General features: G+C 32.2%; 4 protein-coding genes across 10 annotated transcripts; 1 reads left to right on the forward strand and 3 right to left on the reverse strand.

Annotated features, from left to right (window-relative positions):
• Positions 1-1,519: 1,519 nt before the first annotated feature.
• LOC111404161 (PAN domain-containing protein At5g03700) lies at positions 1,520-3,438 on the reverse strand. The gene has a single exon (XM_023032924.1). It carries the CDS (start codon positions 3,263-3,265, stop codon positions 1,784-1,786), a length of 1,482 nt encoding a protein of 493 aa, XP_022888692.1. The 5' UTR covers positions 3,266-3,438; the 3' UTR covers positions 1,520-1,783.
• A 7,621-nt stretch (positions 3,439-11,059) lies between these two features.
• Positions 11,060-21,340, reverse strand: LOC111404162. 6 transcript variants are annotated; one of them, XR_002704665.1, is made up of 8 exons: positions 20,536-21,340; positions 19,034-19,135; positions 18,310-18,570; positions 17,240-17,356; positions 16,708-17,157; positions 14,478-16,388; positions 12,401-12,477; positions 11,060-11,403 (listed from the first exon to the last, which is right to left on the reverse strand). XR_002704665.1 is itself a non-coding variant. In XM_023032925.1 (7 exons), exons 1-7 carry the CDS (start codon positions 20,944-20,946, stop codon positions 12,463-12,465), a joined length of 3,267 nt encoding a protein of 1,088 aa, XP_022888693.1. In that variant the 5' UTR covers positions 20,947-21,340; the 3' UTR covers positions 12,352-12,462. The 6 variants fall into 6 exon arrangements, 1 of the variants encoding a protein (XP_022888693.1); XR_002704663.1 differs by having other exon boundaries at positions 11,060-11,512; XR_002704664.1 differs by having other exon boundaries at positions 12,359-12,477.
• Positions 21,341-37,558: 16,218 nt separating this feature from the next.
• LOC111404163 (heat stress transcription factor A-3) lies at positions 37,559-40,261 on the forward strand. Its single transcript, XM_023032926.1, has 2 exons — positions 37,559-38,410; positions 39,119-40,261. Exons 1-2 carry the CDS (start codon positions 37,793-37,795, stop codon positions 40,130-40,132), a joined length of 1,632 nt encoding a protein of 543 aa, XP_022888694.1. The 5' UTR covers positions 37,559-37,792; the 3' UTR covers positions 40,133-40,261.
• A 4,291-nt stretch (positions 40,262-44,552) lies between these two features.
• LOC111404164 (glucomannan 4-beta-mannosyltransferase 9) lies at positions 44,553-49,696 on the reverse strand. 2 transcript variants are annotated; one of them, XM_023032928.1, is made up of 9 exons: positions 48,812-49,696; positions 48,615-48,713; positions 48,275-48,527; positions 47,197-47,307; positions 46,546-46,682; positions 46,077-46,190; positions 45,770-45,969; positions 45,097-45,291; positions 44,553-44,986 (listed from the first exon to the last, which is right to left on the reverse strand). In XM_023032928.1, the coding sequence occupies exons 1-9, from the start codon at positions 49,127-49,129 to the stop codon at positions 44,824-44,826; spliced, it is 1,590 nt and encodes a 529-aa protein (XP_022888696.1). In that variant the 5' UTR covers positions 49,130-49,696; the 3' UTR covers positions 44,553-44,823. The 2 variants fall into 2 exon arrangements, with proteins under 2 accessions (XP_022888696.1, XP_022888695.1); XM_023032927.1 differs by lacking the exon at positions 47,197-47,307 and adding an exon at positions 46,824-46,934 and having other exon boundaries at positions 48,812-49,146.
• Positions 49,697-72,089: the final 22,393 nt, after the last annotated feature.

Below are 72,089 nucleotides of genomic sequence, written 5' to 3' on the forward strand. Positions count from 1 at the left end.
AATAGGTTATAAAACTCCTTTTTTCTCATTTTTGTTGATGGAACAACTTGAAACACAAGGGATCCTATCAAACATCAATCAACATGGAGACTGCAGGGGCCCTCAAGGTTCAAATTCAACATTTTTAAACATATTGCAACATGAGAAAAAATACCCCTCGGGACATAGTCCAATGGTGCAAAAGAGAAGACTCACGTCTTATTGGCAGTCGTAGTGTAGGAGTTCGATTCCTGAGACATGAAATTGGACTCCTTGTAGACGCAGTGTACAAACAGCTTTTGTCCCCTGACTTGTTGGGACACATCTTACGATTTAGCTCCCTCACAAAACTTTGGGGGTGGGACGATAAGGACCTTCAAAATTGGGGTTTAATCTTTTTAAACATCAATCAACGTGAGAAAAAAGGTTATCAGCTACAGAAAACTAGATTATTAACTTATAATTTATTTATTTTCAAAGAAAGTGAGTTACCTCACTGTTTCTGACATAATTATTACTTCTAGTAATCAATTCAAAATATGCTAAAATTTAGGCAAATGTGAAACAAAATAGTCTCACATATGCTAACATATTTAGAAATCGGATTTCTTGATTCTTCCATTTATAAATCTCGTTCATTACAATTTTATTGTCAATCCCGTCACCACACTGAGACACACCATTCTTCATCCCTGTTTCATCTCTACAACACCGAAACAAACAAATTTTAAGAGAGATTTGGAACTGCATTAGGTAATCTTTCAAAAGTTTTACATTGTATTTTAACAAATTCTTATTTCAGAGGATTATGCTTCTTGTATATAAAAATAATACATAAGTGAGTACATAAAATGATGTGAAAAAAAATATTAAATAAAAAAATTGATTATGTTTTAAACTAACAAATGATAGAATAACATGTGTCATTATGTAAATCATTATAAAAAACTTAGGCCCCGTTTGATATCCATTTTTTTAAAATGCATTTTTCTCTCTTTTCTTTTTAACCACACATTTTTTATTAAAATAATATTACATGTAAATAAATTTTTTTTTATTTTTCAACCACACATTTCCCATCAATTTACTATTCAAAAATGCATTTTTACATAAAAATACCTTCCAAACACCCTCTTAATGTACATGTAACAAGATTCATTTAAGAATGAGTCAATTTTGTTTTTTGTTCAAAAAATTTAGGCCCCATTTGGTATCCATTTTCATAAAAATGAGAATGAAAAATATAGTTGTTACGAGACCCACACAAAATATAGAAAGTCATATATGATGTTTTGATGTGATGTATAATATCATATTTTTCATTTTAATGAGAAAAGAATGAAAACCAAACAGGTGCTTAAATTATACATATATATTCAAGGCCTGTTTGGCTGTTTGTGCCCCTTTAAATAAGAAAAAGTATATTATGGAATAGTAATTGATGTTGAAATAAGTGATTAAAAAAGAAGAATTTTTTTAATTTATGTTTAATATTATTTTAATGAAGAATATGTGAAAAATGAGTACTATAAAAAAATTAATGTGATAGAATGATTGACAAACAAAGATTGAATATACAGAATATATAATAACTCTATGCACTGTAAAGATTCAGTAGTGCGGGGGTGCCACACTGCACCATCTAGATGCCACTACTCCTCAATTTGAATTCATAAAGACACGTGTACCATGAAGCATGCACCAAGTCTATGGTCATTGGTTGGAACATAAACTAGTGGATTTTAACCATAAACTAGTGGATTTTAACCGGGTCCCACAATTTTTCGTGCCGTCATCCCTTACGTCACTTCTCACATAATTCAATTGACCTAAAACTGGCTGCCCCCAAATCTTTGTATGGACCCACACCAATACTCTCTTCTTCGACGTACCTTTTGACTCGTTTGCTTCTCAACTTATACCAAACTAACCCTATTACTCCACCAAATACCAGAATTGCCCCAAAGAGCAACCCTAATCCTAAGCCTAACCAGGTATCCACCTTTTTCTTCCCTGGACCCTCCCGCAGCTTAAAATAACCCATCTTGGTCTCATCCCACACAGCTACTAGGGTTTGCATGGGATAATCTAGCATGTAGCAGAACCCAGATGAGTTACTGTACACCGCACCCCAACACGTACAGTTCAATTCACATGCACTTTCACATTGTGTTATGGACTCCATTTTCTTGTACCCCATTAGTTCTTTATACGGTAATTCTACCCCACTTCTTCGCAGTACTTTGTATTTGTTGTCATAGGCACGGCAGAGGTCAACGGATATGTGATTTTCTGACGAGACACACCCGCCGGAGACGGGCTCTGTCCGGTTGTCTAGGCAAGAACATCCCTTGCCTGGTTGACACAGACCATATGACCCGCATGGACTAGGCAATTCGCACGGTTCGGATATTGCTTGGTAATCCACGATCCAACTTGAACCGGCCCAGAAATACCCTTTGAGATTCCCATCCGGTTCGATACGGACCCGGCGGGTCCCCGATACGTTTTGCTGAAAACTGTTGAAGGATTGTACATCAACAGGAGTTGAACCCGTTTGGAACATACCCAAATACCCGTCTGACATGAGAATTATGTGTATGGGTCCTTGGCCCTTTACTATACGTGCCTTGGCCTCTAATGCTCTGTGCTTCAAATATATTTGACCTGGATCAGTACCCGGGTTGAACTTGGCGTATAACCCGATAAAATCGGATCCTAACCGCATAGAATAAAGGCCATTTGAAGAAACCAAAGTCATGGCACTAGTGAAATTTTGGTTCTCAACAAGCGTATCTGAGGGAAAATCAAAACTTTGCCACAAAACAGCGACGTCATCAAGCTTCTGGATTTGGAGATTCGAGGTGTTGGAGAGCCAAACACGGTCTCCATCCGTCTGAGTTGACCAAAGTACCCCTGTGTGAGGATCAGATAATACAAGGCTGCCATTGAAGAAGAGCTCCGTCGAGTGAGCCCATCTCGGTAAACGGGTCGTTCTGGCATACCATAGTTGTTCCGAAGACTGGATGTGGAGAACAGCTAAGTTGAGCTGGTTTTTATTGACTCGGAGGAAACCCAATGAGTAATTACCAGTAGAATCGCTGAGTAATGGCTGGAAAGAAGAAATGGAAGGATTCGGAGTGGCCTTGAAACCTTTAAGAAGCTCTTGTGGGACTGTGGAGGCCTCAGCAGCACTTGACCACCAATTGCTGATGCAAAGAACAAAGAAGCTGGTGAGTAGGAGGATCTGACTCCCTGAGTTTAAGTGGAATCCAGATCTATCCATTTTAAACTACTAACAATCACAAAATGCCATGAAAGTATAGATACACACAGGTGTGGGCATATATTTTACAACTATTATGAAGGGAAAGTCCCAGTATGTGATTTATAGGAGAAATCTTCTTACCCTTTTTAGGTTTTGATCACTAACTGGCTACACCAAGGGGATAAAATAATGTTAATATTGGATACCCAAGTGGGCAATTTCCTCATTTTATATGAAAAAGGAACTTCTATTATTATATTGCATGAGGAAATATATATATACATGCATTTATGCATAAAATAGAATCCTACATTTGCGACTTTACAATTGGAACTAACTTATGCAGTGCATAAGGGATTAGAGTTTATGATGAAATGGGACCATCGCAAGGCATAAAAATGTGGTTTTTGATTTCATGATAGCTTCGGATTTGTTCGTTTTTGACGAATTGCTAGTCTAATTCGATTGGAATCGAGCCAATGAATAAAACTCAGCGCCTTTGGCCTTGACGCAAGGCCAATTTTGGGCAAAATCCATCGTTTAGGCGTTTTCGCCTATATTTGACGGTGAAAGCGTAGAAGAAGCAACATAAGAGGAAGAGTTTGTGGTTGGTGATGTGGATTAGGCACTGGTGGTGAGAAAGAGTTTCCTGACTCCCTTGGAGAATAACATTGATTGGTTGCGTAACAATATCTTTCAATCGACATGTACTATTGGAGGGAAGGTATGTAAATTTGTTATTGATTCTGGTAGTTGCGAGAATGTGGTGGTTGAGGAGGTCGTTAAAAAATTGGGTTTCCAGACTGAGAAACATCCCAAACCGTACAAATTAGCCTGACTGAAGAGAGGCAACGATGTAGAAGTGTCTCAACGTGTTCGAATCAGCTTCTCGATTGGACCTTCCTACAAGGATCAGGTTTTATGTGATGTAGTAGATATGGATGTGTGTCATTTACTGTTAGGGAGGTCGTGGCAATTTGACAGGCACTCACTACATGATGGATATACCAACACGTACAGCTTTCTGTTTGGGGGAAAGAAAATCGTGTTACTACCGGATAAGGGTTCAGTACAAACAATTGGGAACAACGCCAATTTACTGACCAAAAAGAAATTCGAGACAGAGATGGAGGAGTCTAGGATAGTGTATGTGCTGGTGGGAAAGTTGATTAACAGTGAGCATGAAGTCCTTCTCGCAGTTCAGCCATTGCTGAAGGAGTTTCATGAAGTTTTCCCAGAAGAGCTTCCAGATGGATTACCACCACTGTGGGATATTCAGCATCAGATTGACTTGGCGCCTGGTGCTGCCCTGCCTAACCGAGCGCATTATAGAATGAGCCCCACTGGGCATGAGGAGTTGCGCAGGCAAGTTGAGGAGCTTTTAGCAAAAGGACACATCAGGGAGAGTCTTAGTCCTTGTGTTGTTCCTGCTCTTCTCACGCCGAAGAAGGATGGCACGTGGCGCATGTGCGTGGATAGTAGGGAGATTAATAAGATTACGTTGCATCACCGCTTTCCTATTCCTCGCCCGGATGTTTTGTTGGACCAGCTTACTGATGCTTGTGTGTTTAGCAAGTTTGATTTGAAGAGTGGGTACCATCAGATTCGAATCAGACATGGGGATGAGTGGAAGATAGCATTTAAGACGAGGGAAGGATTGTACAAGTGGTTAGTCATGCCCTTCGGCCTCTCAAATGCGCCCAGTACGTTCATGCAAATTATGAATTAGGCTCTTTGCCCATTCATCGGTAAATTTGTTATGGTCTACTTTGATGATATTTTAATTTATAGTGATAACGATGATGATCATGTCCAGCACCTTCGGGAAGTTCTTTCAGTTCTTCGGAGGAATAAATTCTATGCTGCAGTGAAGAAGTGTTCATTTCTTACTGATAGTGTGGTGTTCCTAGGTAGTGTGGTGTCGAAGGCGGGTTTAGCACTTGATACATCTAAAGTAGAGGCGATAAGTTAGTGGCCACAGCCTAAGACTGTCATTGAGGTGCGGAGTTTTCATGGCCTTACTTCCTTCTATCGCAAGTTCATACCACATTTCAGTAGTATCATGACACCAATTACAGATTGCATGAAGGATGGTAGGTTCCAGTGGAGTCACAAGGTAGAGTCGTCTTTCCAATTGATTAAGCAGAAGTTGACTACTGCTCCAATTTTAGTGTTACCTGACTTTACCCAAACATTTGAGCTACATTGTGATGCTTCAAAAGTGGGTATTGGTGGTGTGCTGAGTCAAAACAACCGCCCTGTTGCATATTTCAGTGAGAAGCTTTCTGGCTCAAAGTATTGGTATAGTACTTATGATGTGGAGTTCTATACAATAGTCCAAGCCGTTCGACATTGGCGTCACTATTTGCTCCATAAGGAGTTCATTTTATATACGGATCATGATGCCCTTAAACACCTTGGTACTCAAGATAAGGTATCTGCTCGACATGCCTCTTGGATTGCTTACTTACAGCAGTTCACTTTTGTGATCAAGCACAAGGCAGGTGCCCTTAACAAAATTGCAGATACCTTGAGTAGGCGCCAAACTCTCCTTACAGAAATGCGAGTGGAGGTTCCAGGTTTTGACAGTTTGTGTGACTTATATGTTACTGACCCATACTTTTCTCATGTTATTCAGAAGTTCCAGGAGGGTGTGCAGTCGGAGTTTGCATGGGTTGATAGTTTTCTTTTTCATGGCAATCAGTTGTGTATTCCAGAGGGCAGTTTGAGGTTGAAGATCATTCAAGAGTTGTATAATGAGGACCATGTGGGTCGTGACCGAACATTGCAACTTGTTGCTGCTTCTTACTTTTGGCCATCATTGCGCAAAGATGTCTGCAAGTTTGTAGAGCATTGTCGGGTTTGCCACTTGGCCAAGGGCAAGGCGACAAATGCGGGCCTGTATATGCCCCTGCCTATTCTAACCCAGGCTTGGACAGACGTGAGAATGGATTTCGTTGTGGGACTCTCCAGGACTCAACGTGGATTTGATTCGATCTTCGTAGTGGTTGATCAATTTTCAAAGATGGTACATTTCATCCCCTGCAAGAAGACTACAGATGCTGTCAATATGACCTTACTGTATTTTCGTGAGGTTTATCGCCTGCATGGACTACCTACATCTATTGTGTCTGATCGGGATACTCGTTTCCTCAACCACTTCTGGCGCAGCTTATGGCGCTCGGTGAATACACGGTTGGACTTCAGCGGTGCATATCACCCTCAGACAGATGGTCAAACAGAGGTTGTTAACCGTTCCTTGGGTGATTTATTACGTTGCCTGGTTGGTGATCACATCAAGTCTTGGGATCAGAAGTTATGTCAAGCAAAATTTGCTCACAATCATACTATTAATCGAAGTATAGGTTTTAGTCCATTCCAGGTGGTGTATGGCCTTGTTCCTCGTGGTCCTCTTGATCTGGTTCCAGTTTCCACTTCTGTTAAAATGAATGGTATGGCCGAAGACTTTATTCAGCAATTGCAGCAGGTTCACTCACAGGCTCATGATCAGTTGCAGGTTGCTGTCACTGAGTATAAGTGTGTTGCGGATCTTAAACGTCGACATGTTGAATTTGAGGTAGATGACTTTGTTTGGGCGGTGTTAACAAATGATCATGTTCCTGCTCATGAATACAACAAACTTACTGCGAAAAAGATTGGTCCATTGGAGGTCATTGAGAAGATCAATCCGAATGCTTACCGTTTGAAGTTGCCCAGCCATATTCGTACACTTGACGTGTTCAATATCAAGCATTTGGTGCCGTTTCGTGGTGATAATTCTGATGAGGATGAAGCTCCTTTCCCATCAAATTTGAGGGTGAATTTTTCCCACCTTGGGGAGAATGATGCAGTGCATAAGAGATTAGAGTTTATGATGAAATGGAACCGTCGCAATGCATAAAAGTGTGGTTTTTGATTTCATGATAACTTCGAGTTTGTTCGTTTTTTACGAATTGCTAGTCTAATTCAGTTGGAATCGAGCCAATGAGTAAAACTCAGCGCCTTTGGCCTTGATGCAAAGCCGATTTTGGGCAAAATTCCTCGTTTAGGCTTTTTGCTATTTATGGTAATTTTTGTTTTTGCAATATCTTTTTCTATAAAATTCGGATTTATATTCCTTTTGTTAGAGAATGATCCTGAAAATAAGAATTTTCCATCTTCGTAGTTATCTCATATTTTTCTATTTTTGAAAAAATATATTTTTATTCTATTTTTCGAATTTTGCTAGATTTTTTTTTCTATTTAAGGCGTTGTAAGCCCTTTGAGACGACAGTTCTTGAATTCAATAAAATTTTCCTTGAGTTTTCTCATTTTGTGATTGTTCATCTTCCTTATAATCTTCCGCTACGTCACTAACATTTCTATTAGAAAAGAAAAATGATTTTATTTTATTATTATTTTTATTTTTTTGTTGGTTAAATTGTGGCTTCCATGTTTGGTTTACAGGTAAAAAGTTTATGCCTTCTATTATATATTAGTAAAAATGTGTTGTCAAAATCATATGATTTAAAAAAAAAAAAATTATTGCGATTTCTATATAATTGTTTATTGTTTTATGGAAATATATAAAAGATTTTAAGATCACTGTGATATTTTTCTAGATTATTATAATTACTTTATATAATAATATACAGTCATTCAACTGAAAGAAAATATTTAATTATATTAATTTATAATTCTTTTAACAACTGTACATAACATAAATTAAATATTGACATCGTGAGTATCGCATGGCATTCTAGAACTGCACACATGAATTTGAAGTCAAAACATTTTGATGATGTTTGTGGCTATAAGTTGGGGGACCATATCTCATTTGCTGCGCCATTGCTCCTGCTTAATACCCTTTTTTTATTTTATTTTTTTATTTAAGCTATAAAAAGTCAACAGCAATAACGTTCGTTTTAAATTAATTATACAGCTTATTTTTGTTGCAAAATAATACTCTGCTATTGTAAACATTATTAACTAACTTAAAAATCCATAGATATTATTTTTAGAAAATAAAAGATGGAGCTCTTCAAATATATCAAAAAATAATAAACGACTTAAAAAAGTTCATTTCTTGTTATATTAAATATATATTAATTAATTGAAGTACATGATCGAAAAATAATCAAGTGGTTATTAGCATAGTATTCCAACTTAACCCCGAAAATAACATTGGTTCATGTTGTATCTTATTGACATAAATGAATTATTTTATCATTTTTTTAATAATCAATTTTCTCCTAAAAAAAATGAAGAAAATTTCTAAAGATAACTTTTAATTAATTATTGCGACAAGAAAGGATTCGTGAGTGAATAAATGGGTTGATGTTAACTTAGTCGTTGTGCATTAAATTAGGGTTTTGACTTTCCATATTTAAAGAGAAGCTCAAGTTGGGTAGCCAATAAAATTCCAACCAAGAAACAGCTTCTCCCAACTAGCACTCAATATTTCTATCAACTCCTAACAACTCTGCATAATTAATTATTGATTTTGACTTTAACTTTTATCAATTTTTTAACTAAATCATACGTGCTTAGCGTGCTTGGTCATGAGAAAGAGACTGGTCGACTCTTAAATGTTTACTTGAGTAAACGTTTTGATGAAGATGCAAAGTTTTAGGGTAAATAAAAGAATGCTCTTACTTTGATAGATGGATTGAGACTGAGGGTCGGAAATTGAACATGAAAGTTTCTAATTATCAATCCAGCTTTCTTATAGTCAAGTTTTGTGCAATCTTGTGTTTATAATCATTTTTCGTTTCTTGAATTGAGATACTACGTCAAGTAAAGTCTATATTCATATCAATCCCAAATCAACAATTTTAATATAGAAAGTGCTACATGTACATATTTTCTACATGATGGTGTTTATAATTACACGTGACGTTGGATCCAACTTTTAATTCAAATCTCGCGCTTACACATCAACAATCAAATGATTGTCACATTACATTATAGATATCATTATGTGAAATAATTATGTACAATTAGAATTTTTCTTCTAATATTTAAGTTAACTTTGTGAAAAATTAAAGAATCAACACAAGAAACATTTTCACCATCTAATGGATTCAGAGTTCAAGATTTTTCCATTAAACATCTACCAAATCTACCAAAAAGATTAGATTTTGATACTAGAAATCGAATCAAGAATTTTCAATACAAATTTATGAAGAAATTTGTAATTTCTTCACTCTCTCTCTCTAGCCTAACAAGTTCTACAAACACTGTTCACAACAGTAAACAAAAGATTTCTCTCTTTGTCTACGCCAAGTGTCCATCACAAAATCTGCTAAAGATTTACAGAGAAGAACCAAAGAGAATTGCATGCACAGTAATGTGTGTGAATAAGGATTACAACCACATATCAGCCACGTCTTCGGTCCGTTTGAACTATTTTACTAAGCCAAAAATGTCATTCCTCGAACACGTTTTTAATCAATTTTGGTCAATGGTTAATAAGTTAGGTACACTTAAACAATCTCAATTTCGCTGAACTACTGACCCAAGTCCAGTATCAAGAAGGATAAACCCATTCTACCAGATTTTTTACAAGTTATTCACAACAGGAGTGGACCCCATCCAATAAAAAATGCCCAAAAAATTACCCACCTCCTTGCATGTGAGTAATTTGTGGATGGAAAAAAACTTAAATAGGATGGTCGCACCCTATCAATGTGCGCCACCTCGGCAGGTGGACTACCACACACCCCCGAAGTGTGTGGGCCATCTGCATAGGTGATGTATCTGGGTTGGACGGTCGCATCACGTGGATGGTGCAACCGCCCCCACCCAAGTTTCTCTCGGTTGGGGGGCTGTTGAACCCTCACCTGGTAAAATAGCATAACCCAAATCCTAACTACTCTTGATTTGATTTGGTCGGTCGTACTTGTAAAAACAAAAATTTTTAAAGTCAATTTCCAAACTCAAAAGAACTAATTTGACAGTATAAATAATTAACAAAGCTACCTTAGCCCCTCTTTGTCATTATTTAAAAATTTAAATTGTTTGCTACAAGATTACACTCCACCATTTATTCACACAATAAAATATTATACACATAAGCCAATAAAATTTCCTCACTTTTTAATCGCACATTATCCAAAAAACACTACTCAGTAACTGATTTCCAAATACACTCTACCAAGCAAGCCCTTAATATTACACACTCGTAAAAATTTAGGATAGTTAAATAGTTTGTAAATTGATTCAAGTGAAGAATTTTATTACCAAGATCAAGGATTGTACTCAGTTGGAATTATGACCAATGCAATCATACCTTTCCGAACAATGTCTCTACTACAATAAAATTTTATATCAACATGATTTGTTCAATTATGTACATAATCTAACAATTTCATATCCATGCTGCTATGTATTCTACCTTCGTTGTAAATGAAGGCACAAGAAAAATCCTTGCTGCACATAATCATTCACAAATTATTTTACAGATTGGTGAGGTAACAAAAAGAAAGTAGAAGAGTTTATTTTTTTAGCCCTAGTTTGACCCCCATTTTAAATAATTTTTTGGGAATAACGCATTTTGAAATAGTAACTTCAAAAATAATGCATGCTTAAAAAAGAAAGAATTTTTTTTTTTTATTTACACGTAATATTATTTTATTGAATAATATTTAATTTGAAGGAAGAGAGAAATATATTAAAATCTCAATCGGGCCAAACAAGTTAGTTGACAAAATTATGATTCAATCATATCTCACGCATCATCTATTGATAAATAAATCTGTAAGTTGTTGTGTACATGTAACACAATCAGGGTCACAATCTTTTGTAAGCGACAACAATAACTGTGCCGTACCATTGGCTTTTAAATGACATTAGTAGTATATAACTCACGTTCGTTCTGGAGACAAGTCTAATGTCCGAAGAGATACACCTCAATATTTGTGGCAAAATCATTTAAAAGTCCGTAATATCCAATTGATCAAATCATCGCTCCTACAAATTAATCTCAAAAGAGTTGTCCCACATAAAACTTCACAGGGTATTAACCAAAATATCCAGTCACAATCACTTGTTTTATCACCAATTCGTGCCTCACAATTCACATTAACACGCTCCAAAAAGTCGATCAAGTCTGCTTCCAAGTTCGCTTTAGGTGTGAATCCAAGTGGTTCCCTGGGAGTTCGGGCATGTAATTCTTCCTGGTGCAAACATGAAAAAGAAAACATACTCCCTGTAAAGCAAAACTGGATCTCCAGAAAGGCAAAATAATGCTGGAAAAAGTGATTTTCCATTCATTTTCTCACGTACCTAAAAGTTCAAAAAATAAAGGCTGATATCACATACAATGAAAGCAAACAGTTGCATGGAAAATATTACATTCTAGCTACAATATAATTCAACTCGCTGCTTTATATCCAAATGAAGAAAAATAAGATTCAGAATCTAAACAGGACTCAAATATCCGGGTAATTTAAAGGAAAAATAAAACATCTATCTAAAATGAATTTCAATTTTTCTGCTGGAGGTTTCAGCCACAGATTTTCTCGAAATGAGTATATCTTTGTTAAATGACAGAAATGGCAATACCATGGAAACGTTATAGAATTACACAATCAAAAAATGAGAATCAATAATTAATCAGGAAAAGCAATATAAGCTATTAATAACAAGCTACAAAAAGAAAAGGGCCACAATTTTCTTGAGAGAAATAAGTCTCGTACATTGCAGGACTCGAATACAAGTCTCCAGGAAAGTAGGAACATTTTTAGCAGAGATCCCAATTTTTATGGAAGGTTATAGTGGCAAACAGGAAATTAGAAGGAAGAAGGATTTACAAGACAACTGAGAAGAAGAAACTATAGAGGAAAAACTGATTTGCTACCGTAATGATACATGGTTCCACCCCTTAGTGTTCTATGGACATCTAATTTGAAGAAACACGCAGCCAACAATGCTGGAATGAAACCAAATTTTTTCTTAGGAAGAACTTTAAACAAACACCAATACAAATGGAAAGGAACTAGAGAAACATATTATATATATATATATATATATATATATATATATATATATATATATTTCAGCTTAGAGTCCATGGAGGAAAAAAATTTGACTAGGTAAGTAGCTGCAAGCACTAGTTCACTACGCACATACATGGACAAAGATCTTGACACAGGCTCTGAATAGTGGACATACAAAAATTTGATTGTTTCTCTGTACCATACACCTGTGATGTCATTGGTTTCCACATCCAAACATCATGCATATTTTTCCTGCAAATGGATACAAGATGAGTCACCATGAGATTAGCTTGCAGAAATTAAGAATATTAGCAATAGCTCTATTATTAAAGCACAATATTGAACAATTTGTCTATGTTGAATACACCATTTTGATCACGACTATACACTAATGAACAAGATTGTTTAGCTTAATTTTTCTTCCTCAATTTTGTTGAGTATAATCCCCCCTACCAAACATTCCCTTAAGCTTCCTCTTTGATAGTTCCGATTTCCAAGTATTTGATAGGTAATTTCTTAATTAAAATAAATTTCGACTTCAAAACAATTCCCAGAGAAACAGAGTACACATCACAGTCACCACATTCGAGGATAATATTCTTTACTTCTACGATCCATAATAAATTACGGAGAATCCAAAAAAAAAAAAAATGAAGGAAAAAAAAAATGAAGAAGGAAAAAAAAAAAAAAGCTTATTAATATGCGCAGAGTTCTTTCGATTTCATTATAAAGACCAAACAAAACACAGAACTTGATTGTAACATCAAAACAGCCACACTAAAAATGGTTTTCATTCAAGCTAGCATATTATATGGATGTAAAAAAAGAATTTTTGACAAGTAGAGAGAGTTAAATCTTCATTCCAGTGTCTCTACCAACGATTGAGTTTTTGGTCCCCTGTGCTTTTCAACAATTAGAAAGTTAACTGCATACTTGATATGTAATACCAAGTCTCTAAGGTATGAAGATCATAGACAGTTTATAGAAAGTTAGCCAACACTGTCTACAAATTTGGCACGGGCCACATAACAAAACGTCTACCTGCCCACCCACCACCCAAAATAAATACAACGAAAAGAGAGAGAAATCTGGAATGCCTTTAAAACCTCTCACCAACAGAAGTGGAAAAAATCTATTCAAACTAACATGGAAAACAGGTGAATGAACTAGAACACTCAAATAAAATCTGCTAAAGGATTTAGAGATACAAATACATTCAATTATGCATTTCACTATTTACATGCACGTACAATAATTAACATTTATTTTCAAAGACTTGCATTTCTATCATATTTAGATTAAAATGGTGCAAATTAATTATACTTTATATGTTTTGGGGGCTATTCAATTAATCTAGGAGTAAATAAATTATTCAAGTTCATGTACACTTATTTATTTTCAAGATTATTAATTTAATCTATGATATAATTTTATTTTCCAAGTTCAGTTACACACCCTTTGTCTAAATTCTTTTTCAAGATCATGTGTATATAAATTATTATTTTTCTATATTCATTAATTCAAATTAATTAAATTTCATGTTCATGAATATATTTAGCTGTTCTCATGAGTGTTAGACGTAAGTGAATTAATCTCTCAACTATTTAAATTGTTTTCACAAATTGACGTTTACTGTGGAAGGGAAGGCTTTAAGAGATTTTCAAGCGTAATGAATGGTCCATTAAAGTGACGTTAGTTCAAAAGAGTTTGGTCGAATCTCAATCCAACAATGCAGGAAAATTTAATATTTTGTAATGATGAAATACTATAAATGAGCAATCTTTTTATATTACATTTGATACATAAAAATTAATTGTTAATACATAAATTTACACACCCATTAAATTTTTAGATACATGAATATGAATAAAATCATCTATAATAACTCTAGATACATGTAATTCAAAATTCATAAAGTGAAAATTCATTGAATCTAGGTTAATGTGAATGTCAGTTAAATGAAAATTAATAACCCAAATTTCATAAATGACAATAATTGTAGTATTTATTACATATCGAAAAACGAAAAGTAAGGTACTATTCAAATAATTGAATTGTAGAGGGTTAAAATCGTCCAAAAAATGATTCACCCTTGATGTGATATTTTAATATATTATATTATATTTTGTGTGTGTGTGTTATATATGATCACATAAAGGATGTAGTGAACTGACCAATAGTGGGTTCATTGCACTATAGGAACATAAAATAGGATTTAAATTCCAAAATCAATTACCACGCATGGTACTTACCAATTTGATATCCCCCGTCAGTCCTGAGTCACAAAAAGAAACTTCAGCAGCACAGTCAGCATGGACTATGATACCCATATCAGCACTGCCATGGGCATTTTCTGTTCCCCCATTTGGGGATGGGTTAGTCAAGTAAACAGCTCCTTTGAACATCCATTCGCCCCTTTCTTGATGGTAGAAGTCTTCAAACAGCTCACCACACAGAATACATGCACATTGACTTTCATCTGCAGGAACCAAAGGCTCACTGTTTTCCGAGTGCAATAGATCTGAGGTGCCATCAATGGGTTGAAGGGGAACAATTCCTGCAACCCAATCGTCTGAACTGGGGTACCATTTCCTTGAAATCTTATTCAAAGAATCCTGGCCAGGGGCCCTCAATGCATGCCATTCCATGTGTCTATCAAATTGTTCTTGGAGCCTGAGTCTCAGACCACACATGCTGCACTGATGAGGAAGGTCATCAAGAAGTTCAATGACCACAGCTGGATGCGATTGCCGAACTACATCAGGCTTAAACTCAAAACCAATGAGGCTTTTTCTCTTTGTTGTCATGGACTGAAGCAAACCATCAAAGATCTTAGTATCAGGCCCATGTGAAGATAGCTCATCTGCAGTATATGGAAAAGGTTTATCTATGGCAGCACCAGAAGAATCTGCAGTTGTACTACTGCTTATAGCCCCAGTATCTAGGTCCGGAGGTTGAGTTGGTATGCTGGTTGGAGCTAAAGATGGTGAATCTTTCTTGGATGCAGAGATCAAGCCTTTTGCAACCAAAGAGCTCAAAAGACTAGACACTGGATTAGAGGCAGGATTTATTGCACTTGGTTTCTCTTCTGAGCTACTACCTGCTAAAGATGATGACGGCGAACCAGGTAGCAGTGGTGGTCCTTGTACCTTTCCGTAAGAAAATGTATCAACCAATGTGCTTCCATGTAATGATGGCAAGGATGTTAAGTTGGTAGGAGGAGGTCCACTTGGAAGAGGCAGTTGTGCAACTACCTGTGCTGACACACCCTCGGCACCTTGAAAACTTGATTTACGCAAGTTACGCACACTAGAACTTATTTCACTCTTCACTACAGAAGCCAACGAAGTGCTGGTAATTGATTGTTCTGGAGAGTCAGAAGAAAGAGGATTTGGTTGGTAAAGTGATAACTTCCCTGTGGTAGAGCAGTTCTCAATACCTGAATTTTGTGGCAGCGACCGCTTCTGAGCTTCCCCATAACAGAGTTCAAGCTTTTTCTGTTGACTGGATGCAACATGTTTCCTCAGCTGAGGGGGCATTACAGTAGATAATGTCTGTGAACTTTGGTGCTGCAATCTATGTGAGCTAGCTAGATTGACATCCTGTGGTGACATAGACCCAGAATCCTGAGAAAACTGGTTACGTGGCCCTTTATTTCTTTGTCCTGAAAATTGAGACATTCTTGGATCTACAAGATGTGGGGCGGAGTTTTGTTCTTGATCAGCAAAATTGTGCGGTACTTGATTCGGATTGCATGCTGAGAGTGAAGGTGAAGGGGATCGCTGGTGCATTGGTGATTGGGATCCAGTCCCCAGAGTCTGTCGTGTTAATGATGGTGTGGACCCCGACTTAGCATTTGTAGAAAAGCTAAAGCTTGGTGCTCCACTAAGGCCTGGGCCCATCTGTGATTGGAAAGAAGTCCTGTCCAATGACTTTGCAGAGCTTGAAAATGGAACATGATATCCCTCACCTGATATATTTTTAACTGGGCCTGAAAGTCTCCTTTCTAGTGGATGTATCTCCTGCGTCAATGATGATGCCATTCGAGTCCGAGGAACTACCTGGCCTGGATTTTTAGTTAGAGAAACAGTGGATGTTTCATCATCAAACCTTGATCCAACGAAATGTCCACTTTGGGGCCTTTGGATATGGTTCTCAAAGTCCTGCACAACAAATATCCAAAATAAATTTGGTCAAATGGCTGGCACATTGACACGGTCCAGCAATATGACTACAAGAACCAAAAAAGAAAAAACTAAAATAAGCCTTATTGAATAAATTTGATGCCAGCTACAAAAATCCTTTCGCCCATTTGTTCCGTTCATTGCTACATTTACTTCTACTGGAAGATCCAAAACTAAATCAAACCATGTTACTTTAGGTCTCCCCCTCCCTCTATTATAATAGAAACAATCCCTAACCAAATTTGAACAAGCTGATATTTCGTGGTTTAACAATCCATTGAACCTCGATAAAACTTACCAATCTTTCAAATTCGTCAGGTATCCACAGATCTTTATCTGAGATATCAACAGCACCACTGTCTGTGGGTCTTGAGTTTATATCATCCCACGTATACTCCTCTTCCTCAGAGTTCTTCCAGTTCCTACCAATCCCACTGCTGCTTCTATTCCCAAAGTTTTTCTTTAGTTCTAGTGAGTCAGGACCTGTAGATTTATGGGCAGGATAGCTTCGAAATCTGTGCTCCATGTCAAAACCATTCTGTTGATCGATTATTTTCCCATTTACATCTCTACCAGATTCATATAGCAGCTTTCCATGTTGTTTAAGTTTTTCACTCGCTCTTCCAATACCCAAATGTGAATGCTTTGATGAATCAGAACCATAGTCAGAATCTCCTCCATATGTTGCACTTAAATTTTTGGCACAAGCAGGTTCATTTACTTGATCTTTACAAGGGCGCTGGATGTTCTGCAAGTTTAGAGTAATTTAGAACACCGATTGTGAAAGATTAAGAGCAAGACATTTCGATACTATATTTTTCCACATGCACCTTAACATATGGATCAGTCCATGTTCTTCCCGAATTAATACTGGTTCTCTCTGGTACGTCAACATCATCAGGTAAGTTCATCAAGGTTTTACTAGTGTCTCCGGCAGCTCCTCTCACCTTCATCACGTCAAGACAACATAAATTAAGAACAAAAAAGGATACACACAGGTTGTTTCTTAAGAAGGATAGAGCATATACCAAAGAACACATGAACTCCCCCCCCCCCTGCTGAGATAAGAAAACAAGTAACAATCCCCTGGATAAACAAATAACTCTTAAGAAAAAATAAAAACCAACTCAAAAACATCCACAAAAAAATTTGTAAATTGTATCGTGACTGAAAAGTTTAAGCAGGGTAATCAGTACATCAACCAAGTACAATAGCATGAGTATCTGGGAATGCAAGTATAGAAAAAGGTTTAAAGGAGGACCAGCTCCCGTTCCTGTTTAGGATCCACTTTTTAAATTCAATCATTAATTGAGATGATCTGACAGTACAATTCGCAGAACCATTGTCCATTCCGGAATGCTATTTCATCATTGAGGGAAGATATGAGGACTGAGCTGCCCCTATGAACAAGAACAACTGTTCAAACACGCTACTTAATAAAATTCTCCCATCTCAATTACTATGAAAGGACACCAACATCCCTTCAATTACTATGAAAAGACACCAACATCCCCGAACATATCCCAAACAGGCTGGCAATTTGAATTTCATGGTCATGCTAACAAACAAAATAATCCTGCAATTTGTTATCACACCTCTCATTTCACTTAAAAGACTTGGTCGCTAGTGATCTAGATCCAATTAGGTGCCAAATTCAGGAACGAATCATATTTTTTCTTAGAATTAATATTTGGAGCACTGACATCTAACATCGCATGCATCACATGGTCTCAAGGATATCTGCAGAAACTTGGGGTAACTAGGAACAAAGCTTATCAAATGTTAAAATGATACCAACAAAACTTCTCTAGGTGTGAGATGAAGAAATAAAAAAAAGATGAGCAGCTCTCAATGGAGCCAAGAATAATTATTGTGATAAGAAGGATGACAAGCCCCTTACACTGGATGACTGCTCAAGACGCTGCCTTGCCTCTAAATACTTGGGATTTACATGAATGCTGTGTCCAGGACGTTGAGCCTGTGAATCCGGCCTAGACGGTGTTGTTCCTGAAGATGAACCATTGACAGCAGTAGCAATTCCAAGCTCTTTTTCAATTATCTGAAGTGGCTGGGGAGGGAAGACTCCCTTCCACGTGCCAAAAAGATGCCGCATACCAGGATGGATTGAAGGATCAACCTGTCTATATGCCTTGCAGAAAACCTGAAAAATGAACTCAAAACAGATTATTATAGTTAAAATCAATTGGAATTAAAAGTTTGATTCTCTCAACTAGAAGCTCTTCCCTCCTCAAGAATGAGGGGATAATTATCAGCAAATCAAGTTAAGGGAGGTGAAACACATCTTTTACTTGCATATTCAACGCTGAAAAATATAATGATAAGACAGAAATAAATAGGCCTGTTTGGATAGCTTCAGCTACTGCTTTTTGTAGAAGAGCTTTCTAAGGATGCCACCTTAGGCAGCTCCTCCAAATTAATTGGACAAATAACTTCTGGAAAATTATCGACCCATGCCTAAAGACAGCTTTTGGCTTATCAAAAACCATGTCAAACAGGCCCATAGAAGAGCTACCAATGGAGTGATGATAAGATAGAGGCAAAGTATTTCTACAGGTGAAGACGTATCAAGTAACATGAGAAAGAGCAGATTATAAAAACCTGACCTCAGGTAATCTGGAAGCAAAGTGTTTAATATAATCCCTCCCTATATTCTTCACAATACTGTCTAATAGATAAAGAGATGGTAGCTTTTGCTCGCAAGGAACCTGTAAACAAATATCTAGGGTAAGACAAAATATGGATAAGAAAAATTTTGAAAACACTGTGTACCAGTGAAAGAAATAATAGGCTGCATAAAGCACCAGAAGGCAAGCAGGAAGGGCAACAAAAATAAAAAAAATAAAAAATAAAAAGAAAAAAAAGAGAGAAGAAGAAGACAGATTTCAATCTTTAAGATTGGATTGAATTAACAATTCAAAATGAAGACCAAACTGTAACCTACATAAAAGTTTTTCTGGAATTTATTAACCAAGGAAGAAAATAAGCTCTACCCGTCGACAGTTGGTAATCATCTAATGCTTAAAATTTTTGCTAATACAAAGTTCCATATCCAGGGAAAAGGATAACGCCACCCTTTACAACATCGAAATTGCTTGAGTTTGTATCATATCAGATCACACAACTAATTTTTGTTACATACGTAATCAATTGAGTAATCAACTCAAACATTCTTCAGTAAACACCTTGAGTATGTACCAGCAGCTTTACAATAATGGACATTCTCTTCAAGAAACCAGAAGAATGATTGGAAAGAATACAACAGAAGTTACATAGAAAATCAATGAAAAGATTACAAGAGGAAATTTTATATCTTACGAAGCCCAAAATCGACATTTAATTTACTTCTTCTGATGAAATGACAACATAGCTCAGAACTTCAGCTTCAAACATACAGCCCAAACATTGATGTCGGTAATAAAACTGTTCAACTAAAGAAAATACATATATAAGAGACGAGTCCCATACAACTCAATGTGCTAGTATTAACTCATTTTTGTAATCAACACATAAAAGCAGTGTGTAAAGTATTCCTCCTCCCCAACCCCTCTCTCCAAGGGGTTCAAAAAGATCCTCAAAAGAATAGAAAATATTACAAATTATCACAGATCATTTGTCCAAAATATAAACTCACACTGTCTATTACGTGTGAAACAGAAAAAGATGACCGTTTTAAGGCAACCACAACAAATGGTGCATCCAATAAATGAATAATCAATGCCATCACATTGACGATAAAATGCAATATCAATTATTATAAATTGAGAGTGAATTTCCAGCTTCCCACATCTTCACCATTCGCATATGATTAAGCAATTTGTTATTTGACTTATGCTATTGTGCTCGAAATAATGTTCTTTCAAATAGAATAATTCTCAGCCACACATCAATCTGTATGATTAAAAAGAATTTTCAATGAAGATAAACCACTTGCTATAAAACTTACACCCAGTACTTCTTCCCTTAACTATGGAAATCACATTCGCTGCAGCCCAATCTGCTATATGTTCCAGTTTTCTTTTCAATTTTTTCAATACACTTCTAGAAGTAAAATAATGAACTATTTTCTAGTAGCGTGAAAAAAAAAAAAAAAAAAGACTGAGATCACCTCGAGAATATTCGAACAGACAGTGTTTGCAATTGCCTTGGCCGCGTGCACATTTTCACCGGCAATAATAGTCAAGTTCGTAATTATGGGCTTCGAGTTAAAAGTCAGCTCAGCCAAGGCAGTCTTGTACTGGGTCACCAGCTCCTGATGCAGCTGCGGACTCTGTTGGTGATGGTAAGGCCCACGGACAGAATCACTGCTCTCCGAGTCTCGGTCCCTCTGGAATCTCGAGTCGCCTCCACCCCCAGAGAACGAAGACACAGGTCGTTGAATAAATCCGCCGCCAAGGCTAGTTCTGCCACGTCCATTAAAGCTACGATCGGGTGCGGCAGGGTCCTCAGTGAGCCTGGGTTTCTTCAGTCCCGGTTCTTTCGAAAGAGATCTGTCGAATGGTCTGCGTGTACTCTCCATGTCCTTTACAATTCACAAAAACCCTAACCCTAATTTCTCATTATTCATCACTAACCTACTAATACAGACTCCACGTCAAATTCGATTCAAACAAAACAAATCTATCACTCTACATGAAAAAAAAGGGAGAGACTCAACCTGAATTGATAAATACAAAAACAGTACAAGGAAAATCAAATTTCAACCAAACAATCGAAATCTCTATGTCTATACAACGAATTTCCAACTGTCAGAGAGAACTGACACAAAAACTGAGATTTCCTCAAGTTTCAATACAATTCGCCAATTTGAATTCTTGAGAGCGAGACTTGGAAAAAGATAGGGTTAGGGATGGGGGAGTGTGACGAGCACCTCTTGATTGTGTTGAATGTTTGCTTTAAAGACGGTGAGTGGAAAGGGAGAAGGGTCAAATATTCATTTGGGAAAGTAGGGAAGATTTACGAAATCATGGACCCCACTTGAATGAGCTGAGATAATGGGCTTCATGTGGGAAGATTTTGGGCTTTTCCTGTACGATCCAAATTAATTAAGCCCACAACTGTTTGTCTCGTCAAATCTCCTAACTTGTTCATATAATCAACAGATGCACAGTTTGTTATTTGGGACATTAATTTTTTTATACTTTATTGTTTTCAAATAACAAGCTATTACATAGAATAACTACTGCAATTGCCGAATAACATTACTCTTGAATTATATCTCAAATTTCCAAAAATTAATCACAAATCCTACATTTTTTGCATAGATGTATATAGACAATGTGCATTAATCAACATGAATATTAGTTCTAGTTAATGTGCATTAATCAAAATAAGCAATAGCTTATCCTCATTGAAGCCTCCTGAAGCACAACAGCTCTCAATTGTGAATCATGGAGAGATTGTTAAGTCACCGTCAAAAGTGCAAAGAACTTTGAAACGAGTTTGAGACGCGAATGCAAATCACCTTCAAAACAAAAAAGAAAGGGAAACAAGCAATTGTTCATGTTGATTAGTCCACATTGTCTATAACTACTATTCATGTTGATCATTGACGGACTCAGATGGAGTCATGTGGGGACAAATGACCCCACAATTTTATTTTACCCCACAATTTTATTTTATTTTTTTCTCTTCCGTCAGTTCACAATAGTTGCATAATTTATGGTTACTAAAGTTATATCTCTGAAAAAATTCCATGAATAAGTCTATCCAAATTGCAAGGATATCAAACTCACCATTTTCATCTTGATCTCTGCTTTTGTTCAATTTCTGCTATCCTTTTCCCAAATTCAACTCAAGTTTGGTTATTTCCTTTTTCTACAGCTGGATGTCCCTAATGTAAAATTTTGATTTCGTATTTCTGTGCACACAAGTGTATGTAAATATATACGTATACATATAGGTATATATTTTCCTGATGTTAACCCTTTGATTTCATATTTCTATACACGTCCATATAGATATATCTTGGTATGTAAGTTTTATTCATCTTATCCCTTTGGTTTCACGTCTCTACATGGATACACACACACACACACACACCCTTTTGGTATCAGAGCAATTAGGAAGTAGAAACTGGAACTAGATTTTAGGCTCTTAGAACTTACAGATATAAGAAATAAGAATAGATTAACTTATCAAGTAAAATATAGCAAAGATATTTGTGGTTACCTTGAAGAAGATAACATAGTAGGAACTTATAGTAAAGATTTAATTGAAATTTTAGAAATTTTAAAAGTCTTTAGATACTTACCTGTTGAAATAAGAGAAAATATAATTAAAAAGATATTAATTGAAGAACATAAACATATATATTTTTTAGAAAACATTTTTAGTGAATTAGAATTTATATTATATTAAACTGGAAACAAAAAGACAGTTTGATTATCTAGACTTAGATTTAAAAAATATCAATAAAAAAGTACAAACAGTAGATAATAATATAATTAAGTGTAATTTAGATAATAAGCATAAATTACATAGTTTATTTTCGGAAGATCAAAGTCGGAATTGTTTGATAGATTTAATTATATATTTATCAAAAAATTTAGAATCATAAAATAAAAAGATATTAAATTATTTAGAAATAATTAAAGATAATATTACTACTAGGGATCAAGAAATAAGAAATATAAAAGAATCATTAGATTATATTAAAAATCAAAATTCGAGTATTTTAGAAAAACTTGTTAAATTAGAAAAAGTACCATCTAAAATAGATTTAACAGAAATAAAAAGAATTTTAAATTTTAATAAATCTAAGGAAATAGAAATAACATCCACGTCAAGTGTAGAAAAAGATTTAAAAACTTTAACAAATACATTAGAAAATTTAAGTTTTAAAGAAATAGGAAAAGAGAAAGTAACTAGAAAATTACCTAAAGAGTGTAAATTTCCAAGATGAGTACAAATCATTTCTTAGGAAAATCTAGAACAATAAATGAAATTAATAGAAATAATGAAGAAGTGTCTACATCTAGAAGAAGTACGTCAAGTATAAGCAGAAATATAATAGAAAGAGTTTTGAATAGACCTATACAATATAATCAAAATATAGAAGAAATCATAGACCCTCAACAAGATTATTTAAGATTTCAGACTGATGGGTTAAGAATTCTTAACCCAGAAATATCATATAACAGAGGGATTTTTGAAATAAGAAAACAATTTTCTAGACATAGTAGAGAAATATCAGTTCAGTGTATAGGAAATCAAGTAAGAAAATTAAATTTAATATCAGAAGATTCTAAAAGAGAATTAAAAAAGAAAAATTTTAGATTTATGCATTTAGGATTAATAGTCATAGGAATAAAAGGATTAATGAGAAAAAATTTAGGATGTAAGGTTTTAGTTACTATATATGATGAAAGAATTAATAATATAGATAAGTGTATGATTGCTAGTACAGAAGTTAATATGAACAATAATAATGAAATAATCTATAGTAAACCAGATTTTTTATTAACAATTAAAGATTTTTCAGAGAAGATTAAAATAGGAATTCAAACTAAAGGATATGAAGAGGTAGAAGGTGGGGACAATTTATTAATTAGTATATGATTTTTAGGAAGATGTTCAAATAATTCCCAAACAAAATATAAAATTTACATAGATAAAGTAGTAAGTTTAATGAGTAGTAAAGGAATTAATATGGTTATACCTAAAGAATATTCATCAGAACAGTTAGCAGGATTAGAATGGGATATGGAGAAATTTTTAAAAAATCAAGAAACAATTGTAACACCACAAGAAGCGTTAACATATAAAGATATTCATGGAAGAACTAGTTTAAAATTTTTAAATTATAATCAAATACAAAGAGAAAATAATTTTGAAGAAGAATCTAATCTAGAAGAAGAACAAAATGAACCATATCAAGATCAAGTTCATATAGAGTTAATGGATGAAGAATCTGATAGAATAATTTATCCAAAAGAATTAGGAATGAATTTAGATAAAAAAGAATTATTAGAACTTGAAGATCAAATGTATATTAATAAGATGATAAAAGAATCAAAATACCTATATTATGACCAAAAACAGAATATAAGAATAGGAATTATTAAAAAAGATAATGATTCAGAAAATTCGGATTTAAGTTATACAAAAGAACTTATGGAAGATTCAAATACATATAGAACTTTTGGAGATAGTTCTTTTGATAAAAACTGCTATTATAAGGCTATTGAAAAAATGATGTTTTTCTTAATTAAACTTTAATCCTACTCAGTACCCTCCTTAGTTTTTTGTAATTTTTTCTAAGAATTCTCTATAAATCTTTTTTTTTCACCACCTAAGACATATAAACTTGAACCTGATTTTCCTTTTTAAGGTTACCCGTGGCACTCCCTTAAAAAATTCCTAGATTAATTTTTTCCCTTTCCCCAGCATTTCAGAAAATATCAAAAGGCTCACTCTGGCCAACAGTTTTCACCTATCTGGGTCACTTAAGATTAATCTAGAAACAGTTTGACTTCTGAAAATCAAGTTATGCTTTTATTATATACATAGGATGAAATCAAAACTAAACAAATATTTACTTGAAAAACATAAAAATATTTACTACAAAACAGAAACATAAATAATAAATCAGGGATTTATAAATTCATCTTAGAAATTTACAACTAAGGATTTCCCTAAAGTTCTGAATAAAAACTTTTAGAGAATTAAGGAATACCTTAAATATTAATAAGAGTATTCTATTGTACAATATTTTTGGATTGAAAATTTTTCTGGATGAGAGGTTTCAAAAGTTTTTTAGATAGCAGAGAGTACACATGTTGTAAACTTTTGCTTAAACCAAATGAAACTGTCCCTTTAAATAGAAAAATTTTTGGGAGCAAAAAGTCTATTCTATCCTTAATAGGAAATGCACTCACTTCACCGAGAAGCTTCTGGCAAATCAAATGTCTAACAAGTGTCTAAAATAATTTAAGGGGGAATATTTCTTTTGAAAAAATCCCGACATCTTTCTTAAAAATACATCAATAATGAAAACTTTTTCAAAAAGTTTACAGTAAAGATTCTTCAACTTTTCTTCTAGCAGACTTTGTCTTTTTCTGAATTATTGGAGATCTCATTATGTACTGAGATTATGGCGTGCCACTGATGAAAATGATATCCCACTATCTGAATTATTGTATCCTTCATTCTGTGGATCTTCGTCTGAAAGTCTGGAAAGACTGGCTTCATCTTTTTCCTTTTGATCTGGGCATTCTGCAATTTCTTTTTTTTCTCCATGGTTTTTTTTTTTTAAATTGTCTCAAATACTTGATTTACTGCTTCTTTAATTTGTTCTTTCAATTCTTCATCATTTTTCTTTTTCTTAATCTTTTTGAAGAAGTTCCTTATTCTTTTTTAGATTGTTTCTGAAATTTGTCAATTTTTTTAAAAATCTTTTCTAAGGAAACAGTATCTTGATTGGGGTCTTGTGCATCTTGGAAAAGTTCTTGGCTATCTTGAACAATTATTTTTCCTTTTTCTTCATTGAGCTAAATTTCTTGAGTTTGTAAAAGATCTGGGTTATTTAAAAAATGTTTTGGTGGACTATATTTAACTAAATACTCAAATTTCCCACTAGGTTGTCCTAAAAGATCCCAAATCTCTTTACCTTTGTCTGTAGCAGATTTATCAGTCTGCTGAGTCTGATTATTTGATTTAGTAGAGGAATCACCAGTCCCCTGAATCTGTTAAACTTTTGGTAAGTCCACAACCTTAAACGGATTTGATAAGTCTTTACCAGCTACCGTTTGGGCTGAACTAGTTATGGACTTCTTGGGCTCCATAGTACCTTTTGGATAATGGACTTTTAAATCCAAAATCTATTTTTCTAATTGGGCCACTTTCTTTTGGAGTTGGGCTATTTCTAATGAAAGGTTCTGGTTGGCTTCATTAATAACTTTATAATTTCTTTGCATACACTCACAGTGTTGGCAAAAAATATTCTGATCTTTACTTGGAGAGAAGTCTAATGGAGGATTAGAGTAATTTTTTAAAGAAGGAGATAAATAAAAATTTATTCCTATATGCTGTCTTGCTGTGTCTTAAGCTTCTTGAAAATTTGTAAAACCTTTATAAAGAGAATCTGAAAATTTTTTAATACAGTCTAAAACTTTTATCCAAGAATGAAAAATTCTTGATGTTTTACCTTTAATAACAACATAAAATTTAAATCTTTGCTTGTTTTGACTAAAATGTTATGATAATGCATTCATGCATGTAAGAAAATATTTCTGATCTTTTGGATTCTTATTATATGAAATCAATAAGTTATCTAAAATGCATTTTTCTTCTCTAGATAAAGAAATATGAGGTAAAATTTTAAAAGAAATATTACTATTTGGAAAAACTATCAGTTCTTGGTTTCCAAACCTTAATCTGTCTTGTAACATTGGTCTGTTCTGATTAAATAGAGTATGTGGTAAAGAACTTGATGCGAATGAATTCCCTAGTGAAATTCCTGGTCTTAAAGGTCTTGGTCTGGACATCTGTATGACAAAATCATGTTAAAAAATTTAATAATTTCTATCTATTATTATTCTACTTAAAATATCCACTATCTTTAATATGTCCAAATTCTATATTAATTCCTGTATTTGTAATTCTGTCTATAAAATTTAACCATCTTTTCCTACTACTTCTTTTTTAATCTATTTTCTTTTTGAATCTATTTTCATTTTATTCACAAAAGAGACTATAGCAACACAATCTGTTCTTATAGTTATTTCTTTCTTAACTATAATAAATAATTCAAAACTATCTAATGTATAATTAATGGCTAATAATTTTGCATCTATACTGCTTAAATTTCATTTTTCTCTATAATTTCCACTATTACATCTACAAATTCTTTCTGTACTTTTATCAGTATATTTATTAGGCTTGCATATTAATATAGCTCCCCATCCTATCATACTTCCATCTGTTTCTATAATTAAATATTCTGAATCTAATGGCATGGGCAATTCTGGTAAAGTTTTTATTTTTTCTTTTATTTGTTGTACTAATTTTATATCTTCTTGATTAAAAAAATTTTGTCCTGTAGGAGAGGTCTTTGCATAAAGAGGTACTGCAATTTTTCCTAAATCTTGTATAAATGGTCTAACATAATTTATTAATCCTAAGAATTTTTGAATTTGTTTTAAATCTTCAAGTTTATCTGAAAATTCTAAAGCTTTCTAAGCTATAAGAGATTGTAACTTAATTTTTCCTTCTCCTATATTCACTCCTAAAAAATCTATAAATTCCTTAAATAAAAGCATTTTCTTTTTACTAATTATTAGACCGTGTTTAATAAATTCTGAAAAAACTATTTGTAAATGTCCTCTGTGTTCTCTTATACTAAAATATCATCTATATATACTATTACAAACTTACTATGTTTATTAAAAATATTTTTCATTTTTCTTTGGAAAATATTAGGTGCATTTTTAATTCCAAATGACATTACAAGCCATTCAAAATATCCTTCTGGACAAGTAAAAACTGTCCATTTAATACTTTCTGAATGCATTTTTACTTGCCAAAATCATGATTTTAAATCAAATTTACTAAATGTTTTGCAGTCTTGTATTTTATTTATTAAAACCTTTTTGTCTGGTATATAGTAAGCATCATTTATAGTATTATCATTAAGTCTTTTATAATTAATTACCATTCTACTTTTTACTCTAACAATTTCTGAATGTTTTCTAACAATAAAGGCTGCTGATCTATGAGAATTTTCTGATTTTCTAATCACTCATAATTCTAAAAGTTCTTTTATATGTATTTTAAAATCTTCTAAGTCTAAATTTGTGGCTTCTATATTCTTAGTTTTAATGATATATTCTGGGTTTTTAATTTTTGATTCACATAATATTTTATCTTTTTCCCAATAGTTTAAAACATTTTCTCCTATTATTTCTATCTTTTCTAGTCTAGATATTAAATTTTCTATTTCTTGTTCTGTTATTAACATATCATAAATTTTTTCATTATCTACTAATTCTATAATTCCAAAATATATTTCATCTTCAAAATCAAGTTCTTCTAAATTATCTTCTTCTAGTAATTGACATTCTCTTTCTCTTTCACACTTACAATTGCTACTACTACTTTAACCACGCTTCTCTATGCACTGTGATGGGAAATAATTTGTCTGTGTTGATGTAAATAATGTATATTTTTGTAAATGTAAGAAGTCTTTAGTAATTGTAATACTTCCATTGTCTTTTAATAAGAAACTTAATCCTATAATAAAATATGTATATTTAATATTTAAAGGTCTAACTCATACAGATTCTTTAGGTAAAGTATATTCTATGCTTCTACCACAACTTGTCTAAAAACTAATTTTACTATTTGATTGTAATAATTCTGTGTAAGTATATAATTCTCCATCCATTTGTTGTGCTTCTATTGATTTTTCTGAATGTATTATGTATTGTTTTGATATTAATTTCTTATTAATTATACAATTACTACGTTCGGAGTCTATTAGTCCTAAACACTTTATTTCATATTGTCCTATTCTTATATAACATTTTACCTTAATACTTTTAAGTTTTTCTGGATTACATATTACCTGAACATATTCTTTATTTTGATTTTGTTCTTCTATTTCTATTGTTTTACCTTTATTATTATGTTCTATTATTTCTATTTTATTTATTATTAATTTTTGCATTTCTTCTAGACTTTCTATTCTTTTTCTAAGAATTTTTATTTCTGAAATTTCAATTTTTTCTCTCAAAAATTCTGTATTAATTTCTTCTTTTTCAATAAAATTTGTTCCTTCTAAGCATTTTATACATGATTCCTTATAACATTATAAACATTTAGCTCTGAGTTTTCTTACTGGATACCAATTACATAAGTAATAGGCTATATTATCTGTTCCTTTATATTTTTGCCGATTATGTAAACATTCTATTAAATTATTCATTAAATTAAAATTTTCTTCTGATTCTGATTCTGATTCTTCTTGTATTCTTAAATTTGAGAATTCATCTATTATTTCATAATCAGATTCCTTATTTTCTTCTGAATTTTTATCCTCTATTGATATAATGCTATAAATAGATTCTTTATCTGAAATATATTCATCTAATTGTATTAAATCTTCATTAGTACATTCTATTAATGTGCTCTTTTTATCATAATTATTTATTCTTTTTGGACAAGTCTTGGATAAATACCCATTACTATTACAAACATAACAACTAAGTCTATTTTTATAAGTTCTTTCTTGTTTAAATTTTCTAACATGTCTTTTTTCATCTAAATATGGTTTTCTTTTATTAGATTTTCTTAGAAAATATCTTTTCTTAAAAGGTCTCTTATATTTTCTTTCTTTATTACTATATTTATTTTTTCTAGAGCTAGTAGCTCCATAAGTTTGTGGAATAAAAATATCTTTACAAAATTTATAATATGTCTTCTTTAATTGTTTTTGAATTTGTTATTCTACACATTTATCTTCTAGGCATCTTATTACATATTGTATTCTTTGTCCTATACTCTATTGTTTTTCTGGTTCTTCTTTTACTGATACTAAATTATTCCATTTTTCTGTAATTTCTAATCCTAATGGTCCTGGTAATTTATGAAATAATTTATTACTAATATCTTGATTAAATGTATTTCCTGATATTGAAGTTAAATGATGATATTCATTTAAAAATTTCTTAACATATCTTCCTTTAGTCCATTTATAAAGATTGAGTTGTTCTAAATCTCTCATAACTTTTCTTTGTATACTCATATGTTCTGAATTTGGATCTGCTCCTGTTATTAATATCTGTATTTTATTAACAAAATTATATGGATTACTTCCCATATTAACTAATTGTTCAAATTCTTCTTTCTTTTTTAATTTAAATGCTTCCCACATAGTTTTTACACTTTCTCCTAAAAATGTTTCTAAATATCTATACATATCTAAAGTTTCAATTTCTTGAAAATTTCTAATATAATGGCCTATTATAGTATTCTTCCATACATCTATTACATTATTCCATGTCTGTGGATCACGTGCTGTAATATTTAAAATTTGTGCTTTATGGTCTGACTGAAATTCTATTTTCTTTTCTAAGGGTCTTTCACTTCCTTTTGCTATATATTTTTTTTCTGTGTTATTATATAAAGGATAAGCTCCTCTTAGGGGAAATCCTCCACCATAAATCATTGCTTCGTGTTTAACTGTTTTATCAAAGGGAGTATTTCCAAAAGTTCTATATGTATTTGAATCTTCCATAAGTTCTTTTATATAACTTAAATCTATCACAAATCCTGATTTTAAATCAAATTTATTAAATATTTTACAGTCTTGTATTTTATTTATTAAAACCTTTTTGTCTGGTATATTGTAAGCATCATCTATAGTATTATCATTAAGTTTTTTATAATTAATTACCATTCTACTTTTTCCTCTAACAATTTCTGAATGTTTTCTAACAATAAAGGCTGCTGATCTATGAGGACTTTCTAATTTTCTAATCACTCCTAATTCTAAAAGTTATTTTATATATATTTTAAAATCTTCTAAGTCTAAATTTGTGGCTTCTATATTCTTAGTTTTAATGATATATTCTGGGTTTTTAATTTTTAATTCACATAATATTTTATCTTTTTCCCAATATTTTAAAACATTTTCTCCTATTATTTCTATTATTTCTAATCTAAATATTAAATTTTCTATTTCTTGTTCTGTTATTAACATATCATAAATTTTTTCATTATCAACGAATTCTATAATTCCAAAATCTATTTCATCTTCAAAATCAAGCTCTTCTAAATTATCTTTTTCTAGTAATTGACACTCTCTTTCTTTTTCACACTAAAAAAAAAAAGCAGATCAAAAGGAAAAAGATGAAGCCAGTCTTTCCAGACTTTCAGACGAAGATCCACAGAATGAAGGATACAATAATTCAGATAACGGGATGTTATTTTCATCAGTGACACGCCATAATTTTAGTACGTAATGAGATCTCCAATAATTCAGAAAAAGACAAAGTCTGCTAGAAGAAAAGAAGAAAAGTTGAAGAATCTTTACTATAGACTTTTTGAAAAAGTTTTCATTATTGATGTATTTTTAGGAAAGGTGTCGGGATTTTTTAAAAAGAAAGATTCCCACTTAAATTATTTTAGACACTTGTTAGACATTTGATTTGCCAGAAGCTTCTCGGTGAAGTAGAATGTTATAAGAAGCATGTATAAAATGTTTAAAAGGAAAAAATTTTATTGAAAAAGAAGAAATTAATACAGAAATTTTAAGAGAAAAAATTGAAATTTCAGAAATAAAAATTCTTAGAAAAAGAATAGAAAGTCTAGAAGAAATGCAAAATTTAATAATAAATAAAATAGAAATAATAGAACATAATAATAAAGGTAAAACAATAGAAATAGAAGAACAAAGTCAAACTAAAGAATATGTTTAGGAAATATGTAATCCAGAAAAATTTAAAAGTATTAAGGCAAAATGTTATATAAGAATAGATCTGAAATCTTAAATAATCTTGTTGAGGGTCTATGATTTCTTCTATATTTTGATTATATTGTACTGGTCTATTATATATATATATATATATAAATAAATAAATAAATATATATATATATATAATAAAATTTGATAATAATTTAAGTGAAAGTAAATTATAAGAATCTTTGCACAAATAAGTAATTCAACCCAACTGACTTGTTGTAATGATAAACGTTTTGGTTGTTATTCATGTAATTGGAAGCTATCAGGTGATCTCCCCTTTTTTTCGAAAATTTCTTGTTCTAGTTTATTCGTCAACTTATATTTTTGTGTATTTATTCATTTTTAGTGTTTCGAAAACTCAAATATGCTTTGACATGATAGAAATTTGGGACATTAGGCAAGGTTAGAAGAAAACACTTGAGTGCCAATGACTGAAGTCTACCGCTCTTGGAACGCCGTTCGAGCGTACTTAATTTTTGACCCCACAGTAAAAAATGTTTGGCTCCGTCCCTGATGTTGATCAATTTAACTTATATTTTCGTATTATCTATTACTAGCCAGAAGTAACAGTTATGGAACCAAATGATGAAGAGATGTCTCAAGTTATTGCCATGGATTATTTTCAAAGCCTAAACTAGAACCGAACTAGGATCTTTGTTTATCTCTCGTTCGCCTTGTACAGAAACATGTTGAATCCAATACACGTAACAAGGATTTCACATAGCAAGATAGTGTGTTTAGATACTACAAATTTAGCCCCCCAAAAAAATGCGATAAGCTATAATGCGGTAACTAATTTTATGTTTCTTTAAACCAACTGCTTAGATTTTGGAATGATTGGTGATCGTCGAACCAAAACTAAAGAAATTAGAGTTTGAATGTATAGGTCGTTTTGATGACATTGTGTTGAGGCAAAAGCAATTAGCGTTGTCTAAAACTAATTTGAAGTCTGATGTTACATCATTGAGAAAAAGATTTCCTTTCGATGATCTCAAAGTTTATTGGGGGAAAAAAATGAAAGAAAGCAAAAGAAATTGTGGTATTTGTACTGAGCAACAAGGTCTAATGTTGCAAAGTGTACTATCAAGGCAGTTATAAACATAAAATTATATGTATGTTAATTGGTTTTCATTAAACTGATATGTTGCCATGTTTAAGTTTCAACCTTGAAACTTTTTGCCTCTATGATTCCAAGGTTCCGAATAAGGATGACAATGTTACATTTAAGGAACTGGACGATTTTGAACTCACCAAGGGTGAATGCGTGAAGATGACTAATTAAAAAAACACTTATCTGGGTTCTAAAACAATGGTTAATTTGGATTAATTGAGCATATTTTTATTCATTTGTGCGGGTTTACATTGGGGCAGATTTGGGGAGATGACATTTTTCATCTTTGTATATTTCATTTTTTAAAATCATTTTTCATACATTCTCCTTTTAACCGTTTATATAAAATATTGATTTACTTATTTTCCCTTAGAAAGATGGACATGTGTTTTGAGCATGTATATTTAACGAACTTTTAACCAAATACGTATCCAAGCGTTTGGGGATAATGCAAAAATAAATAAATAAATAGAGTTCGAGACTAGTTTGCACTTTTTGAAAGGATAAGAAACCCAGATGAAAATTTTCCTTAATTATAAGTACTAGTTGCTATCACGTGCGTTGGAAAAATTTTGTATTTATTGTATTTTTATTGGTGTGTATATTTTAATTTTTTTGGAAAGTTTTTAAAGCAATATCTAAAACTATTTCCATGATATAAGAAAATAATTACAAATTATTTTTATAATTGCATAACAGTATGTTATCTAGAAAAAAATATGCTTGTATATTTCATACTTGAATAAGAAACATACAAACTGTTTTGCTTGTATTCTTTGATAGTGTTGATATGATTGAATTGAATGTGAAGATTATATTTCTAAAATTTTTGTAATTCAATATTATAAAATTGAAAGAAAAAAACTCTCTACACTGTGTGGAGAGAGTTTAACCAAGTGCGGAGTAAAAATAAAAAGTAAAAAAGTTGCGGAGAGAAAAAAAAATCTCTCCGCACAGTGCAGAATAAAAAAAAATATCTCCGCACAATGTGAAGAGATGACGAACCAACTCTTCGCACAGTACGAAGAGCAAACAAAAACTCTCCGCACTGTGCGGAGAGAGTTAATCTCTTCGCACAGTGCGGAGTGTTGGTCCTCACGATGGCAAAACTTTTCGCACAGTGCGTAGAGAATTGAATCATGTGCGAAATAAAAAAAAAGTGCGGAAAGAAAAAAACTCTACGCACAATGTGGAGAGGGTTGAATCATGTGCGGAGAGTTGACAAACTCTTCGCACAGTGCGAAGAGTTGTTTTCAAATTCCTTAATTACAAGTCAAATTTCAAGATTGTAAATTTTTCGTATATACAACGAAACAGAGTCGAAAAACATGGCTCAAAATCAATTATGTCTTCTTTAAATTCTAGTCACATCTCAATTTTTGAGCATGCAAATTATATTTACGATATTGGAAAGGAGCTTTTTCGTGATTCATAAAATGAAACAATATATGAGTTGTGCAAAGAAGGGGATATTGATAATACCATGTCATTGCTTTCACAAATGAAAGCTCTAGGGTTCCACCCAAATTCAATATTTTATATTTGCTTGATAACAGCTCTTGGACATTAGAAGTGGATACAATTTTCAATAAAATTATACTTTCGGGTTATAGGTCAGGAATTAAAGTGTTCAATGCATTGCTCAAAAGTTGTTTGAGAAAAGGCCTCTTGAAACTTGCAGATAAAGTCCCGAGAGTTTTTTTTTCTCTTCATACTGTGCGGAGTGATAGTTTGCCATCTCTCCGCACTTTGCAGGGTCTTTTTTTCCTCATGTGCGAAGAAATTTTTCTCATAGAGTTTATATACACTAAATTTTTTTTTTTAATGTTGTTGACATGATGCGTATGTAGAAGAATATTTGTCAATAATTATAAACAAATTTTTTCACAAAATGCAAAAAATAAAAATGCATAATAAATCTTCTTATTACGCTGATAAAATTATAATAATTTTTTTTTGTTTTACAAATAACATAAAAAAATCATTTTTATCTTCAACAAAAAAACACATTTAAAAATTAGCAATTTCATAACCACTTTTTTTTAAATTCTCGAAAATACAATTATAAAAAAGGAAACAATATTGAATTATAACATTTAATAATTAAGAAATTCAATATTAAATAAATTTTATACATTTATAACAAATTATAAATCTATATATACAATTTACCGTATTTGCAGGCAGCTTACCGTATATGCTATTTATCGTATTTACAATTTACCGTATTTGCACCTTACCATATATGCTGCCTACCGTATTTGCAAATTACCATATTTGCAGCCTACTGTATTTGCAAACAACTTACCGTATTTTCACCTTACCGTATTTGTAGCTTACCGTATATGTTGCCTATCGTATTTACAACTTACCGTATAAGCTACCTATAGTATTTGCAGCTTACTGTATTTTTATATATCGATTTTTGCACTTACGAATACCGAGAATGAAGAACATCGTACATTCACTTACCAAAACGAATTTTAAAAAAAAATTTAGATTTTTATTTTTTCAATATAAGCATAAAATAAATATTAAATACATATGAAGTACAAAATATAAATGCATATGAATATGGTGTTCAATCTTCAATTTTCCAATATTGAATTACACAAAATTTAAAAATATAATCTTCACATCCAACTCAATCATATTAACACTATCAAAAAATAAAAGCAAAATAATTTGTATACTCTTGTATATTTCTTATTCAAATATGAAATATTCAAGTATATTTTTTTAGATGATACAATACTGTTATGCAATTGTAAAAATAATTTGCAATTATTTTCTGATATCATGGAAATATTTCTAGATATTGCTTAAAAAACTTTCCAAAAAATTAAAATTCATACACTAATAAAAATACGATAAATGCAAAATTCGTACAACGCACGTGACAATCACTGTGCGGAATTTTTTTTAACTTCACACTGGAGGAGAGTTTGCTAACTCTCCGCACTGTGCGAATTTTTTTTTTACTCCGTACTGTACGGAGAGTCCGCACTTTGTGAGGACAGTGTCCGCACAGAATGTTGTCTCTCCATACCATCTAGAGAGTTTTGCCATCTCTCCACACAGTGTGGAGATAAATTTTTTTTACTTCGCACTGTACGGAAAGTTTGTCAACTCTCCGCACATGATTTGTCATCTCTGCGCGTTATGTGAAGAGTTTTTTCTTCATTTTTTAAAGCTCATGAGCGAAGATATTTTTTTTCTCATAGCAGTTTATATTTACTAAAATTATTATTATTTTTTAATACTGGTGACATGATGTGTGGAAGAACATTTCTTTAACATAATTATTTTTTTAATGCTAGTAGCATGATGCGTGGAAGAACATTTGTTTCACATAAGTAAAATGGAAAATAAAAAATGATGACATCATGTATTGTAAAATTGAATTAAATTACTATTGCATCAATAGTAAACTCCCATTTCCCTTTTTATTAGAAGTTAGAAACTATTTAAAACTTAATCAAACACACCCTTAAATCTTATTATTTTACAGGATTTCTTAATTCTTAAGTTTGTCAAAGTAGGGACCCCTACGTATGGCGGGCCTCACCATATCCTGGCAACGATTTCTCCAAATCTTAATAGTCCTAATTCCCCAATTTCTATTGGCTAAAGTCCAAACTGATCAAACATTACAAGACACTTGGCCCTTATTTAGCACCGCTAAAAAATTTGAATAAAATTTAAGTCAAAGTTAATAATTAATTTTAACGATATTTTATACATAACTTTTCAATTATGTCCCTGTTTGATGCCCATTACTTGAAAATGAAAATTGGGAGAATAGTATTTTTTAGAAAAATGAGTGATTAAAAAAGAAGGAAAAGTTTTCGATTTACGTATAATATTATTTTATGAAAGATTGTGTAGTTAAAAATAGAAGAGAGAAAAATAGAATATAATGTAATTTAATTTAATGGTGATCAAACAGGGGCTATACATTCTATCAATTTTTATCAAAATCTGCTCAAAACCTAAGCTCAACTTGGTGAGGATTAAAATCAGATTTTTAATAGATTTTGATAGAAATTGATTAAATGAATGATTTAAAAGTTGTGAGTCTCATGAAATTTATAGTTAAAATTAATCGTTGACTTTAACTTAAATTAAAATTTTAATTTTAATTTTTACCAAACAGTGGCTAATTTTAATTTCTACCAAATATGGGCTCAAATTCAAATGGCCAACAACATTCGTAAAAATTCAATTCAAAATCAAATTCTGACTGTTTAATGGTCATTTAAAAAAAAAGAAAAGAAAGAGTTTTGAATAGTTTTTTAAGAGACTATGCGATTAAAAAGTATTAAAAAAATTTAAATTTACTTATAAAATATTTTATTGTGTGAATGTGTGATTAAAAATGATTATACGAAAAAAAAAATGATTTTGGTAAGAATTGGAATCAAACACAGCTCATGTTGTTTCTGGATGGACAAAAAATCTCGAAAACACCCCAAAATATCTGAACCCAATTGGGACCCACATGTCCACTCTTTCGACCAAACCTCTTTTCTTCAACTTTTAAAACAACAAAATAAACTGCCAGGTTGGGTCTTCTGCTCCTTCGTCCCCCTTTCCGTAATTCCTTCAAATTAATTATTTGTTTCCTAGTACTTTTTCTTGTCTTGAAAATATGTATAATGGAAAACTGGAGATTGCTACAGTGACAGTTGAACAGGAAATGGAAAGGGGAGGATCACCCTCCACCGCCTTATGGTTCTTGGCTGATATTTTTGGATTCAGGGCGGCGGCAGTACCTATATATATGTATATATGCAACACCACCACCACTCATCGACCATTTTTCACCAATTATACACTCCACAAAAATCCCACCGGGATTTTCTCTCTAATCTGCTCCAAAATCCCAAGAAACCAATTCAAGAACATATTTTGATAATGGATCATGAAGATTATAAAAGCCTATTTTCTTACTCTTATTCTTCTGCGGAGTGTGATATTTCTACACCGCCTAATACGATGCCAATTTCTTCATCAAAATCCTTCCCTTTGCCTTTATCAGTGGTACCTCCATTTCCTAAACAACCAGAGCCCCTACCTTTATCAAACTTTGATTCTTTTCCACCCCAGTTTGAATTCAAAGGCGCCCCTCCAACTGGAGAAACTGCAGCTCCGAGTACTGTAGGAGTTTCTGGGGATTCATTCGGTATGCCACAGCCTATGGAGTGCTTGCATGAGACCCCAATTCCTCCTTTCTTGTCCAAGACTTTCGATTTGGTGGATGATCCTCCATTGGATTCTATAATTTCTTGGGGGGCAAAGGGTGACAGCTTCGTTGTGTGGGATCCTGTGGAATTTGCAAGGATTATTTTGCCAAGGAATTTCAAGCACAACAATTTTTCAAGTTTTGTTCGGCAACTTAATACATATGTGGGTATCCATTTAATTTAACTCTGGGATGTTCTTGGTCTACATATCTATTGATTCTTAATTTCTTTGTTTCATTCATCTTGCTTTTGTATGTATATTCTTCTGTAATTTTTGTGTTTTTTCTATGTACTTTTTGGAATCCGTTTCTTGTAATTTTATTTAGCTAGATGTAAATGAAGCTGTAGAGCATTTTAGTGCTGGTGGATCACAGGCTTTTTGTACTGAAAGACAAATAATGTAATTTTGTATTAATACATTTCTTTGTGTTAAAATTTTGTGTAATCTTGGTGATATTTCGGGTTTGTTATGGTGATGTGATGATAGTAGTATGAATAGTGTGTCATCGTTCATCAATCCAACCTGATAGTGCTGAGATGCCACAATTTTCTCCTTCGAAAATACGAACTCGATCTCCCTGGACTGATTGCTGAAATTTGGAGGTTCATCTATTCACAGGTAGTATTTAAATCGGTGGACGTTTCCTGAGTTTTATGCATCTAATTACTTTCTTTGGGACTGATAAAGAATTGTACTGATTTGTGTGTGTATAGCACAATGCAGCTCCTCGTACTTGTGGATATTGACCGTGTGGATTTTGACTTGTGATCCTATATAGTTATTTTCTTAGGACAGTATTCTTCTTCATCCATGGTGAATTTTGTTTGTTGAACATTAATTTGTGACTCATTTTTGGGTACTTGTATACAGGGATTTCATAAAATTGATACTGACAAGTGGGAATTCGCCAAAGAAGGATTTATAAGAGGGAAGAGACATTTATTGAAAACGATCCAGAGACGAAGAACACCACAATCTCTGCAGAATGGAAGCTCGTCTGGATCATCTAGTGAGGCAGGGAAAGCTGCATTGGAAGGTGAATTGGATCATTTAAGAAAGGAGAAAAGCTCAATGATGCAGGTAGTGGTTGAAATGCAGCATCAGCTGCAGGATACATTTCAGCATATGGAAACTGTTAATGATAAGATCCAGGAAGCAGAGACAAGGCAGAAGCAAATGGTTTCGTTCTTGGCTAAAATGATCTGGAATCCAGCCTTTCTAGCTCGTATTCAGCAAAAGGAGCAAAAGCACATAACTACGCCAAGAAGAAAATTTTTAAAACGTCAACATGAATCAGGTACTGAGGGGAAGATTGTTAAGTATAAACCCGAACTAAGAGATTTTGCTGTAGCTTCTGAACCTTTGGAGTTTAATCCCAATACAGTCAAACAATTTCCTGATTATCCTTTGCAAAATACGGGAGAAAACCTTGCTTTTGGTAGAGAGAATGTCCCTCTTCAGGTTGAGAACACAGATTGTGGTGAATTGGCGCAGGTAACCCCGGAACAGGCAGGAGTTTCAAGTCTGAACACTCTAAATCAATTTAAAATAGGAAAGAATGTAATGAATCCCGAGCAACAAGACACTCCTGAATATGTCTACTCTTTCCCTGAGGACTTGGCTAGGGAGAAGAATTATCTCGAAATATCGTCGCCGGAAGTTGAAAGTATGGTCAAAGAAGAGGTTGAGTGGAACTTAGGTTTTGAAGCTAATGCTGGTATGTCTAGTTCTACAAACGAGTTATGGGGTAATCTTAGCAATTATGAGGTGCCGGGATTAGGTGTTAGCAGTGACATATCTGATGTTTGGGATATAGGTTCCCCACAGCCCTGGGGAATGTCAGGCATTGAGACGTGGCCAGACGAAGACTTACCCCTTAAATGAGCTAGAGAACCGAGCTGGCCAGCCTAGATATTATAGTTACTGCGTTTAATACACTTTGGATTGGTTTTCTTTATGCTGATGAACAGTGCATCATTTATATAATATAGATATTAATTTGTTATTCCTTTATTTTCTTTCTTTTACATTTATTTTTCACCTATTTCAGTTAATTTTCGGAAGTTAATTTCAAGATCATTGTAGCGCTTGAACTTTGTAAAATCGTGACAAAATATGCTGAAATTTCCTGCTAACAGATGTATTTAAAGTTATGGATGTGCAGGTTTTGGGACGATTAGAAGGTGCAGTCAAGCCATGGCAGGAGTTTGTGTTTATGAGTTTGGCAGAGGCTATGATGGGTAAGATATCTCAATATAGAAAAGCACATCTATTTTCTTGCTAAGCACAGTTATTTTCCCTGTCCAACTTGAGAAGATGTTCCACTAAATTTTCGATGTTACTTGAGAAGAACTGTCGATATGCTCTACAGTTTTACATGCAATAGCATAGTAACATGTTGAGATTATAATGCCTACCGCTGATACGAAAATAATAATAATAATAATAATCCGTTGAAGTGACATGTCATATCAACAGTGGACATCATATTTTCTGTCCATCTTTATAAAGGGTTGAAAATGAACAATACAATAAGTAAATCAACAAACAAACTGTGTTCAGTCCCTCTCATTCATTCACGAATCAGTAATCTCTTTATAAAGATCGAGATCTTGAAAAGTCGCCTCCTTTTAAAGGGCTTTGATTTGCCTAGGTGTGCATTCAGGCATTGCCAGATAATCTCAGCTAACCATCAATTTAAATGGCATGTAATTGTATGTGTAGAATTTAACCATCTGTTGGAATGATGATAACTTCCCTCTGGATTCTCTCAAGTTCATGTAAACTATTATTTACCCTAACAATCCTGCAGATTTATATGATTAAAAATGAAACGAAAATAATTGAAAATAATTCCTCAGGCAGCTGCTCAATCTGTCGCACATCCAGGATAAGCCATATTCGACGAAATGGGTCAATTAACAACACCGATCATTGTGAAACCCGCTGTATCCACATTAATGCACAAGAATTTGGGCTTCTTCGATGTTGACTGCGTTCAAATTTTAAAGAAAGAAGAGGTAATGGGAGTCATCTTTCATGACGACAAAATTAAAAGTAAACTCGAAAGAGAAAAGTCATGTATCTTATGAGTAGTAACGTGCTTCAAATATACAAATTTGCAGTCATAGTTTAGTGGACTTCAGTTGAAAATAAATATTAAAAGCATATAACCACTTGTGCGTGTAATAAAATCCCATTTGGGCTATATAGATAAACAGCAAGGCCTCATGCATGTGACTCCACTTCAACATATAGCAATAATAATTTTCAATGCAACGATCTTGCATATAAATATTGAAATTTAAAGTTTAACACCATTTAACTAATCTCAAACTAGGATAAGTATATAGTGAAGCATAAATATTCACAGTCAATTAGATTAAATATCTTAGTAAACATTTATATGCGAGTGATCGTAAATATGGAGTTTTTTATGTATAAAAAGTCTCCATAGTTGGACATCAAGCTCTAGATGATGGAACGAAGAACTCATAAAGAGTTGGGACCCTTAGCCAACTTTGAAGCCTAATTATTAAATAGTTCTTTTAGCTATCACATTCCGTTGAGTGCTGGCGTCCCAAAATCATTCTGGGGTGAAGCTATTGTTACTTAACATGACTCAATCTAATGCATTAAATGGTGACATGCTTTATGAAAAAAGTGTTCTCATTATTCTGCATATAAATCTTCTTGTTGTGCTGCATTTTCTCATCAAAATAAAGGAAAACTTGAACTTAAAGCTAGAAAATGTGTCTTCCTTGAATATCCAAAGGAGTTAATGGGTATAGGTTATGGATAGAAGCCAGTGGGGGTTAAGATAATCAAAAGTAGAAACATTAAATTTAATAAATCTGAAATGCTTTGTTTAACGTTTGATTACGCGCAGCAATTTGAGTGAAAAGCAACAAAAAATAATAGAGATCAATTCTATGCAGAGTTAGAAAAATAGAGTACACATATTCCTACTACCTCTAATAAGGTGGATGTTATTTTAAACATCCAGTTTGAGGATCGATTTGTAACTGTAAATGAAAAATTGCAGAAAATTAAATTGGAAAGAACACATAAATTCTTCGCCCTCGAAAGGGCCCGGATGTTCAGTCGTGAGACCTAATCACCCGTTGAGCATCCACTAAGGGATTTAGCTCAAGATCCACTAATATCAACTAAGAAACAATACAAATGTGCGAAAAAATCTCAGATTTCTTCGTATTTCTCTCGCCTCTTTTTAAAACAGAAAGAACCTCACAAAATTAGTATCTATCGATTGTACTAAACAATCAGATTCTATCACTAAGAACAACCATTTCAATCACAAAGATCGATTTCAATTTTAGAGATCAAAATCCAAATTTTCACTTAGAAAACGGAGAGACGAAGAGACTGAAAGAAGGATCCAAAGAGTGTGAATAGTGCCAAGGTCAAGTATATATTTGATCAATTCAACAGTCACAATCGAAGGGCTGGAATGAAACCATGTGGACGGCAGATTCACACCCCTCAAAGAGGCTAAAATCGTGTTTTCAAAATATGTTTTTGCTAAAAGGTCAGCAACCCAGATAAAGATGCGGCCCAAAAATCCAAGATTTAACGTGGCAACCCAAATTCTTAACAGTGGAGAATCAAATTCAATAATATGTAGAAGAAGATAGGGGAAAAACTGTGGTAGAGGGGCACCCAATTCACCATGACCTTTAGTAGACTACCCGGTTAGCTAGAAATAGAGATATGAGATAGCATAGGGAGCCTTGAAGATTTGGGTATATTCTAAATTTGCTATTTCCTATGCTACTTACCAAAAGTTAGTTGATAAAGAACAAAAAACATACGAGTATAAGAACAAAAAACATACGAGTATGCTATGAAAAGTGAACAATCAGATGAGTAGCTGAAAGCAATGAAAGTGGAGATGGGTTCCTTAACTAAGAAGAAAACCCGTGAATTAGTCCTAAACATAAGAACAACTTAATAGTTGATTGTGAATAGAGTTTTAAGGTCAAAGAGGATATCACGAAGATTGAAACTTTAAGATTCAAAACTAGATTAGTAGCTAAGCGTTACAAAGAAAAGGAATGGGTAGATTATAATTATATTTTTCACATGTTATAAGCATACCATAATTAGAGTCATGTTTGAATTGGTTGCATACTTTGACTGGAATATTGAATAACTTGATGCTAGACCTCATTTTTAGCATGATGAACTTGATAAAAAATCTTTTTGAACCAATAATAGGGTTTTAAAGATGAAAAAAATTTGATTATGCGTATTTTCTAAAGAGGTCGTTATATAGTTTAAAACATTCACTTACACAATGGTACAAGATGCTTGATTCATTTGTCCTAACTATTGGTTTTCAAAGTAGTAAATTTGATTATTTCTTGTATTATCAACATAATGATATTAATAGTGATTGTGTTCTTGTTATTGTATATGACGATATGTTATTGAATGGATCTTACATGAAGTTGATAAACGAGATGAAAATAACCTTAAATAGAGAATTTGACATGAAAGATCAATTGTGTGCAGGAAGGTTGCCCTAATTTTGTGAGATGAGTTTTCATTACTCATATCTATTCTCAGCCGATTGTAGTCTGTAGAGCCAGACCCGAGGAGAGGTCCAAGAGGCTGCTGTCGGTCTCAGGCCCAGTTCTTTACAGGGCCCAATTTTTTTTTTTTGGCCTTGTTGAGGTTCAATCTTGTGCAATACCTATTTTTGTTCAACTTATCTGGGTAGATGAAGTATGTAGGATGTTGTTTCCTATTCTTTATCCTTTTTACTGATCCATAGCTATATCATCTCGATCATTCAACATCATAAATTTAGTTGTCCTTTTGTTTCCAACTTATTTATTCCCCATGCCATTGTTTTCCAACACTGCATTGAATTCTCTGCCTTCACAAAATTCCTATCATGTCTGTGGCTGTGGGTCAATTCTCAGAAATAAATGTCAAGCCCATTATTTATAGTTCCGGTCAAAGCTAATAACTCTAATATACCTAATTTTTGTGTAGATTTCAGTGCATTGATGTTTCATGATGGTTAAATCTCTCTGTTGCATTTCCTGTTCTGTCCTGTTCAATCCACCACATGCCATGGCAAGAACATACATAAGTAAAGTTTACTAATTTTTTAAAAATTAACTCTTGTCAGAAAGTGCTTCACTGCACTTTTTTACGCCACAGACACCAAAATTTAGAGAATCAGTATTGTATTTACGATCGAAATTCTATCTTTTACCATGGTAAAAACAGTGATTCTTGTGCTGTCACGTGCTTATTGAAATAAAAACGCAACTAGAAAAAGAAAACTTGCTCCAAAATTTCATTATCATAAACTTTTATCTTACATTGTGATTTGGGACACAAACGCCAGCTTCTGTGATCACTTGTTCAATATACACAAGAGAACAAATTCTTTCGAGAATTCTTATGCTTAACCTAAAAGAATAACAGCATTCTTTCTACAAGCGAAGAACTGTAAAAAGTAGTATAGTATAGGTGAAAAATGTGAGAGCAGAAGAAGAAACTGCGAAGAGAGATTTCTGAAGACGACACCGCCCAACGCACTAAGACTGGGGAATGAATGTCCCAATATAACCAAACCCGGCGATGAAAAAGGCTATTGCTTGAGCGAAGAGGTAGATGAAATAGTGGTTTTTTCCAAATGCAAAGTCATAGCACCCGCAATAAAAGAGGTAAGCACCCGCAACAAGCTCTAACAGATGGAGCCTGTAGAAAGCTAACCAGTTAATGTTTGAGCCTATTATGGATAATACCCTAATTCAATAATTATCAAAAAAGCAATACAATGGTACATTCATACATATATATATTTATACCTCTCTCCGATCCTCAGTCGAGGTTTCTTGAAACCTTTAGCGGCTGATTTTAACTTATGAGCATCGCCAAGTTTCTCGGTGACAACCCATTCATTCACTCTCCCTGCCTCCAATAAGCCAATGAAGGTAGCTTTAGTCCGATGTAGTGACATGACATTCTCGTACAGGATCCAGAATACCAGCAAATGGAGTGACCTACATGTTTAAAATGACACGTGAAAGAACCTTAATGAAATTCAATTGTAGGACTCCACAAACATCTTGTATTAGGCCAAGAACAAAATCATGTTCAACTTAATTTCTCTTTCTGTTTTGCATCAAATTAATTTCATTCATACGTCAGTTCATAAAATGACAATTGTGTGTGTGCTTCAGAATGAACACGTGTTGCCTACAAGAATTAAGCTCCTTGTACATGGATATTTTTCAGGGATTTTTACAGGTGATGAGGTGACAACACTTGATTGACTAATTTGAAGTTGTTTTTTGTCCAACATTCAAAGAAATTGGGAGAGCTGGCAATCTGTCAAACTGCCTGACAAAATTCCCTTTACACATAGCAAGATTGTGCCTACAATTAGTGCACATTGCTACTTTTTGTCTAGCATGAGCTTCTTTGTCTCGATACACCAAATCGAACGGAGATAAAAAGAGATCAGCAAAGAAACCAAACCTCGGAGTCCCAACTGCATTGAGTAAGGTAATGATGGAAGGTATGTATACTGCTCCCCACTTCGGAACCTCAACTTCAGGTACTAATACTGTTGCAGGTAATACAACACAGTAGAACACGAATGTGACTATATGGGCTACGATCTTTCTGACGAAGAAGAAATTGTATATTACATGAACCTTCTTCCACGAAGACACTTTCTGCAAATAGTAAAATAAAATAAAGAAAAAGAAGTTCGATCAGAAATTGGGTTTTTATAGCTCATTCGATTATATTGAGGATCAGAGGAAGGGAGTGAGGAATTAACCTTGTTTTTTACAATCTCCATAAACATTTTTCTGAAAAGATTGGCAGGTCCACATGACCAACGATGTTGCTGATAGCGATAAGCCTTGAATGTGCTTGGCAATTCATTTTTCACCTTAGTGAAGAAAAAAAAGGATCGAACAGAAGATCAGTTCACGAATGATATGCTAATACCAAAATATCGCCTTGTTCCCTGCCACTTCGCATAAGCATGTACACCTATACATAGGTAAGGGCAAACTACAAGTTTTCAGTTACGAGATATCCATCCTAGCCACGCATCTGATAAGCTCCACTTAGTCTTTTTGCCTCTATGGTATTTCAGTAATAGCCTTTTTCCCCCCAAGTCGGAAACAACTTTGACGATTATGCTTTATGAAGTTAGGTAGTTAAAAGAACTTATTTACATTATTGGAACAACAAAATCATGTCTTTTTGATATTGGCTATCTAGATGGAGTGTATATTTACCATGAGGGAACCGAGGTACAAAAACTTCCATCCTCTAAGACTAGCTCGGACAGCCAAATCCATATCCTCAACTGTTGTTCGATCCTTCCATCCTCCTGCTTCATCAATGGCTGCGATTCTCCAAACTCCAGCCGTCCCTTGTATTTATACAAGCACAAATTATATGATTCCATAAGATAGGCATGCTAAATAGAGGTAATAACAATCTTTAGCAAGTTTTCACCGAGAATTAGTACATTATTAATAGCTTCGACATAGATAATTAGACTCGAGATTACCATTGAAGCCAAAAAAAGCATAGGTAGATGATCCTACTTCTTGCTCCACAGTAAAATGGTAGTCTAGTGACATTTCTTGCATTCTTGTCATCAAGCATTCATCAGCATTTACTGATAAAATAAAATCCCAGGTCAACAGATAAAAAATAATAATTTATTATTCTTAAAATTAGCTAAGAAAATAACAAAATTAGTATCACAAAACTAAATGAAAATTGTCCTTTAGAAGAGAGGGGCTGAGGTCCACCACTCATAGCACATCACACGCCATTGCTTGGCATTAGAAAGACCAGACAGAAGGACAAATATAGTTTTCACCGAGAATTAGTACATTATTAATAGCTTCGACATAGATAATTAGACTCGAGATTACCATTGAAGCCAAAAAAAGCATAGGTAGATGATCCTACTTCTTGCTCCACAGTAAAATGGTAGTCTAGTGACATTTCTTGCATTCTTGTCATCAAGCATTCATCGGCATTTACTGATAAAATAAAATCCCAGGTAAACAGATAAAAAAAAAAAAAAAAAATTATTATTCTTAAAATTAGCAAAGAAAATAACAAAATTAGTATCACAAAACTAAAAATGAAAATTGTCCGTTAGAAGAGAGGGGCTGAGGTCCACCACTCATATATAGCACATCACACACCATTGCTTGTCATTAGAAAGACCAGACAGAAGGACAAATATATTAAAAGATTTTTGGGAGCGATTTTGAGAATTGATTTTATAACAGTTAGGAGAAAAGTAGAGGTCACTTGTGAGAGAGAATGAGTCAAACTTTACGGTTGGAATAGTAAAATAATGGTAAAAAAAATTAAATTTTTGGGGTGAAAAATTACTCCCAAACACCCCCTAACTTCAAAAATGTATTTTCCATCCCTTTGGAGAATGAAAGATTTTCTGGCATGTGTAATGGCCCTAAATATGGCTGCCTTTTTTTATGGCCCTATTTGGATTTTTTATGGCTGCTTTTTTCATAAAAATAAAATAAAAGGGTTTGTGGGGTTATTTATGTCCATCCACCAGACATGAATATTGAGTTCATCAAGAAATCAAACAATTTGGATGACCTTTGAATGATATTTGTTCCATATGTACCCTCACTAACTTTTTACTTCCACCAGCAGAAACAACCTTTTTCATGAGTCAAAATAAAACATTAAAAATCAACATCTGTTTATCGTACTATCTAGTCTAATTCAATTCAGTCGTGTTCAACCCGAATTAGTATTATGAGACAAATTACACGTGTCTGAAACTAAAAGGCCAACTAAAGTTGTAGATGTTGGTATCTATGGACCACTAAGATACACAGTCCTCGTCAAAATCTTGCCACCGACAGTTTCTAATATCACTTAGCAATTATTAATAATGTTATAATAAAGTAAATTAATCAAATATTTATCATACAAAATATAATGAAATTTTGAAGGGCGAGTTGTTACCAAACTTCCAACGGGCCTGAACTAGAGCAAGCTCGGGATTATGAAATAAGAAAGGGATAGTTTGCCAGAGGAAATTGGGTTCGGGTTGAAAATCGGCATCAAAAATTGCTACATAATCGCATAGTTTCACATAGGGGTGCTTTAATCCTTCTTTTAATGCTCCAGCTTTGTATCCATTTCTGTTGTCACGAATTTCATACTTGATATTAATTCCCTTGCCTGCCCACCTTTGGCACTCCAATTCTACCAGATTCTACCACACAACAAAAGCAAAATTAATCAATTTTACAGAAAAAAAAAGGCATTCATGTACGTAGAAAGAACGAGTTTAATGGGTTACCTTGATTAGAGGATCCGTTGAATCATCCAGAACTTGAATAATTATACGATCGGACGGCCAAGAAAGGCCACATGCAGCCCCAATTGAGAGTTGATATACCTATATATCCATGTACAGAAATGCCATCAAGATTTTGCAAGTAACTTTTGTGAAGTGTTCAAGAATGAATGATGAAACATGAAGAGAGAAGAAAAGACCTCTTTTTCATTGTACATTGGGATTTGAACAAGAACCATGGGATAAGCTGAATTTCCCAGCTCTAAATCATCTCTGAGTGGCTCCCGTTTGTAGCGTTTTTCTGGTTTTCTACCAAAAATTTTCACGATAGTGATGACAATTGCCATGTAAACTCTCTCAATGAACAACATGACTGACATTATCAAGCATAAAAATACAGCAACTTTAAGCAAAGGGAAGATCAATGGGGCTTTGATCTGACCCAAAATTATGCTAAATTGCTCGCTGATATCATCTCCAGCTCCCCCAAATGGCGTCGTGGATGTAATCTGGTCCATTTCTTACGAGTTTTTTTGCCGTGTCTGGGAGTTTAAAAAAACAGGGGATAGGGAAAACACTGAGGAAAACAGGGGCTAGATAGAAAAGTGAAGATCTGCCTGTGTATATATAGGGTTTGTCTTTGCCAAAACTGCAAGAATATTTATATTGTTTTGCTTCTGAAGGACGCTAGAAAAAAATGGAGGTAGAGCTGGAATGTCAGAAATCACTGGCTCAAAACTTCCACAGTAATTATACAGAAAAAAACCAATGCAGAAACTTCCGTGACACACGTTTGGAAAGGTGAATTAGACGACAGTATATAGCGTCCAAGGAAGAAAATGATTATTCAGCACGATCTAACCCTTCAGTCTCTTTGTCCCAAGACATCCTCACCAGTAGCTTGTAATAATGCCGAAAGAGAGAGAGAAGAGAGGAAGCAATGCTGAAAGAAAAAGAGAGAGATATGGAGGGAGAGAGGGAGGGAGGGATATGGAGAAAAGGAGAGAGAATCTCTCTTTATAGAAGCTCTGCTTTGGCTTCAGGTTTAGGTTTGCTTTTCTCTCTTCTTTTTTAAAATGAGATTTGTATTAATCCAGGAAGAGGATGTGTTATTAGATAATACGATGTAGAATGTGTTTGTAAGTATGGATTATGTATGTAATATAAGGTTTTGCATGGTAAGTACAACGGTCGACAACGTTAATATTTTTTAAACTTCATTTGAACTTAAAAGTGGGCGAATCTATCTTTGAACGACTCAGAATTGAAGAGGGAATGAATGAATGTGACCATCCATGACATCTGTGTGAACAGACAAAAATGCCCTCCAGAATATGTGGTCAAGTTAGCTCTCGATTGCAAGTTCATGGAACAATTATTATATGTCTATGAGATTAAAAAAATATTTTTAAATATATTTGGATAATTTTTTGAAAATGTTTTGTTTAAGTAGAAGAGTTTTTATAGAAAACAAACGTAAGATATCTCATTCAAGAATTTTTCTACAAGAAGCAAAACAAATACAGAAATATATTATATGTACAACGTGTAATACTGTCCCCTTTTCGTTTTTCCCTCCTTTTTTTCTTCAGTTGTTGTGTATGGGGGAAGGGACGGATCCAGAATTGGATCCACGATCGGGCTACAAAATTTCAAATCGGGCTACTACGCGGAAAAAAAAAATTTTACACGTAAAAAACTGAATTTTTACCCCCAAAAAAATAAAAAATACCTTGAAAAAAAATTCTTGGACTGGGGGGGGGCTACAGCCCAGCCCAGCCCCCCCCCCACCCACGCCCCCCAAAATCCGTCTCTGTATGGGGGTGTAAAGGTAGATAAGTGAGATTTATGTATATTAATTAAATGTCTTCGTTAAATAAAAATGGACTACATATATTATTCTAGAAGAAGACAAAAAAAAAAAAAAAAAAAAAAAAAAAAAAACATTGAGTTTAGTATGCATATTAATTTATAAGTTTAATCTTATTTTATTTACAAGAATCAATTTTTTTCAGTTTTCAAGTTAATTACAAAGGACCTTATGGCATATTAATGTTCTTCTATTATGTTATTATAATTTAATTGGTGCTTCTATTTAGCCACCGTTTGGCTCCCATTAAATTTTATTATATTACATTTTATTTTTCTCTCTTCTATTTTCAATTACATAATTTTTCATAAAATAATATTACACGTATATCGAAAACTTTTCCTTTCTTTTCAATCACTCATTTTTCAAAAAAATAAATAAATAAATTATTCTACACATTCTCATTTTTAGAAAATGGGGGCCAAACGGAGGCTTAATAGCGAGAGAATTTACCTTCAACGTATATTTAATCACAAATAAAGGAACAATCTCTTCCATCAATAGGTACTTTTGACTACATGAATATCGAAATAGATACAACACATGTCTGAATTCAATTCATTTGTTATATAAATCAGGGTCCGTTTGATTGTAAAGATGAAATTTTGGTGGAAATAAAACGAATTCAATGGAATCGAATTGCCTATAAATTGTTTTCCTGAGAATTATAAATTATTGTGTTTGATTGGTATAATTTTTCACGTGGAAAATATTGAAATAAAAGTGTAATTTTGTGTTCGTTTGACTTTGTTTTACATGAAAATTGTCAATTTAAGGGATGAAATTTACTGGTATTGGGGATGAAATTTGTTTCCATTGAAAATAATAATAATAATAATAATAATAATAATAATAATAATAATAATAATAAATTCAAGAAAATAATCTATCTTTTGATATTCGTTTGACTTTGTTTTACATGAAAATTGTCAATTAAAGTGAAATATTTTTTTTACCGTAATTCTTAGAATTTGTTTTCCAAAAAAAAAAAAAAAGGTTAACTACCTGGAAAATCAATTTCCATCATATCCCACAAAAGCTAGAAAACTACAACTCCCAAGAAATTCAAGAACTTAATTTCAATGAAAAATATAACACTATCAAACACACAAAGTTGGAAATTGACATTCTAATTCCATTTTGCCTAGGAAATTGGTGCCTATCAAACGGTGCCTTTTGAGGTAAAAATTGTATCGCATAAGAAGTATTGAACTAGTGTATAGAAATGTACAAAAACTATACAAGTTTGATGCAAGACTGGTATAAACATGTTAACATTCTTAATAACTCACAAGTATTTGCGCCTTTAGGATAAAAAAATTATAAACATTTTTTTTTCTTTTGTTTCATTCTCATTAGAGGGTAGGTGGGAAGTAATGGTATCCATATTGCTGTCGCGCTGGAATATAAAGCTTAAAGTGGCATGTATCATTATCACTCATAAAATATGGTATACTCTGTCGACAAATTAAGCCCTCAACAAGATTGTGACATCAACGGTTAAGAATAATCAACCCATAACAATAATTATGAAATAAAATTATTTAGTCAAATATAATTTAGTACGTTAAATTGGACATTACATAATTAAAGACGAGAAATGTGAGAGATAGGAAGTTTTACTTGTCCTATTTAGTGCATGATTGGCGAAGATTATAATCAAAATGGATCAAATATATTTTTTATTTACACAATGTATAGGATTTACGAATACTACTCACTTTTCATTCACATATTATGGGACCTACTACTTAAATTATAATTTAAACACCCTCAAACACACACGTCTTACTACCAAAATATACAATTAATATCTTCACATTTTAAATCAATATATGGACCTACCAATTGAATTTGTGACGTGGTTGTATTGCTATTATCAATTGGAATAAAAATTGACATCCATTTATTCAGATCTTATACGTAATAGAATGTGTACAAGAAATTAAGTGATTAATTTTTTTTATTTTTTTATTTATGATTGAAAAAAAAAATGTAAAAACTTTGACATTATCGAAGGGGATGAGACATGCATTAGCATAGAAACGGTATAAAAATGCCTCGATCAATTATGAACTTCTCTTCATTCATTTTATAGAAAGGGTCTGCAAGAGTGAAAATTCAGCAAAAAAATTTATTTATCTCATTTTTTCATGTATTTTATGAAAAAAGTGATTTTACCATCATTCGAAATGTGAGTTCTATGGAAATATTATAACTAACATAAGAACTCAAATTAATTTTTCTCCTTTGACAAAAATGATTATCATTTTTATTTTGACCCTAGAGCAACTCGAATGAGAACTACACAATAGGAATCGAAAGTTATGTTTACTCAAATTAAAATGATTTAGGGGGTGTTCTCTTTGTGTTTCAGTTTTGTGTTTTGAGTTTTGAATTCATTTTGAGTTTTGTATTTTGAGTGTTTGTTTTGAAATTGTTGAAAATGCGTTCTTTTTGTTAGTTTCTCAAAACAAAAAACAAAATTTTTTTTTTTTCAAATTTTGAGAATCACAACAACACCACCTCAAAACACCAAAAAAAAAAAAAAAAAAAAAATTTTTTTTAATTTTTGAAAATCACCACCCTATCTCCTCAAAAAAAAAAATTTTAATTTTTAATTTTTTTTTCTCCTCAAAAAAAAAAAAAAATTTTTATTTTTTATTTTTTTTTAAATTTTTAAAATCCCCCCCCCCCCCCTAAAAAAAAAAAAAAAAAAAAAGTGTTTCCCGCGTTTTCAATTTTTTCAAGTTTTACACTGAAAACGCCCAAAACGACAAAAAAGTCGTTTTGTGTTTTCTTCACAAATTTTTTTTCGTTTTCGAAAATTCGTTTTCGAAAACGGGAAAGAGAACGCGTTTTCACCGTTTTGAAAAATCGAAAACAGAAAACGACCCGAAAACGGTAAAGAGAACAGGGCTTTAGTTTTTCCAGAGTAAGAACTATACTAAACAATTGTTAAATTAAATGGGAAAATTTGGCAAGAATAAAAACTTGGTAATTGAATAATTTCGCTTCACTGATAAAATTTCTCAATCTTGACTGGGTCAGTATGCTAAATAATTACATAATATAATAATTTTATTTAAAATCTTTTGTTGTTTGGTAAAATATATAAAATCATAATTGGTTAAATAGGTAAAATGTTGTAATAAGGAATTTTTTACTTGTTATTTTTCAATTCATTTTTTTCTTCTGAAAATAGAAAATACACCTCTAAATTTACTTTCTTTTTTCTTTGTACTCAAACCAAAGTTAACATTGTCCCTTACTTTTTGCATGCATATACCAAATTTGTATTTTTTTTTTTTAGAAATTAATTATTTAAGGTTACGATGCTTGTAATGCTTCTTTTGAAAATATAATTGGTAAAACATAGTTTTATTTAAATCCTTATAATCCTCGTTAGGCTTATTCAAAATCTCTTCGTCGATGGACTATCTCATCATCATATTATAAAGGGGTGATTGGCTTCAATCATATTTTGTAGATAACTTCAAGTAATAAATTTATTGATAAATTAAGGTAATAATTTTTTAGATTCCAACATTATTATTTTTTTGCATTTTCAGCTTCCCACGAGAGTATAAATTTATTTGACAAACTATATTCACTAGATTTGGGGTATTTTTAAGATTGTCCAATTTTAAGGGTATGAGTTGAAAAATATCCACTCATTTGAATTTAGTGTCAACTTGTCTATTATACCCTTAATGAAAAGCTACATTTTGAAATGGTATTCTTGACATTTGATTTTTTTTATCAATTTATCACGAATTTTGAGAAGTGACTTTCATGGAAGCTACATTAAAATAATGTTTCTCGACATTTCATATGTCATTCTTGACATTTGAATACCGTTTCATTTGTCTAGAATGACATTTCATTTTGAACATGACGTTTTTCTACATTTAAAAATGCCGTTCTCTAAATTTCTGAATCAATGAAAAACATAACATTTATTGTGATTTGACATGTATACTTTTTAAAATAAATATGGCAGATTATGTATCAAAATTTTATTGGCCAATAACAATATTACAAAAATGTCCATTTTTTTGTCTTAGTGTGAAATTATAAATTGCTAATAAGGATATTTTGGTCTAAATTCTTTCAAATTAGACATTTTTGTAATGATTGACATTTTTACAAATGACTAGATAAAAATGAATATTTCGTTAAATTTCCTCGTTTTATAATTATAAATTAATTACGTCCTTTTCGTTTTCAGTCCTTAAAGCTAAGATAATAGACAGTTCGATTGATTTTGGTTAGCTTGCTCAAGACTTGCATTTAAGTCAAATCAGTTGACTAGATGAACAGCATTTAAGTCGGTAGAGAAAATTTTAATATTTAAATTTCCTCTTGACTCCACTTTTAAATAAAACTTAAAAAAAGTTGAAAAATTGATGAGGTCCGAATTTGGGTTCTATCCGAGCTCAATACGAGGTATGCAAAAGTAAAGTTATAATAAGGGAGAATTTCATCTTTAGTCCCTACGAGAAATGATCCCCTTGTATAGACAAAGAAATTATACTTATCAAATGCCTTCATCATTTTTAATTACAATAATCGATCTTGATTCGTGTATCACTTACATCAATAGTTTTGATTGATAAATCGGGAGGGCGATTGTAGCGTAATCATTATTTAGATTGTAGATTTGTCGCCTACTCTAATCTTATCTTCTTTATAATTAACAGTTTTGGACGATTCGAGACATCCTCTACCCCTAAATGATTGCTACTCAATTAGACGAAGTCGTCATTTCACCAGATTGTCTGGAGTATGATGGCTAAATTTATTCCTCCGAGGTGGACATGTCACAGGTGACAATGTATGAAGGTTATGATCCAACCTTTCAAAAATGTCTTAAGACATGCCCAACTAATTTCGTGGGCACCATTCAATCACAACCTTCACTTAATGAGCACAATTCATCCCTTTGCACAATTTTATGTTTAATTTGACCATTACGATCCCATAAAATAAAAATTTCACCCTCCACTTTAAATAAACAAACAAACGAAAAAAGGACGAAAAAAAAAAAAAAAAATCCAAATGAGCCCTTCAAAAAAACCCCAAAAAATCAAAAGATCCAAAACCAGCTCATCTTTTTCCTTCACCCCTAGTCGTGGTCACCATCGATCCATCACCATCACAACCACAGTTATCACCATCATCACCGTCACTACCATAACCCAAGAAGCTTGACACTTGATTGAAAATAAAAAACTAAACAATCCTCTCTTTGATTTGTGCACTCAAGCAACTTTCTCGTACACAAAAAAAATAAAAAAATAATAAAAATAATAAAGTTCATCACCCCGTATCTCAATTTTGTTAATCCAGAGTTATATATTCTCTTCAGATCTGTACTCTACTTTTCGTCCTTCCTCTGTCTTGGTCATAAACAATGATTGCGAAACATAGCTTCCTCCATCTTCGTCATCAACAATGGTTACTAGACTTTAGTGAATGTCACTACTTAGCACTTCTTTGGTCCTCGTTATTTTTAAAATACATTTTTTATTTTTTTCTATTCAATTACACATTCATTAATAATATAATATTACACGTAAATTCAAAATTTTTCCTTATTTTTTATCTATTGAAAAAATTATTGATTTGTCAGGTGGGCTTACATATATAATTAATTGTATATAAAGGCTATTTTAAAGTTGAGTCCAAAATTTAAAATGATATAGTAAAGAATTAAGCATTTGTACTTTGGACATCTAAATAAAGTATGGACCGAATTATGTGTTTAGAGATCGAATCCATTAGGGCCATGTTTTCTTGATGGACGGAAATACTTATGAAAATATAAATAAAGTTATGGTCTTCAATTCATATACAACTTCTCATTCTTTGTATCTTCCATCAACACATGAATAATTAAGAGAAAGTATATTAAAGAGGAAGATCCAATACCTTCAATCAAGATCTTGAACTCGTAATCAACAATCAAGAATCAAGAAAAAGAAATTCAAGAATCAGTACTATGGATTAAAAAGTAAAATCAAGAACAAGAATTATAGAATAAAAGAAGAGAAGATTCAAAATTTAAAGTGAAGAAGCCAAACATAAAAAAATTGCAGTTCAAAATTCAAGATTCTGGACCTGGAATCAAGATCCAATAATAAGAATCATTCACAATGAATTAAAGTATGTTCCGCATTTAATAATTATTTTGACGATTTGATTGGAGGATTTTGGCAATAAAGAAATTTTGATTTTCTAGTTTTAAAGTTTCATAAAGTTTCAATATTAACCACACGTTTTCCATCAATCTACTATTTTAAAATGCATTTTTAACCAAACAATTTTCTCAAACAAGGGCTTAATAATAGAATTTAGAAGTACGTTTTAATGGTCACTAAATATTCATACGAGTTACTATCATCACTAGGATGTTGCATGCACATTATACACGTGACGGATTAAATCCGACATGACACAGTTAACCGTTAAAATACGCCATATCAAGGAAATAAAAGGGGAAAAAAAGGGCTCTTCTTCTTGTAACACACCACCATGTACGCAACCACCACCTATTTCCCATGTCCCAACTCCCACATCCACCTTCACCTCGACCCGCTGCGGCCTCCCCCACCACAAAGGACCAATTGAGAGTAACCACCACCACCACAATTCCAACAACCTATAAAGTAGGAAATAATTAAGCACATAAAACCAAATGGAAACGTCAAATATTAACAATGCATTAATGTTTTGCTATCATGTATTGAATATAGCTTCCCTCCGTGAATATGTCTTGTGAGAGACAGAGAGTTTGCTAAATATTGTATAAGTTTCCAAAAATTCATTCTTTATGCTCCCATAGTTACGTACATCTCTTTTAGTGCTTTCAAATTGAAGCAAAGTTATCTTCATAATCTTGCTTGAGGTAAGAAGTTCATTTTTCGGGAGAACGTTTTGTAGCTGCAAAGTTTTGCTCCTATTCGGTTTAGATAAAAATCAAATTTTTAGATGATTTTGATACAAGTTGATGAGATATATGATTGAAAACCTGATAAAAATTGTGGATATCATGAATGTGTGGTTAAGAATGAGTTTGAGTATAAATTAATTTTAGAAAATGAGGGCCAAATAGAGACTTCAATTCTCTATATTAATATAATGACCTTTCGTCGATGAGAAATAAATTGCTAATGACATGTAACATAGTTGGCGAAGTGTGAAAGTGTTTCTTTTCCCTTAGGAGGTATAGTTGAAGAAAATGAAGTAAATTAAATGATTTTTGCAGCTCCCAAATTTTCCTCTATATAGATCTATCGAGAAATTACAACTGGATTAATTTAGGATAGCATTATTCCCATGGTTAAGAGTGATGATTAATATAGGCTGTTTATGTTTCTTGTTATTCAGTGCTTGTTTTACTTGCTGACAACAGTACGCGGGAAGTATGTGTAGACAACATTGGAAGTTGGCTCGAATTTTTTTGCAAATTGAGAGGAAACCTTTTTTTTTTTTAATGGGGACTCTTTTTTGAATTTATTGTGGCAACATGCTTTTAAGTGCAAATTGAGTTTGTTTGTTTACAATACTTGGTTTCTAAATTGAGGAAATTACCAAAATAGTCAATTTTTGACTTTGCATTTACAAAAATGTCACTTTTTTAAAGTCTTTACAAAATTATCAATTTTGGACATTTTTGTCCCTCTCAAAAATTCAAATACCCTACACATCCTTGAGTTGACAATATAAAAAGTGGAGAAAATGTAAGAATCAATCGCCTCACAATTGTATTTCAAAGTCCTTACAATATATATATCAAAATTTTTTAACTATAATACTCATTCATTTTTCTCTCTCTAATACGTTTCTTTGCAAAATTTCTTCTTTTCTATGGTTCCTTTTTTGATTCTTTGAAAATTATATGGAGTGCAAATTCTTACGTTGGGATCCCATTTATTACGTCAATACAGAAGGAAGAAGAATATTTTAAGTAAGGTTTCGAATATATGCATTTTTTTCGTTCGATTGAAGATTTTGTTTCAAATTTTTTACTGTTCCCTTTTATTTTCTTTTGTTCTTTCTTTTAGATTACACCATCAATTTTCGGTTCCCTACATATAGATCGTGAGTTAGATTGTTCTCTGTTTTGGGTTCGACTTTGTTTGGAGAGTTCATTTACAGGTAATTTGAATTTCTCCATTTTTTTGGGTTTATATTTTTTTGGACATTTTAATTTTTTCTAAATTTTTTTTGGTGTTATATATGATTTTTTTTATATTTTTCTAAATAAATATTTCACGTTTTGTCAATTTTTTACTTCATATTTCTTTGAATTTGTTTGGTTTGTAGAGGTTGATTGTTGTATTAAACTTGTCATTCCAACCTACCTTATCTATTATATTTTTCTAGGTTAGACACGAGTTCCAATCTTCTAAGCTAACTGTTTAATTTGTCACAATTAAAATCTGTATAGTTATGAATTCTCGACAAAAAAGAACTTCTCGAAAGATCAGTTATGTGAGCCATATGTCGCGATAAACTGTCATTCCCGACAGTTCGTTTCAATTATTCTGGACAGATGAGTCATTTTTCGATATGAACTGTCATTCTCGACAATTAAATGCAGTATTTCTCGAACATTATAGCTTTTTATTTATTTATTTCTTATAAATGTGTTTGGCATTAACATCTGAAGAATTCAAAATTTTGAATATACTCATCTCATTTTGTAGTATGCAAACTATAAATATTGAATTCATATCCATTAGTATTGTAATTGTTGTTTTCAATTAGATAGAGGAGGCATTAACCCGTTCTCGGATAATTATGAGGGTCCATTGCCTAATGAGAACCAAGAGGTGAACGATATGTGCGTTAATTATGAGGAATTCAAAATTTTAAATACTCTTATCTTATTCTGTAATTTGCCAACTAGAAATAATAAATGTATGTCGGTCAGTGTTGCAAATATTGTTTTCAAATAGATGGAGGAGCCATAGAACTTGAAGTGTCATATTCGGACAGCGAGAAAGTTTCCTCAGCTTGTAGTGTGAGGATGCGGCCATCATATCCATCAAAAGTAACGATATTTTTAACACAAAAAAGGCAATGATCGACACACATTCGATTTCTTGCAACATCTACTAAGACTTCATACACCAAGGAGAGGAGAAAGAGAGTAATGAAATAGCGTAACGAAATTTGTTAATACTACATTAGAATTGATTTATATACTAAATGACCTCATTTTGCTCCCCTTCAAGAATGTAGTTATAAACATGATTTGGTGGTTACATCCACATGTCGTTGCACATTTTTATCATTTATTGTTTCTCATACTTGTTGGATTGTTCAATTAGGACGAGAAAAATTGTTGAGTTATGTATTATAATTTTGTCCGGGATAAATATAGTAACGTCTTTACCAAATAATGTTCTGCAACAGTTTATCCCTTATGCATCTTATTTATAGTTACATTTTCTGCTCCCAACCAACTGTCGAAAATGACAGAAACCTTTCGTCGGGACTGATAGTTTAACTGTCAGGATGTTATGCAATGTCTGTAAATGATAATAAAATGCTAATAATAATGTAAGTTGATAATGTATTTGGGAACAACATGTCCTTTATACATTTTTTTAGTCAAAATTTCTACTTCGCAACCATCTTTCGAGAATGATAGAATCATTCTGTTGGATGGTATGCAATTTTTATCTATTAAATTATTTTGCTTGTGAACTTAAACACGACTAATGTCTGCAAAAAATAATAAAATGATAATGATAATATAATTTCAAAATATACAACGCTATCAGGCGAACATTCAGAATACAACTTCAACTACTTTTAGATATCAAGCCTAAGCCTATTTATATGAGTTGTGTTAGAATGGGGTTGGAACACGTGGTTCAGAATACAACTTCAACTACCATAACGAGTGCATAGGGTAATACTTGTTGAAACTAAAATGAAAGTGGTTTGTCTATTCTCCACTTCCATTCGTCATCCACACAAACAAATTTTTCCACATACGACACGATGAATTTCAAATGATTACTAGAGATTACAATGGTAAGAACTCTGCACAATCAATATGTTGACATTTAATAGCATGAAAGTGACACTTTTGAATATTTAAATCCATTCAATAACAAAAGGTGAAATGAATGGTTGAATCCCAACAGTTAAATTATTTATCCCGATAGTTTCTAGATGTCAAGTTCGACAGTTAAGATGTCTAATATGGCGGTTTCAAAATGTTAAATTCGATAGTTGAACTGTCAAAATTGTCGGGAAGCTTAAAAACATGTATTTGGTACCTTGGAAGAAATTATTCAAAATATTAATGATAATAATCAATTTTCAATAGCAACATCACAACATCTTCCCAAAAATAAATAAGGAATAGGAAAAATTGCAGTTAAGGTACCAAACATTTCGTTTATTAGCAGACTTTGCCCAAACCTTTCATTTGTATCACCGTAGGTACCAAACCTTTACAAAATTCATAGTTCAAGTCCAGATTGACAGTTTTAGTCAGTTTGATCCAAAAACCCGTCAGTTAACCTCAAAAATAAAAAATCTAATAATTTTGACCAAGTAAAACAAGGATAAAAATGTAACTTTATAATTTTAATATAAAAAAATAAGTAAAAATTGTTTAAAAAGGAAAACCCCATCTCCTTCGCCCAATTCCCTTTCTCCAAAATCAAAACCACCTCCACCAAGTTGCTAGCCATTGACACCACAGTGGTTGCATCGCCCCGAGCACTTCTTTAAATGATTTATTAGGGTTTTCTTGAGTTTCTTTATGCTTGTGTGTATTCTTGAATTTTGGGTATCTTTGATTAATTGGGTATGAATGTTTGAGCAATGTATTGTGCGGTGGTGCAATCTTTAGATTTTGGTTGAAGGTCCAGTTTTCTTTTCTTGTTAGGTGCTTATAGATTTTCTTGACCTTGATGACAATTTTGTGTGCTTCTTGGAATGATTTATTAGGGTTTTCTTTGGGTTCTATTCTTGAATCTAATGTTGTATGAGCATGAAATGAGGAGAAAGCAAAAATTGGGGCCATTTGTTGCAGGAGTTGCCTTATGAGAAATTGGACAAATGATTGAAATTATGAAAAAGAGGGCTTCAAATTCGCTACAGGAAGGAGATGAGATTGAGTTTAATGTTAAAATTCTACACAACGAAACATTGTCGGAACTTGATAGATTTGTAGGATATCACAAGAAAGCTGTAAGCAAGTTTCAGAGGTAAATGCTTTGCTTCCTGCAGAACAGATCCTTGCCTAGGTAATGGTTTGCATCACTATAATCTGATTTTTTTTTTCCAGATTTTTGGGGGTAAGGTGATTGGGGAAGATGGAAGAAGGAGATGGGCTCTTTTAGCCCCCGTTTGAGCCCCATTAATTTTCATTACATTACATTTCATTTTTCTCTCTTATTTTCAACCACATAATCTTCCATAAAATAATATTATATGTAAATCGAAAATTTTTCCTTCTTTTTCAATCGCTCATTTTTCAAGAAAATACTATTCCACCAATTAATTTTTCCACGTAATGGGGGCCAAACAGTGGCTTATTTTCCTTTTAAAATAATTTTTATTTTTTTATATTAAAATTATAAAGTTACATTTTTATCCTTGCCTTACTCGATCAATATTATTAGATTTTTAATTTTTGAGGTCAACTGACGGGTTTTTAGGTTAAACTGACGGAAACTTGACCTAGACTTGAACTGCGAATTTTGTAAATGTTTGATATCTACGATAGCACAAATGAAAGGTTAGGGCAAAATCTAACAATAAACGAAAGGTTTGGTAGCTTGACTGCAATTTTCCCTAAGAAATAACTCAATAGTTAATTAATTATGGAATCCTAAACATTTTCTAAAAGATGTTGATATCTTTTTCCTTCAAAAAAATATATCAAGAATTAAACAAATCAATGAATAAGAGTTTCAAAAATTTCAAATAAATATGATTATGTTCTATTTAACATTTAAAATAGTAAACTATAAGATAAAAATATAAATAATTTATAATAGTTAATCTCTGAAAAATGAATGATGAATCTAATAGTAATATCTTCTTGATGATGAAATGAAGAAGATGGATATGAAGTTAGGGTGTGTGAATGGTAAGAAGTCATGTGTGTTTTTTTTTAAAAATTTTTAAATTTGTTTTTTTTTTTTTACCAAAATTCATATTATCCAATATAATAATCGTATCTCTAATATTTATAATATACAAAACAAATCATCACATCACAAAATTAATTACTTTCAAATCAAACATTAAATGCTCCTAAAAAGTTGTCACTAAGGGTAATATGGACCTTTTACACCCAAAAAGTGACATTTTTGACCAAATTTAGTGCAAATGATATTTTTTTTGCGCATTTTCAAATTTAGTAACATTTATAAAAATTTCCCTTTCCAAGTTTACCGAGAAGTAACACGTAAGGAACCTCCTTCTCTCTCTCTCTCTCTCTCTCTCTCTCTACAGTTGAATTTTCATTTTCTGTAATATTATATCTTGCCTAAATCAGTGCCTAAATGTTTGATCGATATTATTTATAGAAATGTACTATTTTGGTATTTAATGTATGCTTGCATTTTTTAAAAATGCATATGGAAAACATATTTCCTAAATTTGCTGCTGATGTTTGTGATCATGTTCTTAAGTAAATAGATACTGCACTTGTAATTTTGTCCGAAGTGGACATATGAGTCAATTTTAACTTTTGGTAGATTCAGAAGTAGAATTTTGTCTCCTTTCTATGTGCATTATATACAAAAAATCCTTTTACTTGAGGAATTTTATCTCATAGTCTCATTTGGATGGATGACCACACATTTATTAGTTTGTAGATAGTTTCTCCTAATCTAAGCTTCGGTATTAGTTAGGGTAGGACTAGGGAATGAGGTTTAGTTTTTTCACATAAGCATTTAGCAAAGAAATGGCATTTTTTTTAAAGCGATTTATTGATGATATTGGGAGAGTAGTGGTATGTGATGATAACTGTAGACATCTTGCTATATTATTGCTGGACTTACCCGAAGGTCTAACTGTTAGTTGCAGTTTGTGAGATAATTTTGTTAGATATTTGTTCGTCCTTGCCTATTGTGATCTCTTATTTATTTTGGTTTGGACTTATTTTCAATTGTGTTTTGGAGTGGTTTCATTTTCGGTGTGTTAGTCTCAAGTCGTCTTTAACCATTTGCTACCAATTATACTCATAATGCACTCGCTTTTTAAGGATTCAAAATTAAAAAGTATTACACATCCTTATTGCACCCTACGTGCATCACATTTCCTTAGACTAGTATTTTCCAAAGATAGTATTTGCTAATACCAAAGCTCAAATTGTAAAGAATGAGCGTTAAGAAAGTTTCCTAGTGATGATTACCTGTATATAGGATTTGTACAAGAAGACGTGGCACAAAGATCTTCAGATGTGTCGCATTTCTAAACATTGGATTTTGGGTGAATTTTCCTTAGTAACATTGGGTCTCATGTTTCTAGTCGTTGATCTAGGGTAAACTTGTCATAATAAAGTGGCATAAGGATCTTGGAACATTTATCATGTTACTGGACGTTGGGTTTAGGGTAAATTTGTTTATTCATTCCAAATTGAATATGGAAGCTCCTAGGTAATTTTTACTAAACGGATTAGAAAGTCCTACCAAATTGAATAGGCAAATTAAAAATCTCATGGGTAATTCATAACTAGAAGGTTATCTAATGGACGACTTGACTATGTATTATTACCACTAGAAAAAAGAAGGGGAGTTTTGACACTTCACTTTGAAGTTTTTGGTTTCTTTATTTGGAGGGAGGTTTTTAACTACTTTTTATACTTCGAACGATGCTCCCAATCTTGTAATGGGGGTAGGTGTCATTAGAAAATTTCTCTGTGCATTCATTTCCATGTGAAAATTCTGAACCCTACCACTTGTGAATATCAATGCGTCGACAAGTAGCACTCGATAATGAAGTGGAAGCATCAAATTGCCCAGGTTTTGATGAGCTATAAAATCAAATTGATTTACTTGTTATTTTCGTACACTATCTCTTCCACTTTTATCTACTTCTCAACTCCATTTCTATTAAAAGGTCATCGTCCATTCTACCCCAATTGATTTGTCTACCTCAATGAGGAAATCTGACATAAGATCCAACCACAATAAGTGCCCTATCAATTATCATCAATTTTTACTATCAAATTCGAATTTCAACTCATGTCTTTATGGAAACGGATTATTTCAATTGCAACATCACCAAAACTTGTTGTGCATTAAGTTCACTATCATCTCTATGGGGCGTTTAAATCCCTTCCCACTCATTTCTCCCACTAAATCAATAAAATATCAGCGCGTAATGAAAGAAATAAATTTTTCTATTTGATTTGTTTTCTGTCAGTCGTGAATATATGTAACTAATATATCAAATGACACGGAATGCATGATTACTTGATTTATATGTCGGTACATAGATATGTGCAAATCAAATCATACATGATGCTATGTATGGGGGTCTTGAAAATGATGATTGTATTTTTAAATACGTGTTGAAATTTGAAGAGTCAGCTTATACGATTGTTATAAGGTAATGTAACATTTTTATAATGATTTAAAACCAAATAAAATTGAAAAGTAAAAAATGTTAATTCATTTTATTATAGTTAAAACTTCAACCAACCAAATGTTAATTCATTCTATTATTAATATTGTTTAAGATGCACATTAACCCTAAAAAATGAAAAACATAAGAATGTTGTTATTTGTAAACCATCTTTTGAATGTATTTATTATTTTGAAGTTCGAAGTTAATATCTTTTTAGATGCACATTAACTCTAAAAAATGAAAAACATAAGAATGTTGATTTTTGTAAACCATCTTCTGAACGTATCTATCATTTCGGATTTCAAAGTTATAAATATATGATGGTTTTTGACATATTATAAAGCTCAACCAAATAATAAATTCCAATATAAGAAAAAAACGCATATTAGAATCCAGATGTGATTCTAAAATCTAGATTGAATTCTAGAATTTAGTCTAAATTTCGAGTCTTACATTTGTATCTAAAAACTTTAGAGTTACCAAATGTATCAAAGCCTTCCATTCACTTTCCAACGCGTCAAGTAAAATATTTGCTTGTCATTTCAATTCATCTTAGAATATTTGGATAAAAGTCGTCATAAAAAATATGATGTACTAATTAATTGAAGGTTAAAGATAAAAATACGACAAAATTTGAGAATATAAGTGCAAAAATGAGCAAAAATGAGGACCTATATTGAATTTAAAATAATTTCTTTTTTTGGAACGGAATCTATAAAAACGGACATTTTTAACCATTTCTCTAAAAATTAACGACAATTTATATATCTTGTATTAGGATGACTGCTATATATATACATATATATATATATATATACATATATACATATATATATACATATGTACATATATACATATGTACATATATACATATGTACATATATATATATATATTAATAGTTCAAATGCATTCATCAATTTATTTTCAAAAGAATCTATTGAATCCCATAGGAAGAAATTCAAATATCTTCATGTTGGATTAGTTCAAATCGCTATCAAACTCAAAAATATTGAAAAAAATGAATTTTATTGAAGAAGAATATAAAATTACAAAAGATTCTTGAAAATGAAAAACTCTGAGAGAACAAATTACAAAGAGAATAAAACTTCTTCTTGCTTAATTCGTTTTGCTTTGAACTGAACTCTTCAGGTCTTCTTATACTGAAGTCCGGACTTGAAATTTAGTTTAAATCGCTGTCAAACCATTGTTTAGACTTGGTTTAGATATTCCAATTCTTATTACTCTTAGAGATAAGAGACATCTCAAGTTTGAAAATTCTTTACTTTCACTTCTTGAATCAAATCTTGAAAGTGGTCCAGTTTTTTCAAATTGTTATCCAAATTTTTCAATCAAATTATCTGATGGAGCAATTTTAAATGCTCTTAATCTTCATATTCAGACTAAAAACCTAGAGTTTGATAGTCGATCAAATGCTTTTGCTGTAATATACATGATATATTATAAGCTCATGAATACTCAACTCAATATTGGCGCTCTTCATTCTTCACCAAGAGAAGAAAGTCTTTTGGTAGAAATCAATCATTTTCATTCAAATGTTGAAATTCTCAAAAGAATTCCCTGGAATCTTCAATCCAGAGGTCTTGAATGGAATTTTGAAAATATTCAAGCTCCTGTTCCAGCTCAAACTAATTCCATTCCAAATGAAATTTTAACCTTTTCTGATGGAAAAGCTAAAGTTATCTTCAAAGGATCTTCATCCAAAATTCAGAGATCTTTTTCTTCCAGATCTACTAGATCTGATGAAAGATCAAAAAATTCCTTTCAACCTTCAAGAAATTCTACATCATCATCTTTCAAAGGAGTTGATTTGACTCCTATCATTCCAAAACCTTTTTATCAACCTAAAGAAAAAGAGGAAGAAACTGAGCAACCAGAGTCTCCCACTTTTTCTGATATGGTTCCTCCTTCAAATACTGATCTTGACGATCAATGTAATGTTATTTCTTCTGAAATTGACAGAAGAAAAGAGTTCAAACATGATCAAAATATTTATGTTAAAAATTTTAGAAAATTTTTTCGTGAAAGTTTTTCTTCAAAACAAAAAGAAAAATACTAGGAAGATTATTTTGAATCTTCTACAGATTTAAGTTTTTATAATTGGATTCAAAATAAAGTTTTTGGTAAAAAACCAGAAAAACCTCAAATTTTTACTACAAAAACTTCTTCAAAATCTTGGAAAACTGCAGAAGGAAATACTTTTCAATCTATTCATCTTCCTATGCAAGAGATAGTTATTTCTCAAGGAAAAACTGAAATACTTGCATTTCCTCTCAAACGTATTCCTAAAGAACGATATGATGATTCACAAATTGTTGCAAAGGATATCAAAAATATTCAATCACCGAACAATTACACAAATGTTGTTCTTCAAACCACATGTTCTCAATTAAATTGCATTGAATCAAATTCTGAATCAGAAGTTTTTACTTCTCAAAAAGATTCTTTTAAAGAATATAGAGATAGTAAGAGTAAAGATAAAAATTTGTCCAAAGCATCCTCCTCAACAATTTTCAAAAATGATGATTTAATTCCTACTTTTGGAAAATCTCCAACTCTTCAAACAGAAAGTGAAGTTCTTTCTAAAATTGTTTCTCAATTAAAAAATTTTCATATTTTAAAAAATATCAATACAATTGATGAAATTGAATCTCAATTTATTGATGAAAAATTTGATTCTATCAATAAACTCAGAAAATCTGATTATCAAAATATTCCAAAGTTTTATCCTCGTCCTTCTTCTCCAGATCAACTTTTCGAAGATAAAACTCTCCCTCAAAAATCTTATGATGGTAATTCTGGTGTCGAATGGAATATCGACGGACTTACTGAATTCCAAATTATCAATCTTATGGGACAAATGACTATTTGTTACAAGACTTTTCTTGCAAAAAGAATTTCAAGAATTCAAGCCACTAATAATATTGTTCTTTGATTCACGGGACAACTTGGACAATGGTGGGATAATTACATCTCAAAAACTGAGAAAGAAATTATCTTTTCCTCTGTCAAACGTGATGAAAATAACAGTATTATTCGTAATGAAAATGACGAAGAAATCAATGATAGTTTTTCTGTTCTTGGATTAACTATTATCAAACATTTTATTGGAACTCCAGAAAATCTTATGCAACTTCAAAATGATATTCTTATGAATTTTAGATGTCCAAATTACAAGATTTTCAATGGTACAAAGATATGTTTTTATCTCGTATCATGATTCGAGAAGATTGTCAACAATCTTTTTGAAAAGAAAAATTCATTTTTGGTCTTCCAAAACTCTTTGCTGAAAAAGTAAAGAACTCAATATTAAAAGAATTTGATGACCTTCAAATGTTTACTTATGGAGAAATTATCAATTTTATCAATAAAGAAGCTTTAAGTCTTTGCAATGATTTGAAACTCAAAGCTAAATTGAAATCGGAAAAATCTCAGAGTCGTGATGAACTAGGATCTTTCTGTGAACAATATGGTTTTGAGAAAATCATTACTCCTTCTTCAAAATCGAAAAAATTTCTTCAAAACAAAAGGTTTTCTAAAAGAAAACATTTCAAAAATCTTCCAGAAGAAGTTTCAAATAAAAAGAAATTTTCAAAAAGAAAATCTTTTTCAAAAGGAAAAGTTTCAAAAAATACTTCTAACATCACTTGTTGGAAATGTAATAAATCTGGTCATTTTTCCAATAGATGTCCTCTTAAGAAGAAAATTAGTACTCTTCAAATTGATGAAGATACTAAGAATCAACTTCTTAATCTTATTCAATCTAGTTCTGATAATGAGTCTAACTCTGAATTAGAACAAGTTTTTATCAATCAGGAAGATTCTGACTACGAATCTACTCAAAATTCTGATTCCAACTCTTCTTCTAACAATGATAAAGAAATTTGTGGTTGCAAAACTATAAATGTTTTATCAGAAGAGGATGAAATCGTTCAAGATATCATTAACAGGATTGATAATCCTAAACTCAAAAAGAAATTTTCATCTCTTTTACCTTCATCATCAAAAGAAAGTTTTGATGATATCAATCTAACAAATATTCTTAAACGTGCTCAAAAGGAACTTTCAAAAAGTTCTAAACCCTCAATTCCAGAACTTCAAGGAGAAATTAAAGATATGAAATCTCAAATTTCTAAGTTTGAAGATCAGGTACAAGAAGTTCGTATGGAAGTTGTTTGCTTAAAAGCAAAAAACTTAAGTAACGAATTTTATTCAAGATGAAAAGGAAAATCCAAAATTTCCTCAAAATCATCTTCAAAGCCATCTCATCATTCAAAATCATCTTCATCTGATTTTTCATCTACCTTAAGAATTCCTCAATCTGAAGAAGAAAATGTTAATGTTATTAACCGAATTCAACTTCAAAAGTGGTACTGCAATATGACTATTGTAGTTAACAAAGAATTCAAATTCACAACTCGCGTTCTGATTGATTCAGGAGCCGATCAAAATTGTATCAAAGAAGGCCTTATTCCTACAAAGCATTTTGAGAAAACTACTGAGCGTCTTTATGGTGCTAGTGGTAAAAAACTGAATATCAATTACAAAATTTCAAAAGCTCATGTTTGCAATTCAAATATTTGTTTCAAAAATGTTTTTTATTTAGTGAAAGATTTGGATCAAGATGTTATTCTTGGTACTCCTTTCATTGTTCAAATTTATCCTTTTAAAGTAGATTATAGAGGATTAACTACAAAAATTTTTGGAAAAAAAATATTTTTCGAATTTTCACATCCTCCTTCTTATAAAGATGTTAATTCTTTAAAAGAAGCTGCAATTTCAAAAATTATTCATAATATTAATCTCAAAAGAAATCATATTCAATTTCTTAAAGAATAAATCTCTTTTCAAAAAACTGAGAAAAGATTACAAGAATCTTCTATTAAAAATCAAATTGTTGATTTACAAAAGAAGATTGAACAAGAAATTTGTTCAACTATTCCAAATGCCTTCTGAAATAGAAAGAAACATGTTGTTTCTCTTCCCTACAATTATGATTTTCATGAATCAAATATTCTCACAAAATCTCATGAGATTCCAAATTTATTCCAAATGCCTTCTGAAATAGAAAGAAACATGTTGTTTCTCTTCCCTACAATTATGATTTTCATGAATCAAATATTCTCACAAAATCTCATTCTATTCAAATGAAAAAAGAATTACTTGAATCCTGCATCAAAGAAATCAATGATTTACTTGAGAAAGGTTTAATCCGTCCAAGTAAATCTCAATGGAGCTGTTCAGCTTTTTATGTCAATAATTCTGCTGAGATCGAACGAGGAGTTCCTCGTCTTGTCATCAATTACAAACCACTCAATTCTGCTCTTCAATGGATTCTATTTTCAATTCCTCAAAAGAAAGATCTTTTGAATTGCCTTTGTAAGACTATTATCTTCTCAAAATTTGATACGAAGTTAGGATTCTGGCAGATTCAAATTAAAGGAGAAGATAAATACAAAACTGCATTCAATGTTTCTTTCGGTCAATATGAATGGAATGTTATGCCATTCGATCTCAAAAATACTCCCTCAAAATTTCAAAAAATCATGAATGATATTTTCAATCCTTTTTCAAATTTCATTATTGTTTACATTGATGATGTTCTTATTTTTTCAGAAAATTTAGAACAGCATTTCAAGCATATTCATACATTTTTTATGTTATCAAGAACAATGGTTTAGCAGTTTCTGCTAAAAAGATTGTTTTATTTCAAACAAAAATTCGTTTTCTTGGTCATATTATTCAAAACTCTTCAATAACACCAAGTCAAAGAAGTATTGATTTTACTGATAAATTCTCAGATGAAATTATTGAAAAAATAAGTTTGCAACGCTTTTTAGGTTGTGTCAATTATGTGGCCGATTTTGTCAAAGATATACGTCAAGTATGTGCCCTATTATTCAAAAGATTACAAAATAACCCAGACCCATGGAATTGTGAGTGTACGCATGCGGTTCAAAAGATCAAAAAGCTAGTAAAAAATATCCCCTGTCTCTCAATCCTTGACCCTACTGCTTCAATTATTGTCGAAACAGATGCCTCAAACATAGGATTCAGTGGTGTTTTAAAGCAAATCCCACTAGAGTCATCTCAAGAACAGTTAGTCAGATTCCACAGTGGAGTTTGGACTGGTCCTCAAAAGAATTACTCTACTATCAAAAAAGAGATTCTTTCAATAGTTCTTTGTATTTAAAAATTTCAAGACGATCTTATCAATAAAAAATTTATTTTGAAAACAGATTGCAACGTCTCAAAAGATGTTTTACACAAAGACGTAAAAAATCTTGTTTCAAAATAAATCTTTGCAAGATGGCATGCTATTTTGTCCTGTTATGATTTCGAAATTCTATATATTCAAGGAAAATCAAACTTCTTGGTAGACTTCCTCACTAGAGAGTTCATTCACAAAAAGAGTGAAAATGAGTTGGGTGAAGCAAGTTGAAGAAGAGGATAATAATCCTTTTCAAGCAAAAACGGGAAGAAAGAAGAAAAATTCTACTCCTTTTTTTCTCCATCAATGATTTCTTAAAAGATCAAAAAGAAGCTTCTTCTTCTTCAAACACCCTTTCAACCATTGTCAAAAAATTAGACCAAAAACTTAAACAAAAAGCAGAATCTTCAACCCCTTCAAACTACAAAAAAGCCATTCAAAGTTCTGGAAAACTCCCTCAAATTAACCCTCCAAATACTTTCAAATATTTTACAAAGAATATTTTCGAAAATGTCCTTGACATGGAAACTTCTTGGCTCAATAGATACAAAGGTTTGGATGAATGTCTTTCAAGCATTTTTCCAACAAACTTTTGGTTCATGCCCTCAAACGTTTAGAAAACCTGAGAATATTATGAGACTATCTTTCTTAAAACAGGATCAGCCATAATTTCTCATACTCCCGAACCAAAAGATAAATAAAAAATTATGTTTTCAAAAATCAGTATTACCAGAGTTTTGTCTTACGAAGACTGGGGACAAA

This window comes from Olea europaea, chromosome 11 (assembly GCF_002742605.1).
Source record: "Olea europaea var. sylvestris chromosome 11, O_europaea_v1, whole genome shotgun sequence".
In the NCBI taxonomy this organism is placed as follows: Eukaryota; Viridiplantae; Streptophyta; class Magnoliopsida; order Lamiales; family Oleaceae; genus Olea; species Olea europaea.

What these genes read in the sequence shown, in the direction of transcription:
- LOC111404163 (XM_023032926.1), top strand. Translation starts at nt 37,793, where the DNA reads ATGCAACACCACCACCACTCATCGACCATTTTTCACCAATTATACACT. An exon ending in TTCGGCAACTTAATACATAT is followed by an intron (nt 38,411 to 39,118) that starts GTGGGTATCCAT and finishes ACTTGTATACAG; the next exon opens with GGATTTCATAAAATTGATAC.
- LOC111404162 (XM_023032925.1), bottom strand. Translation starts at nt 20,946, where the DNA reads ATGGAGAGTACACGCAGACCATTCGACAGATCTCTTTCGAAAGAACCG. An exon ending in GTCTTGAGCAGTCATCCAGT is followed by an intron (nt 17,357 to 18,309) that starts GTAAGGGGCTTG and finishes GACGTGATGAAG; the next exon opens with GTGAGAGGAGCTGCCGGAGA. An exon ending in GGACTGATCCATATGTTAAG is followed by an intron (nt 17,158 to 17,239) that starts GTGCATGTGGAA and finishes CTAAACTTGCAG; the next exon opens with AACATCCAGCGCCCTTGTAA.
- LOC111404161 (XM_023032924.1), bottom strand. Translation starts at nt 3,265, where the DNA reads ATGGATAGATCTGGATTCCACTTAAACTCAGGGAGTCAGATCCTCCTA.
- LOC111404164 (XM_023032928.1), bottom strand. Translation starts at nt 49,129, where the DNA reads ATGGACCAGATTACATCCACGACGCCATTTGGGGGAGCTGGAGATGAT. An exon ending in CAATGTACAATGAAAAAGAG is followed by an intron (nt 48,714 to 48,811) that starts GTCTTTTCTTCT and finishes ATGGATATATAG; the next exon opens with GTATATCAACTCTCAATTGG. An exon ending in AATGCAGTTGGGACTCCGAG is followed by an intron (nt 45,292 to 45,769) that starts GTTTGGTTTCTT and finishes TTAAACATGTAG; the next exon opens with GTCACTCCATTTGCTGGTAT.